The sequence below is a fragment of the Gossypium arboreum genome, chromosome 1 (genome assembly GCF_025698485.1).
Source record: "Gossypium arboreum isolate Shixiya-1 chromosome 1, ASM2569848v2, whole genome shotgun sequence".
Classification (NCBI taxonomy): domain Eukaryota; kingdom Viridiplantae; phylum Streptophyta; class Magnoliopsida; order Malvales; family Malvaceae; genus Gossypium; species Gossypium arboreum.
In genome coordinates, this window is record NC_069070.1 from 2,431,372 (window position 1) to 2,502,503 (window position 71,132).

At 29.6% G+C, this 71,132-nt stretch overlaps 5 protein-coding genes and 1 long non-coding RNA gene across 7 annotated transcripts; 5 read left to right on the forward strand and 1 right to left on the reverse strand.

Annotated features, from left to right (window-relative positions):
* The first annotated feature begins 12,752 nt into the window (after positions 1 to 12,752).
* On the forward strand, positions 12,753 to 15,393 carry LOC108480223 (ACT domain-containing protein ACR8-like). The gene is made up of 7 exons (XM_017783135.2): positions 12,753 to 13,134; positions 13,224 to 13,269; positions 13,410 to 13,524; positions 13,629 to 13,696; positions 13,792 to 14,358; positions 14,453 to 14,557; positions 14,645 to 15,393. Exons 1-7 carry the CDS (start codon positions 13,073 to 13,075, stop codon positions 15,008 to 15,010), a joined length of 1,329 nt encoding a protein of 442 aa, XP_017638624.1. The 5' UTR covers positions 12,753 to 13,072; the 3' UTR covers positions 15,011 to 15,393.
* A 12,471-nt stretch (positions 15,394 to 27,864) lies between these two features.
* Positions 27,865 to 30,663, forward strand: LOC108480754 (AT-hook motif nuclear-localized protein 1-like). Its single transcript, XM_017783847.2, has 5 exons — positions 27,865 to 28,597; positions 29,406 to 29,473; positions 29,624 to 29,755; positions 29,871 to 30,032; positions 30,123 to 30,663. The coding sequence occupies exons 1-5, from the start codon at positions 28,207 to 28,209 to the stop codon at positions 30,357 to 30,359; spliced, it is 990 nt and encodes a 329-aa protein (XP_017639336.1). The 5' UTR covers positions 27,865 to 28,206; the 3' UTR covers positions 30,360 to 30,663.
* A 1,829-nt stretch (positions 30,664 to 32,492) lies between these two features.
* LOC108481787 (uncharacterized) lies at positions 32,493 to 32,978 on the forward strand. Its single transcript, XM_017784868.1, has one exon. It carries the CDS (start codon positions 32,493 to 32,495, stop codon positions 32,976 to 32,978), a length of 486 nt encoding a protein of 161 aa, XP_017640357.1.
* Positions 32,979 to 33,002: 24 nt separating this feature from the next.
* Positions 33,003 to 35,820, reverse strand: LOC108480882 (protein cornichon homolog 4-like). 2 transcript variants are annotated; one of them, XM_017784008.2, is made up of 5 exons: positions 35,174 to 35,820; positions 33,816 to 33,997; positions 33,653 to 33,723; positions 33,348 to 33,470; positions 33,003 to 33,259 (listed from the first exon to the last, which is right to left on the reverse strand). In XM_017784008.2, the coding sequence occupies exons 1-5, from the start codon at positions 35,243 to 35,245 to the stop codon at positions 33,240 to 33,242; spliced, it is 468 nt and encodes a 155-aa protein (XP_017639497.1). In that variant the 5' UTR covers positions 35,246 to 35,820; the 3' UTR covers positions 33,003 to 33,239. The 2 variants fall into 2 exon arrangements, with proteins under 2 accessions (XP_017639497.1, XP_017639498.1); XM_017784009.2 differs by lacking the exon at positions 33,653 to 33,723 and having other exon boundaries at positions 35,174 to 35,817.
* A 16,798-nt stretch (positions 35,821 to 52,618) lies between these two features.
* On the forward strand, positions 52,619 to 55,598 carry LOC108480670 (uncharacterized). The gene has a single exon (XM_017783740.2). The coding sequence runs from the start codon at positions 52,898 to 52,900 to the stop codon at positions 55,244 to 55,246; it is 2,349 nt and encodes a 782-aa protein (XP_017639229.1). The 5' UTR covers positions 52,619 to 52,897; the 3' UTR covers positions 55,247 to 55,598.
* A 429-nt stretch (positions 55,599 to 56,027) lies between these two features.
* LOC128290493 (uncharacterized) lies at positions 56,028 to 56,952 on the forward strand. The gene is made up of 2 exons (XR_008280344.1): positions 56,028 to 56,151; positions 56,238 to 56,952. It is a non-coding gene; the product is annotated as an uncharacterized LOC128290493 (long non-coding RNA).
* The last annotated feature ends 14,180 nt before the right edge of the window (positions 56,953 to 71,132 follow it).

Below are 71,132 nucleotides of genomic sequence, written 5' to 3' on the forward strand. Positions count from 1 at the left end.
TTGGTTACTATTTGAACAACTCTAATTATAAGCATGTGTAAAGTATTTTAATATTTATATAAATATAAATACTTTAATAATTTGTGTTCTAATTTCTTTTTAGCATAGGAGAGGTACAAATAAATATCATACAAAAATGGATTTGAGCTGAGATTGGATCCTAAAAGAAAGCCCACAAACTATATTCTTTGGGCTTACGTGAGGAAAGCCCATAGGTGTTAGCTTAAATAGCCGATTGGGCATGCTATCCACCTCAATGACTGATAACAATGATAAAACATGATCAAACCATTAATAAGAACTTGGTATAGATGGGGATGGCAGAGACTTTGGGTGCTATGTATTTCAATTGAGATTCATCGTGTATAACTATTTGCGTAGGTTTTAGGTTGATTAGTTAATGTTAGTTTGAATTATTCTAATTCTTTCGATCTTAGTCTTAATCCGAATCTCATCATATGTGATTTTAATTTGATTAATTCGAATTAATTTGAATTAAGTTCTTGATAGACATTATTTGCAAGTGTCAAATTTTGGTGTGGGATTGTGGTGTGTGGGGATCCTCTTTCAGCCTGTGACACAGGCTTCGACCATTAATCGAGCAAATCATGCTCGTCTGGTCCGTGACACCTGTACCACTACCACACCGAATGAAGAAAAGATGTGAACAATCAAGTGGTTCCCACTTTGATTTTCAGACCTGTTTGGTTTTAGAAGAAGACTAAAGAGGGTAGAAAACAGTAGCAGAGAATGTTAAAACTAGTGAGTCAATGTGTTTTTTTTGGGCGGTTCGAAACTAGTGAGTCAAAGGTCAAGAAAGAAAGAACCGAATTTTCTTTAGCTCACTAAACTAAGAAGATTTTGGAGCCCTGTAGGATAGCAAAAGATCTGCTGCATGTGCACCACTAGATACCATATCTCCAAAATGGGCCACCCTTTTCATTAGGGTGATTCCGATTTGGTTTGTTTCGGTTGAATTTTTTGAACTATTTATTATAATTTATTCGGTTTAATTTGATTATTAATTTTTATTTTGGACTGTTATACTTATTTTAATTAAATCAAATTTGTTTTATGGTTCTATAAAAAAATGATGTAAGATATTTTAGTGTTTTAATTAGGGGTGTTTAAATTTCGATTAAAATTGAATTAACCAATCGAACTGATCTAATTCGATTAATCGATCAGTTAACTGATCTAGTTAGTTCGGAGATCGGTTAAATTTTTTTTGGAATTTCGGTTAACGGTTAATTCAATTGAAATTGAGTAATTAACTGAATTAACGAATTTAATAAATAATATTATATATTATATGTATTAGGCTATTACTAATTCGGTTAATCGGTCAAATGAATATTATAAATTTATTTATTTTATAAGTTTTATACTTGTTTTAACAAAAACAAAAAAAACAAAACATATAAATTTTGGTTAATTCGGTTAACCGGCCAAATTAACCGAAATATTTCGATTTGGTTAATTTTTTTTGAAAAAAAATTGATTCAATTGACGGTTAAAAGATTAAAAAGTTCGATTAATACTAATTCAGTTTAATTAACCGTTTAAACAATCTTAATTTTAACATTGGTGAGAACAAAATGTTATGAGAAAGTAAAAACACCATACTGAAAATGATATTATTATATAATTTGGGATGATAATTTGTTAATTTATCATAAGTAAATAATATTTTATATTTAAAATCAAATTAAAAATCTATAAAATGAAAAAGAAAATGTGATGAATATTAAGAAGTGTGATTTACATACTAGAAAACATATATATAACTTCATGAGTATATATATTATGCAAACATGCGATTATTTAATAAATATAAAAATAATTATGCATTCAAAAGTTGTTGTTTTTTCATGTAATTTAATGAATTTAAATTAAAATTACATACTCAAATATATAATTATTTTTGAAATATGAAAATATCATCTAAATAAGAAATTAGATGAAACTCATTTAAGTAATTCAAAAAGATCTCAAATTTCGATTATTTATTTTGAAAGCCATAGAAATATAAGTTAATACAATAATAAAATTATATTGTAACTCTCATAAAAATATATAATTTAATCTTAATCCTTTTTACAACGATTTAAACCGTTAGCAAGAAAATACATACAAAAATGTCATTATCGAACATGAAAAGCAAAACATGTTAGCAAAACGTGTGTCTAATAATCATACCAGTAAATGAAATTAGTTGGACCTGTCTGCCTACCAATTTGTAATGAAAGCTAGAAACAAGAACCAAAACTACAAAACCACGTACAAAAAATGTACACCAAATTAGGAACATAATTAGCTTTATTGTTGAATAAATCCAAATATGTACTCAGTATTCAAATAGTTTATTTTTTTTTAAAATTGATTAAGCAGTAACTGATCACATTGTTTAGGTAATAATTTATTAATTTTGCCTTCTCCATGGATAGGGCGAGAAAGCATGACTAAAGGAATGAATAAATTGTTAGGTCATTTCTCTCATGTCACATTGCACCATAATATGATTTGATCCTATCAATCTATAACTAAACTAGTAAAAAACAGTGGTTAGCCAATTATTGCTTCAATTTTGCTCCAAAAAATAGGTATAGTTTAATAAAATCTAAAAATTGATTTTAGATGATATAATGAGGGCTAAATATTTAATTTATAGATGAATTTTATTTTAATATATAATTTGATATATGAACTTTTAATTGGTGTAATTATACATTTGAAATTTTTATTGTTGTTGATATGTATAAATGAACTTTAATTTTGATTCAACTATACACATTTAAAGAAATAGATATATACATTTATTTTTGTTATACTCCTTCCTCAACAAGGCCACATAACAGAACAAGAAGTGGCTTGATAAGAACCCAAATAGGTACCCACAAAGACTCCACACGCCCCCAAGTTGAATACCCTTCATGCTGAACCCCTGCTGGGCCATACATGACTAGCCATCTGTGAATTCTACTTAAACTAATTGAGAGGACACTCGCTTTTGGCCTCTAAAGGGCCCCACAGAGGGACCATCAAGGCATAACAACCTCGTACAACCTCAACAAGAAGAATGTCCGAGCAGAGCCACATAGTATTATACATGAAGATAACTGACATGTAATGGACCAGCAACCTAGTCAACCACACAAAAAGCCTACCGTCCTTATTGTTGGTGACATGGTACCACATGACAAAAGGACCTCCCAATATATACCCCAACACATAAAGAACTAGGGATCTCCTTCTTCCCAAGCATTCCTTTGTTACTTAGAATCCTATATCCTCCTCCTTCATTCTCCCCATCCTTAACTTCCAACTTCAACTCTCCGCTTGTCTCAAGTGAATCCATCTCCTTATAATTGCCACCTTTTTCTTTGTTGATTTTTTTTTCCTGATACACCACGTTGTTGATTTCTTTTGCTAATTCGATAGTATTGTTAATAATCCATGAAAATTGAATCAAATTAAAATTTCATATATAAAATCACACAAAATTAAAATTCATTTACATTACACATTACATCAAAGTTCATGTTTGATTTTAATATGTATCCCATTACGAGAGTCTAATTAGATTTATGTAACACCCCCTACCCATATCCGTCGCCGGAATAGAGTACGAGGCATTACCGATGAGTACAAAACACTTACAGATAATTTAAATATATTTTCATAACAACTTGTCTCGATTTCATACTATTTCATATTTAAGCTTTACTCACCAAAGTATTTGAAATATCATCTTTATGCAAATAGCACACATGAGGTATATAATTCCATTATTAATAATGAACACATTTATCAAACATATTCCACATTCATATATCAATGTCTCACATTTCCATATATCAATAACCGTCATTTTTATCGTTTTTCAGATAATTATGTGTAACCATTGATAAGCATGCAATTCACTGTTTCTTCCTGTCAATTACAATTCTCATTAGGTGTTTAAATTCTGTCACTTTGATTCACATACTCATAATTTACTAACATATCCTGTCAAACACAATCTCTGATTGACAAAATCACATAATTAAGCTCAATAATAATAATGATAACATTACTTACATTTCTTTTTCCACACGTTACATTTACGACTTACCAACTTGTCCATTCAAGGAACGGCTTACGGATTTGAGTACATCGTGATCTGAAGCCCGAAGTCTAACTTAAGCACATAAGTGCTAAACGAAAGCCCGAAGGCTAATTGAAGCTCACCAGAGCTGAACTAAAACCCCAAAAGGGTTAACTGAAACTCATATGAGTTAACGGAAGCGCATAAGAGCTAAACGGAAAGCAAACATGAGAATTTGCAACAAATGCTGAATCTCGGTTTACTTGGATAATTTACCGTCAATTCATCTTTTTCACTGAAAAATCGTACTCGTTTTCTGCGTTCCGTTCCTCCGAAATTCTCAGTTCAATTTCATAACTTTTGTACATAATTTACTTATTTTCAACAATTAACATACATAAATATTAATTACCATTCATAAAATAATATTGAAATTTAATAACATTAACAAATGTTCACAAAATTTAGTTATGTAAACTCACAAGTTCGATTTTTGTATTATAGCGACAATCATAATTTCATAATAAATATTCAAAATAAAATATTATATCGTTTCTAATTCAATACTTATTGATTATAATCGGGCATGTGATCAATTTATACACGAGTCATTCATATATTTTTCCTCCTCCTCCTCTCCATCCACATCCTTGGTATAAATAACACACTTGTAAGTAACATTATCCATAATTTTCACTAATTACTTATGTGAATATTCAAGCTATCCACTGGTGTCACAGTCACTAAATTATTTATATCTAAAGCTACGAAACTCCAAATTAAGATCCGCTAATTTTCACTAAAACTAGATTCGCATATCTTCTTACCATAAAATTTTCATAATTTTTGGTTGGGCCAATTAATACAGTTTATTCATTGAAGTCTCCCCTGTTCTGCTGTCTGACAGTTCTGACCCTTCTTCACTAAAAATTAATTATCTCCTCGTACAGGATTTGAATGATGTTCCCGTTTGTTTCTCTTGAAAATAGACTCATTCAGGATTCTAAACATATAAATTTAAGCCCCTAATTATTTTTATCCATTTTTTATGATTTTACAAATTCAAAACAAGGGAACCCAAAATCATTCTGACCTTGTCTCACAAAATTTATCATATCTCATGATTTACAATTCCATTGCTTACATCATTTCTTCTATAAGAAACTAGACTCAATAAGCTTTAATTTCATATTTTATTCATTCTCTAATTCGATTTCTACAATTTTTGGTGACTTTTCAAAGTTAGACTACTGCTGCTTTTCAAAACAGTTTTAGTGCAAAATGTTGATTTCTATTTTGCCCCAAATTTCACAATTCATACAATTCAGTCCTTGCTCAATTAACCCCTCAATTAAGATAATTTTCTCAATTAATAATTTTCCTAAATATTATAAGTTATTTCATAATTATTGAAATTCTGAATTTCTACATAAAACTCTAACTTCAAACTCTTTTACAATTAGGTCCCAAACATTCACTTTCTATTCAATTCTTTCAATAAAATCAACATATAAACAATTTAAAGCTCTAATTCCATGCCAAATCATCATATACTTTCAGCACATATGCATAGAAACTTTCAATTTCTTTCATAGAATCAAAAACTAATGAATTCAACAAGTGGACCTAGTTGTAAAAGTCACAAAAACACAAAAATTTCAAGAAATAATCAAGAATTGAACTTACTTGAAGTAAAAATATGAAAAACCAGCTTAATATAACTCTTCCATGGCGTTTTTCTGATGAGAATGCAGAAAAATAAAGAGAAATCTAGATAATTCCACTTTAGTCCTAGCTTTATTAAGTAAATTTTGCAATTTTCCAATTTTGCCCTTAATTCTCCTTATTTTCTTGCTTATTTCATGCCCTTGCCGTCCAGCCCAAATAGACCTTGGGTCTATTTTCCTTTTAAACCCTCTTTCTTTTATCAATTAAGCTATTTAATCATTTCCTACAATTTTGCATTTGATACAATTTAGTCCTTTTTGTTCAATTAACTATCAGAACTTTAAAATTTCTTGACGAAACTTTAATACTAACATATTAACACTCCATAAATATTTATAAAAATATTTATGGCTCGATTTAAAATTCCCGAGGTCTCAATACCTTGTTTTCGATTCTAATTATTTTAATATTTATTTTTAGTACCCTATTCACTATTTCAAAATTTTTCCTAACTTCACATTTAACTTATACTCACTAAATTAATAATATTTCCTACTCATTTGTCAGATTTAGTGATCTCGAATCACTGTTCCGACACCACTGAAAATTAGGCTGTTACAATTTATATTTAATTCTACGAAAATGCCTTATTTTTTTTTTCATACTTCATAGTTCAAATTTACAACTTATTTTGAGAAGGTGTAAAATTTTGCTATAGCACTTCTTTGCATAGGAAAATATCAATAGATTGATTATATAAGATTTAGGACATTAAAACTTATACTTCGACACACTTTTTGATATTTTAATTAACAACTATTTGAGAGAATTAAAAGAGAGTTATTATTTATATTTTACCCGATTCAGTTCATTATTATTACATCAAATCAACCAATTCAAAAATCTCCATGACTAGGATTGTCAAACACCTTTCAAATCACCCTATTATAATTACTTAGTTAAACCCCCCAAAAGATGTAAATTGTTGAAGCATAATCATTAAAAAAGAAGGTAAAAGATCAAGAAATTGTTGTTTGTTAGATGGAGCAATCGGAATGGGATTAATCAAGACTTGTTCTCATGTATTCTAAAGGAAGGGGCACATAATGAGTAGGTAATTTGGACTTGATGCCTACTCGAAGAGAACCAAATGACCCACATCCAAAGTCCACCTCCAAAATTGACTTCAATTTTGCTTCAATGGCTAGTCTTTGACAATTTAGGGGTTTTTTTTTTTTTTTCACAACAACCAGATTAAGGGTTTCCAGCTGGCTGGACTTGATGGAATAACTGCTAGCTATTTGCATTAACTTATTCTTTGTTGGAAAGCTCATTATTCATATGCTTCACAAGATTGTGGAAAATAATATGTTAAAAAGGTATTAATTTCGTTAGGTTTCATAAGTTAAGTGTATTAATTATTTATTGAGAAAAGTAGTAATTTATTTGAAAAAGAGAGTGGAAACTGATATTAATATAAATAAATTTTTAGGGGGGCTAATTAAAATTTTTTAAAAATTTCAAAGGAGAAATCAAAATTTTCCAAAATTTGGAGGGGTACCAAGGCCCTCATAGGCCTCATAGGCCCCATAAGTATCTGTCTCTAAATCACAATTCAAATTTCTTGTATATAATAACATCAAATTAAAACTTATATATCAAATTACATATTCAACTAAACTTCATATATAAATTTCATATTTATCCCTAAACAAATTAATCATTTAATCACATTGTCAAAACATGAAATCACCCATCATTTAATTAATCATTTAATTAAAGCTTCTCTCTAAACCCCAACCGCCCCCAAAGTGCTTCAACTCTAAGTAACCAAAAAGTGTTTGGTGTTAGTTATTTTTAATTATTATAAATGACATTTTAACTATTTTTAAATACTATTTAGAAACAATTACTTAAAAAAAATTAAGGTCAATCAAGTAATCAAATGGTTCATTTTGCAAAACCAGCCTTGCAAGGCAAGCAATATCTTATAAATGGTTTTTTTTTTTTTGTTGGCTTTATGTTTACGTTTTATTTGTTAGCTCCACAGTCTCCCATTATCACTTGCTGTGAAGTAGAAATATTATCAGCCATTTGATTGAGATCTGATGGTCTGATAAGCAAAATCAGTTATGTCTGAAATTGTGAATGCCTTATCGATCGAGGTAGGGAATTTTTTCTCAAAGACGTAAGAATATTCTCTACACGATTTAATAGTGGAGATTTAGCGTAGACAAGTGTTTAGGTTACTAATGGGGAAGAAAGACTCATTTCTCGTTACTATGGAGGATATCTGAAGGGAAGATTTTCTTGTCTGATAATAACGATGTGGAAAGTCGTTATCATGGAGTGTGTGAGAAACATATGTGATAGGACTCATTTTGTTATTTCTTTGAAGCGATTCGAAGTTGTTATACTCATTTGAATCCAAGTAATTAACTCAAGTGTTTAAATTGAAAAGCTGGTGGCTTGAGGATGAATGATTAGATGAATACTATAAGTTAAGAGACTATTTGTGCGATCGCCAAGTGAGGAGCAAACCAAATAATGTCAAGTGATAAGCAAATAAAGATCTACCGGTGAGTATCTCTCAAAAACCTTCTCGTGATGTCATATGTTACCATCATAATGATTTTTAATTGTAATATATATATATATGAGATTTAATTTAAATTTCCTTTAAAAAAATACATGCTTGATAGCAAGACATAAAACCTTATAAGTGATTGACAAGTTTATATAAACCTCAATTTAAAAGAAAATAAAACGAGTAAATAAATGTAATTGTCTTTTGCTGTTGTCTCTATTTAAGAAAAGACAATCTAATAAATTCCACGTGTTTTGAAATATTTTTCATACTTTATGAAAATGATTTAGGAAATTATAATTTTATTTCATCAAAATATAATTTTATTTCAATCAATAATTTTAAAGAAAATGGGCACCATGATTATTTGTAATTTAGTTTGTTTCTATATCGGATGACGTCATTTAATTGTTTAATTTGACATTGTAATTAATTTTGTAAAAAAACTTTTATGAAAAAAAAGCCATACAGTGTAATGGTGGGCAAAGCATATGAGTTGAGCTCAGGGAATCACATGGCCAAGATCTCTTGGTTGAGAAGATTTTAGTATCTTTGACTACTAAACGTACAATAACATGCATTCTGCTAAAACGAGTCAAACTTAATTTTAGGAGAATCTTAAATTTTAATTTTTTTTAATTCAGTCCTTAAAATATATGTATTATATTAATCAAAATTTTCTATCAATTTAATTATATAAACTTGTTGAGTGTTTTGCTATGTGTTTTCTTAGTGAAGGGAATCGATTTTTTTTTATTGAAATGACATTTTAAGTAGGCTCCATGCATGCTAACATGTATCATTATAAACTTAACACGTGTTTATTAAACCACTCACTTGACTTCGCACCGTTTACCTGCCAATACATAGGAACATGTGAACCTGACTCGCGAGTTCTCCCCACTAGTCCTTGATGTCTCTATCTTGTGGGGTCCAAATTCCTCTGTATCTACTTAAATTGTGAATCAATAGTTCAATATTATATTTGAATTTTGAATCAAGAAATACCATAACAAAATTTATCTATCGATAAAATTTTAAAAAAATCCAAATAAATTCTACGAATGAACATGTTTAATCACGTCAGAGGAAAACATGATTGGAGTGTGTATCGGAGAGAAATGCGGCGCCGCTGTATTGAATCCTAGCCCACATCCCTTTGAAGTTGAACTCCCGCCCTTTTAAGTGTGAATAAAGCAGGTTTTCGAATTTGACGCCAAAATTAGTTGAATAACGGTAAAAAAGACAAAAGCCCCCGTTCCCGACCACCCAAAAAATAAACAATTAATTTCGAAGTTAAATAAAATAAAAAATCTTAATTTCTTTTTTTTAAAGTTAAATTACGAAGTGACCCAGCTGCCGACTTGCTGAGCTGTCATTCACGTTTCGCTTTAGTTTCGCCCCGTACTTGACCCTTCGTTCCTCCAAATAGCCACCTAACTGTTTACTAAACTCGAATTATTTGGACAACATTATCCCAAATTAATAGATGTACAATTAATTTATTTTTAAAAATTAAGATTTTAAAAATTAAAAAATTCAACATTTCAATATTATGTAACAAATTAGCAAAAAAGTTCAGAAGCAAGTGATTTGATATCTCAATTTTTATAAAATATAAAAATCATTATAACAGATTAAAAATATAAAAATAAACAAAATAATTAGTGAAAAGAAATTTTCCTGGTTGTGTGGACATGGATATATGAAGGCTGATGTGACGCCACCATCGTGCTGGATTTGGTGGGAAAATCACCGCCATAACCAGTCCGATGCTGATCCCTTTAGCTTTAGGGTTCCCATTTTTGAATGAAGATATGCCTCTAATTAAAAGTAGATCAGGAAAAAAAAATTTGAATGTTAGGTAGAAATTTTTTTATATTTAATTATAAATAAAAATAATTTTTGAAATTAATGCAGTAATTATCACTTTAATTAGACTTTTTAAAAAGGGATTCGGAGATCAAAGTAAAAGCATAATAAAGTTTAACCGCCAATAACTGTCGCTGTTAGCAGATGCGAAGAGGTAAAAGGGAATTAAATGCTCTGATTGCCACGTGGCAGTCAATGTGTTTTCAAAGATATTTAAATTTTCAAACGGAGGAAATGAGACGGCGGTTGCTGTTTGTCATTTTTTTTTTCCGTTGACAGTTAACTGTTGGAAACGGTCTAAAGTAAACCGGAGAGAACGTGTTCACTGACAACCCAGCACGTGATCTACAGAAAATGGCAACAAGTGTGTATGTTTATGACAGCATGTCGTAGGGCAATGACTTGTATAATGGACACGTTCGAGTACATCAGTCCAAAAGAATTTTAAAAATAAATAAAAAGAAAAAGGTTAAAATATGCTATTAGTCTCTATATTTTGAAAAAATTTGAATTCAATCCCCTTACTTTAAAATTTAAAATTTCAATCAAAATATCAGTCCACTTAATAAAATCTTAAGTATTTTCTATCAATTTAGAATTTTGGTTAGACTGTGATTGATAAAAACGAACATGTAAAATTAATAAATTTTAATAAAATTATCAATGAAGTTAATGACTTGAACTAGGATTTTAAATAAAAAAATAAGAGGTATTAGGACTAAAACTCAAATTTCATCAAAATACAGGGCAAATAACAGATTTTAACCAAAGGAAAAACACCTCACCACACTTTAAGGAGTAAGACATAATAAATCCGAAAGCGTGCCTCCACGACTACGTTTAAACCCATGCGCGCTGCCTCCAGACCAATTAATGGCGTCCACGTGATTCTCCTTTCCTTTTTCCTTTCTTTTTATTTTTTTAGCATTTAAAATATTATTTTAATAAAGACATCGATAAGGATTATAGAAAGATAAAATTCAAAATTTAATTTCTAACTAAAATTTTATAAAATACGTTATCTCATTAGTAGATATTTTACCATCTCACAACTTTTTAATAAAAATAATAAATATTAAAATAAATACAAATTACAAATATACATATGTTCAACCAATCACAATATAAAATTTAACCAACATAGTACAAAACGAATAATAATTCAAACTAATTCAAAATAATTTAACAAATTCAAACTTTAAAATTTCGAAACTTCAACCTTTACCGATAATACCCTAATCGGCTCTAATAATTTTATTTTACCATCTTTGCCCTCTCATGTATCATGACCGTACTAAATGGAATATGAATATGCTTAGCAATTACGCTCACTCCTTACCCTTATAACAAATCGGTCCAATAGTATGGGTCCGAATCTTCAATTTTACGGCCTTCCTTTTTCTAGATGTACGATCGATCTAATATTTTTTTTCTTTTTAAATGAATAAAAAGACAGATGTGCCCATTATTAAAGTTCATCAATATGAAAAAGTTGAGGGTACAAAAGGTATTCGCATGGAATTATAAGCCAAAGTAAAGATCACAAAGATTAGATTACACAGAAAAAAACCGGCCGAGAAACCTGACAGAAGAAAAGCCGATTCGAGAGAGGATGTTGTCACGTGAGGGACGTCATAATTCCGGTCGGCAAAAGTTTAAAACTTAAATTTCAAGCCAAGATGGTCCCCGCTTTATCGACGTGGATAGATCTATGACCGTTGATCAGTGAATACTACTTTTAAAATATTGAGTCAAAGGAACGCAATAGTATTGTGTGGGCATAAGTACAGGTGGCATCCGAGCTGGACTTATAAACTACCACGATTGGGGATCAAGCGACACGTGGAGTATTAAAAAGTTTGAAGAGTGGGGAGCGTTATTGGGTCAGCACGGGCAGACTTTTCGGGCAGGCGTTACTCACGCCACTCTCTCTCCTCTTTTAATTCCCCTCTCTTCATTTCCCATGGTCTAATTTCGTTTTTAGTCCCTCTACTATGTTAATATTTTACAATGTTATTATTAAGCCCAAATTGATAATATTGTTTTTTGGTTTCATCAAAAACTTATAGAAATTCATGATTAACTGAACATTTTTATTTTTATCTATTTAAATTTATATTAAATTCTCAATTAAATTGATGTCATGAATTAATCGGGTTTCAATTCAATTAAAAGATTACTAAAACACCCTTTACGTAGAAAGTAAATTATATTATCATTATGAGAGTATTTTTATCTTTTACATTTTTATCAAATATCAAGCTTTACCGTTTAAACCAAAACATCATTCATCTTTTGTATGAACTTTTAATAATACATTTGTTACGTAAATTTTACCCACATCGAGGATGTATTATAATCTAGTCAGTTTAGATTAACTAATAACATGATAGGAAAAGGACCCAGTTATATCAAATTAAACTTGATATATTAAATTATAAAGTTTAACATATTAGAAGGACTAAAATGAAAAGTAAACTATTTCGCATCACCCTTTCCGTATAAAAAAATTTATTTATGAATCTTAAATATACATATATAAGGGGAAGGTTAAGTCTTAATATAACAAAGGCGTGCTTTGCGCTTACAAAAAAACTTCAATATTCTTTTCCCAGAGACAAAAACGAGGGAAGAAAAAGAAAAAAAAAAAAGTTTGGTGGGCAGTTGTTAATAGCGATTTAGTCGAAGAACAAAACACAAAGTGCAAGAGTTTTGAGCATAACTGGCATTTAGCCTTGTTTGATTCAGCCAACACCATTGTTGTTTTTCCCTTCTTTTCTACACATAAAAAGGCTTCCTTTTCCCTTTCAAGCTTCCATCTTTCTTGGGGTTCTTCAAAGAAACAACAAGCTAAAAAAATGGAGTGGCATGCTTGTCTTGATGAATATGAAAAGCTTGTTATAAGGATGAATACACCCAGGTTTGTGTTCTGTTTGGTTTTGATTCTGGGTTTTCTTATGTTTCTATTTTCTGGGTTTTTTAATTTATGTTCTTGTGTGTTTCTTACAGGGTTGTGATCGACAATGGTGTTTGTCCCACTGCGACTCTGGTCAAGGTTAGCTTTTTACGAAACCTTCTTCCAATATGAACACACCGCCCAAAATTTTGACTTGTGGGTCTCATGTTTTTCTTTTGAATTTTCAAATTTTGACTCGTTCAAGTTCCTCTTTTTTTGGTTTTTTTTCTCTTGATCAGGTTGATAGTGCTAGAAGACATGGAATTTTGTTGGATGCTGTTCAAGTTTTAACGGATCTGAATCTTTCAATTAAAAAGGCTTATATTTCATCTGATGGACAGTGGTTTATGGATGGTAAGCTGAAATTTTTACATGAAACAAAAGTTGATTTTTAATATAAAGTTTTCTCTTTTAGTTTATTAATATTTCTGGGTTTTTTTATTATTATAAATTTGCAGTTTTTCATGTGACTGATTTGAATGGAAACAAATTAACTGATGAGAGTGTTATTAGCTACATTGAACAGGTAATTTTTTCACAGTTCATTCCAATCATTGAATGCCCTTTTAATTTGCTATGAAACTGAATTTTTTTTGTTGTGTTTTTGTGTGGTTTATACAGTCCATTGAGACCACTCATTGTGATAGAAGCCATGGATTTAATGGTTTAACAGCCTTGGAATTAACCGGAACCGATAGAATCGGTCTTTTATCTGAAGTATTCGCGGTTTTAGCCGACTTGCAATGCGATGTGGTTGATGCTAAAGTATGGACTCATAACGGTCGAATTGCATCCTTGATTTTCGTTAAAGACTGTAATTCAGGGTCGCCAATCGAAGACTCGCAACAAATTGACAAAATCGAAGCACGTTTAAGGAATGTTTTGAAAGGAGATAACGATATTCGTAGTGCAAAAACCACGGTTTCTATGGCCGTAACTCATACTGAAAGAAGGTTGCATCAAATGATGTTTGCAGATCGTGATTACGAACGGAAACCGATTTTGGAACATACGTCGGAGTTGCCGGCTGTCACTGTGCAAAATTGGGTGGAAAGGGGCTATTCTGTGGTGAATGTTCAATGCAAGGACCGAACTAAACTCCTGTTTGATGTTGTTTGCACATTGACAGATATGCAATATGTTGTGTTTCATGCCACTATCAAAACATCAGGCGATAAAGCATATTTGGTACTTCAAATTGTTTCATTGTTCATAAAATCTTTGAACATTTTATTACATGGTTTCGGTTTGTTTACTTAAAACTAGTTTGTGTTTCTTACAGGAATTTTATATTCGGCACAGAGACGGAATACCGGTTAGTTCAGAACCCGAACGACATCGTTTAATCCAATGTTTACAAGCTGCAGTCGAAAGAAGAGCATCCGAGGTATAATTCTATTCCAAGAACATATCTTTTATTTGAAGATCGAATCTTTCGATTTCTAGTGTTCATCTCTTTGTGATTTGATTTCAGGGTGTAAGGCTTGAGTTATGCACATCAGATAGACAATGTTTATTAGCCGACGTGACTAGAACATTCAGAGAAAATGGCCTTAACGTTACGAGAGCTGAGATATCAACCACAAGCGACGTAGCCCTAAATGTTTTCTACGTAACCGACGCAACGGGAAACCTAGCTGATCCCAAAACCATCGAAGCAGTACGACAAAAGATCGGTTTAGGTAACTTAAAGGTCAAGCAACTACCTTCGGTTTACCATCAAAAAGCTGAACCCGAAGAGCAACAAGCTGTCGGGGTCGGTGGGGCGGTATTGTTATCACTTGGTAGCCTAGTGAGAAGGAATCTATACAACTTGGGGTTGATTAAATCCTATTCTTGAATGGGAAAATTGCAAAAAGAAAGATTTGTTTCATTGGTTGGCAAATTGGCATATTCTTTGCTTAAGAGTTGGGATTTGGGGCCCCTTTTGTGTAAATATGAAAAAAGTAGCTGCAAAAATTTGGTGATTGTTGTTGTTGTTGAGATTTTGGGTGGTTGAATAGATAGGGGAAATCATATAGCCAATACTGAAAGGCAGCTCCACCAATTTTTTTATATTTACCCCCCTAGTCTTGTTTGGGGTTTGTGAATTTATGCTATAGATTAGAGAAAAAAAACAAGATTAGGTAGAAGAAAAAAATTATGGTTCATTATTATAACACAACATTTGTACATATACCACCTTTTTAGTTTTAATTAATTATAATGTTTGACTTGTTTTTATTTATTTATATATTAGTGTCCTGATTTTCCTTTAATATTGTTTTTGTCGATAAAAGTATTATGGAGATTCTTATACTATAAACAAAATTGGTAACTTTATCTTTTTATTGTTAAAAATTAATCTTTATGCGTTAATACGATGTATACCTATAGAAATGAGAACGGATTTTACCTTCTAATCCAATGTGTAAATCCATTGAATCAAGCACAAAGAAAGTGATAAATAAGCAACTTGGAAATAATCAAAAGAGAAAAGGATGAAAATAATACCTATTTAATTTTCTTTTTTATTAATATCTTGCTTTATATAAAGTATACCTAATCTACCCTAAAAATTGGGTAGCTATTAGCATATAGGAGGGTAGTATTTTAAGTATCAGCTTAATAAACCAAGCAATCTCTTTTTGTGTTTAGCCCTAAATTCATCCAACTACTTTGAATTAAAATCAAGTGGCCTAAAATAACAAATTGAACATTAACTTTTTAACTTCTATAAGTTGGTAATGGCCATTCATTTAAATGGGTAGTGAAGGTTAGGTGACTAGAAAAATCTAGCCCTAAATTCATTTAAATAGAGTTATTATAAAGTCTTCAACAATCAATTAACCCACATACACAAGTAATTATGGTAGAAATTTATAGTGGAATTCCTTTTATTAGGGTTAGTGATAAGGATGAAACTGAAATTAAGTTATATATTTTATAATAGTTAAAATGTAATTCTAAAGTTTTAGTATTTTTAGGGTTAAATTATAATTTTATTATATATTAATTTAAAATTTTATAAATTTTAAAAGGTCTAAAACAACAATTTCTCATTTTAAGGGGCTAGGGGCTCTGTTAGCCCCTCTCCCTTTTCTCCTATTAATAATAAACACAACATCATCAACTTTGTTAGAGACGAATACAAGGGGCAAGTAGGGATCTTGATCCCTCTTAAAAATAAAAGACCGCATTTTAGTGTATGTATAAACAATGAATGAATGTGAAACAAATCAAATTGATATTATTAACATTATGTATTTTGGCTAAAGCATCTCTATAGTAAGCTAAAAATAACTAGAAAACCATTGTTAAAGACCTTGTTCATGCATTGACATGAGCCCTGGCTTTTTATTGTTGTCCTCATTGCTTTGTCTTTTTTTCTTTTTTAATCTTTATATGAACAGGCAGAGCAGCCAAGGATGAAGTAGATTATTGAAGGTCCCATATGAGATTATAAATTATAATTTATCCAATAAAATTGAACTTCAACGATTGGTCCAAAAGTTGGTGCCTATAGCTACTACTAACACTACTAGCTAGAGGGCTCTTCACTGTAAAAAAATCATTAATTAAATTGAATCAAATTGGCAATGAAAGTAGTCAAAAAGACAAGAGAAGCAAAAGTAAAAGTCGGCTGCTTGTCTTTACCATGTTTATTTTTATCTGCCTTTCCCGACAAGATCCTCTGTTGTCGAAAGGTTTAATTACTTGAAGGGTTATATAGGTTGTTTCGATTCACTAAACACATGCTAGTAAAAACCTCTCTAAACAGCTGTAAATAGCTGGACTGTTTTAAAATTTACCCATTAATCTGTGGACCATGGGGGTGTCCCATTTCAAGAGAAAAAGGTCAAATTTCCATGGAAGTTCGTGTATTATAAGACAAATTATATTTTCTTTTATATTAAAAAATAAGTAAATTAATTTTGATACATTAGATTAAAAAGTAAATTAGTATTATTTATTACAAAATTTATCCATTTATATAATTAAAAACTCACGTGACTGATAAAATAACTAAACAGTTACATATGGTGTGTCATGCGTACCTCATATTGACGTATAAGAACTAATTTTTAACAATAGAAATGAATAAAATTTTTAACAAAAATGATCATTTTGCTCTTTAAATTTAACCAACAAGGACTAATTTGCCTATTTTTTTAGTAGTGGCTAAAATGCAATTCGACTACTGGTATAAGGGCCTTCATATTATTTTTACTAGAAAAAGATCTATCCGATCTCTCTGAATTTCAATATTGAGCAAACTGATTTTTCTAAAAATTCAGAGCTATTTAATCTTTATAAATTTCAAAAGTGAACAATTAATAACAATTAATCACAATATTAATGTTCTTCTGTCAATTGTACATATTTTTCATTGATATTGTAACAAATTTAGCACAAAACATTAACACGTTCTATCAACATTTACACAAAATATATAAACATTAAGGATTAAATTTATTAGAATACATATCAAAATTATGCATAATTGACTGGAAATTCGTTACTCACTTTCAAAATTGGCAAAAATTAAATTATTTTAAAATTTTGTAAAAATAACTAGTTTGTTGGAAATCGAAATTTACAACATGATTGGAAGTTACTTTACCAAAAAATTTCTACCCTTTTCACATGAAATGGGAAAATTCTGGGCGATTTTTATTGTAAGAGGTGGGAAACAACTAAGACAAACTTTTGACCTTAAAAGACATGTAGCTGTAGGTGTGTAGCACATAGAAATTTGGGGGGGGGGGGAGTTTAAAAACAGTTAACCGCGTGAGGTTTGGGGTGAGACTTTTAGGGCAGTCCTTGGCTCACATGCCGGCAAGTGCGCCGGTTATGGTGGGTTTGACGCTGACACTGATACTGTTGGAGGGTAGTGCACATGGTTTAAGGCTAAAGTTTGATGGATGATGGCCTGCACTGCAGTAGCTTAGTTTCTATTATATCAATGGCTCTCCTTTTCATATTAGTATTTGTTTTTCTGTTTTGTTGGTCTCCTTATCTAATCTCTTCTCATTGCCTTTGGACTCCAAACAGTGGATACCGAAAATAATGCTTTTTTGTTAAAGAGATAAAGTAACATTTAATCCGAAAATTTTGTATTATTTTTAATTTAATCTTTAAAATTTTTTGCCTCATATTAGTCTTGAAATTTTACAACTTTTTTCAATTTTAATTTATGTGATGGCGTGAAATTTTGATATTATACCATGCTATCACTTAAAAAATTTAGGTTATGTCGTAAGTAAATTTTAAAGTGTCAAATTATCACAAGGATCAAAATTTAAAAATTACAAAATTCAATGATTAAGAAAAGTTGTTAAATTCAAAAACTAAATGTTGGGCTATCCTTTTATAAAATTTTTATAAAACCTTGAATTTAATAATCATAAAATATATTATAAAACACCCAAGAGTTTGAAACCACAAAAATAAAAACAAAACAAAACAAATATATAATAACATTTGAATGAAAAATTGTAAATTTTAAGATTTAAATTCTAAATCTATTAAACGTGATTACGAGTTAATATAATAGATCAAGTTTTTATCAATAGTTTGGAAGTATCAATATTTAAGTCTCATCAATAATATGATTTTATAAATAATTTGTAAGTATAATGAAACTTATTACGTGCTTAACTTTAAACTCGAATAACATTAAAAAATTAATTAAAAGAATTAAAATTGCCAAACCCCATCTTTTATCTCCCATTGTCCCTACCAACTTTTATTCCAAAACATATTGTCATGGCCTCTAAAGCTTTTGCTCTTCAATTTTACCTAAAAACAAACTCTCCCATGTGAATTTTACACCCCAAAATGGAATGCCTCTCTCTACCCCATTATTCAAACTAGACTTAGCATAACTTAGTTAGGCAACATTCATTATCCACCAAGAAAACTAAAAACTGGGTTTGGTTGATGAGTCTCCCTCTTCACAATTAGAATATGCAGGAGTGAGTTTTATCTGATTTTTCGTCTGTATGTATTATATTAATTGAATTTTATATTATAATTGGTCAAACATATATTTGTATTTATATATTTATATATTTTTGTTATCTAAGAAAGGAAATATTTGGTGGAGGGATTGTTTGCATATAAGTCTCTCTTTTATTCTTTGTAATAAGATTCTTTATGCTTTTAATTTTGTCTATGGCTTTTTCTTAGTTGGTGTTACTATTTGGCATAGCTAGCTTTCAAACTTCTTGTTTACATCCCCCCACAATGTATACAACAAAAGCATTTTTTATTTCTCTAAAGGAGATTCTTGGCTTTACTTGTTAACCAACTCAAAATACTATTATATAAAATAGAATGCCACATTTCAATGATTTTCTATCCCAATTAGTGCAAATTAGCTCTTATTTTATTGATTATAATATAAAAACAGTAACTCAACCATTGTTATCTCTTCTTTCTATAGGCTCCTCTTTATTTAGTTTCTATATACTTGCACTCGAACCTACATCCTTCTATATTAATAATAATATTGATATTAATCGAATTAAGACTCAAACCGCATAATTTAAACTATGTATTGTACATATTTTAAAAGATATTAATTCTTGTGAGTTGGAGTTGTCAACGTTTGTAATCTGAAGTGATAATTCAATGTGCATTGTGTCCCAGTAAAGTAAATATAATTAAGTGTTAATATTCTCCAACCCATCTCCCATTGTCCCAGCCAGCATATATTCCAAAACATACTGTGATATGGCTTCGTAAAGTTTTGCTTTGAGTTTTCCTAAAACAAATAATTCATGTGATCAATTTTACAGCTAAATATGGGTGATGGATCATTCGAACTGTTTGAGTGGGAATCGGAGGGGACCAAATTGCATGGGTTGTTGGGTCAGAAGTCCTCATTTGATCGTGTCTGATAATTTTAAAAATGTGTGGTAACTTTCTAACTCTTTCAATCGGTTATCACTTGTAAAATAAAGAGAGCATAACCCTCTTTGCAACTATAGAAATTCTTTAGGTTTTCCGGAAAAATTTAATTACGAAAATGAATCATTTTTAACAATAATAAATGATATCGTCAACATATTTAGGCACACCACTTATAAAAAATAACATTTTAATAAAAATAAGTAAATATAATATTTAATTTAAAAGGGTGTTGCTGAAAGAAGGCGGCACCCTTTTCCAATCACCATTTTATTTTTTTTTATTTTATAATTTATAATTGTTAGAGTAATGTGATTTGAATCCCGTTTGATTTAACTTTAAAAGTTTGAATTACAACTCACTTGTTAAAAGAAACAAAATAGAGAGACAAAATTGCGGATTTGTGGGGTTAAGGATTGAGGGCCGAAGGACTATAAAAAGGGGTTACCCCAAGCTATTCTATACATTCACAAATTCAAAAAGCCCTGAAGATCTCTATAGCAATCTTTGAAGAAGCCGAAGAACTTAAAGAAATTTTGACAAACACCATACTCGTTTTAAGGAAAAGTCGTTTTTGAATAAAGACACCTTTTGACCCAAATCAATTGAAGAAATTCTGACAAACACCATACTCATTTTGAAGAAAAGTCACCTTCCAATCTAATTCAACTTTGGAGAAGAAGTCAAAAGTCATTTTTGAAGAAAGCCACATTTCGGTTCAAATAAATTGAAGATAGGAGGTCCAAACCCGTTTTCAAGATCAAATCTCAACAATACTTGAAGTAGACATCATTGATTCAAAGTCTCGATGATCCTTGAGTCCAAATCAAATCAAATTCCCATCTAAGCATCTCTCCTTCAAAATCAAATCAAATTACCCTTAAATCAAAGTTCAAACTCAAGAAAAGAATCAAAAGAGATTTCTTTACTAAAAAATTTCCCAAGATTCTAACCTCTTTTGAAGTTATCAATAAAAATTGGCTTCAAAATTTCTAGTTAACTTTTAACTCGAAATTTGTGTGTACACCCATTAAATTGAGTATAATTGGAGCTGTGAGAGAGCGAAAATTGGAGTATTTATGCAATTACACTAAATCTAATTATCCTATTGCATGTCCATACATGATTTAACTTTAAAATTTTATTTTATACAATACCAATAGTAAATTAATTTTAATGCATATATATTTAGATATAAATATATGTTATTTACCTCATTTAAATAATCTATAACAAGCTTGATGAGAGATTATTTCCCATACATTTTACTTACTAAATAATTAACTAAATTATAAGGTTTATAAAAATATTTAAGTAAATTGCATAATATTTATTATTTATTTATATGTGGTCAAGAACCAATTGATAGTGATGAGTAATGCGATAGAGAATAACCGAACAAATAAGGAATAATAGTTAGATAAAATTGCATAAAATGTTTATTTTTTTTTGTTAATTTTATTAGTACTTGTATTGCCGAATACTTTCTTGGACTAACATATTATATAAGATTGTTTGATTCAAGTTTTGTTACTTGTTTAAAATATTTTTCTTAAGCATTATTGATATTTTTATAATAACTAATATTCTTTTTGGAATTTAAATTATATAGTTATGTAATTACAATTTATACTACAAAACATGAAATAACATTCTATCAGTCAAACGCATTTAAGGAATTCCTTGTAATTACAAGAGGATGTAATTACTACCTTAGTAATTACAATTACATCTTGTATACCCTTTGTTGTCTAAACACACCCTTAGGCAAAATATATATTAACCCACTAAAGAAGCTCCCTTGATAATCATCACCCAGAAGCTTAAGGACGACACCAACGGGGTAGGCACGGGCTCAGCCCCCTTAAAATGGTAAAAATTCAATTTAGTTCTTTAAAGTTTTTTAAATTATAAGTCAGTTTAATGGTAAAAATACGTTTTGCTCCCCTTCAAAGATGAAAAAATTTTAATTAATCCCTTTAAAATTCTAAAATAACAAGCATATATAAAGGTAAATTTGTAGTTTGATCCCTTCAGAATTTATAATTTAATTTTGGCTCTCCAAAGATAAACTTCTGGCTTTATCTCTAGCTTAAGCTGTCTTGGACACAGCCATTTTACCAGCTCTTTGTTTATCCTTATTCAACAAACTCTTTTGTTATAAGAAAAGGAGCAAGAACAACATCCAGAGAAGATACTCAACGAGAATGAAAGAAAGTGAAAATATTCACTTGGTGCATTAGGAAACTAACCACTTAATAAGTTCTTTATAAAAGCGTCAAACCCTTTTCTTCCTTAACGATGTGGGATTAAGTGAAATTTCTTTTGAAATATCCTATTTTTTAAGAGTTTTTCTCAATGATGGTAATTAATTGAAAAAGCTTACCACACATTTTCAGATTATCCAACTTGACTTGATCCGATGCCCATCCAATTTGATACCCACTTAAAATTTCTCCCATGATCGTCATCACCCAAAAATGGAGTTCCTCACAATCCCAATTTTCAAACTAGACTATAAGAAAACTTAATTAGGCAACCTTATCCACCCAAAAAAAAACTAGGTCGGTTTCATGAATTTCCCCTTCCATTGCACCTAGCTACTTCAAGTCTCCTTATGTTTTCAACCCTAGCTTTCAATTAGCATATCTTTTAACTCCACAGTGTTTACACCTCAAAAGTTTATGCCTAACTCAATTCCAATAGTACATATGCATATATATGCCTTGCACTAACACATGAGGATTGAAATTGACACACACATATATATATATATAACATTTTGTGTGTGTGTATGGGGGTTATCCACGAAAACAAATGATGTGTAGAGATATGTTTTCATATAATTTGCCATTTTGTTCTTTGAATTGAGATTCTCTATGACTTGAATGCTTCAATTTGTCTATGCCTTTGTCTTAGTTGGTGTTGCTAGCTTTCAACTTCTTGTTTACATCCCCACACAATGTATACACCAAAAGCATTTTCCTCTAAAGGAGATTCTTGGCCTTTCTTGTTAACTAACAAAAAAAAATACTATAATATAATGCCATATTTCAGTGATTATTTAAGCCAATTAATACTATTAAGCTCTTATTTTATTAATTTATTATATAAAAATAGATAGGCAACCATTGTTATCTCATCTTTCTATAGGCGCCTACATATTTGGCTTCTATATACTTGACCTGAGATTCCAAACATTATTTAAGAAGAGTACATCATCAAGCTTGCAACACCATTGATAGATAAATTACTTTTGTTTAAAATTAACGATATTTGTCTTCACCATTGATAGATTAATCACTTTTGTTTAAAATTAACGATATTTGTCTTACATTCATACTTGCAATTTTTAAAATTTCATATTATTATTGTTTTGATGCTATTTGGATGCAATCATTCTTACTCTTTCTAGATTAAGTTGGTGTCACGGTATAGTTGAATATTAGACATAATAAACATTATTATAATAGTACTTTATAATTTTAATATTTTTAACTAAAATCTTTACATATAACAAGTAAAAATCACTATCTAAAATAAATTATATGTTAAAGGATTGAATCCAAGTTTAATGAAATTTTATATATGTTATACTATACGTCGATAATAGCAGTGGGAATGATCGCAAAGTAATAAGAAGAAAAATAAGAATACATAAATTTTATGTGGAAAAATTTTATCAGGAAAAATCACGGGTAGAGGAGGAGAAATTTACTAATGTTGAAAAAAATGATACAAGAGGTTTTGGACATTTTAAGGGTTAAATAACTCTTGGTCTTTCGTCCTCTCAAATCCCCTATTTTGCCTCTCTATTTTATTTCCTTAACAAGCGAATTGCACCTCGAACTTTTCAGGTCGGACCAAACAGGATTTGAATCACACAACTATAACAATATATAAATAATTTATTACTCTACCTATGCTTCAACTGATGAATAAATCTTTTACCCACGTTATGGCGGTAACATAATCTAATTTTTATTATAAACCTAGTAGTCTACATTTACTCTTTAAATCCTAAATTTTTGGAATATATGATTTGATTTCTTTTTTATGTAACGCCTAAAACTATTCATAGTCCCTACTCAACCCTTAAATAAGAGGATAATAAATTTCTGTACACTCAAACTCACATCCTCCTGTACTGTACTAACAACAATACCACTACCATGGACGAAACTCACTAAATTTAAATTAAAAAAAAAACAAGAACATTAGTATCAATAACTAGAACAATTAGATATTGGGGTTTTCCTTTTTGGTTAAAATAACACCTTTGTAGTGCTTGGGTGGCATTTGGTCAAACAAGTTTAAAGGCCCAAAAACCTTAAGGGCAGGCCTTATACGATAACCATCGACATGAATTAAGGATAATATTTTCTTTAGAAAGTTGAATTCCCATTTGGGCTGATTATGAGATTATAAAATGTACTTAGGGTTGCAATAGCAATTTTTAGAATATTTGAATTCATTTATAATTGCTATTACATTAGAGTATTATTACATCCATATCATTTGGTTCAATAATTTCTGATAGTTGAATCAGTTAGATTATCGGTATGTGATTTAATTTGCCCAAAATTTTTTGCAGGATTAATTTTTTTATTCTTCAAAATTTTCATGAAAATGCTTTATATTTCTATCTGTAGTTGTTTTGTTTGGCCAGACCAAATATGTTGAAGTTATTTTTGATGGTAGGGGTGCTTAAGAAAACAAGATGTACAACATAGATTCTCCTATGGTTATTGCCCTCTTTGAGATTAATCCCCTCCTCCTTCACCACACTGGGGACCCAAAAACAAAAAAATAAAAAATAAAAAAGTAGTAGTGACCATTTGACCTTTCAATGTCTAGATTGGATATGTATAGTTAAGTTGAAAAAGAAAAACCAAACTTAAAGTGAAAGAATGATAGTAGAAGAAGTCCAAACTAAAAAATGGAAGGTTGGAGAAGCAATGTCTCAAAAATTTCAAATGAAATTGACCTTTTACCATAAAAAGAGCAACTCCTAGATTCTTTCTTTGTCTCTTCTCTCCTTCACATTCACATCATGATAAAATAAGGTACACTCCTTTCCATTGCTCTTTGAATCCACACTTGTTCCATTTGGGCTTCCACATTTTTAAACCATTTCTTGTTTTTCTTTTTTATATTCTTATTTTTCTTTTATTTTTATATCTCATGTCATATAAAAAAATTTGAATATATCATACTAGAATATCATTAAAAAACATTTATGTTATTTATGTTTTAAAACTTAATAAAAGAAAAATATATATATAATTAGTAAATAAAACAAACATACCTTTTATAATATATATAAGTGAGCTTATATGAATCATAAATAGTCCATAAAAATAGAGGTGCTCATTGGCTAAGTCGAGTTAAGGCTCGATTTTTCCAAATTTGGGCTTGAACTTAATCTGACCCAAACCACCCAAAACTCATATTATGTTTAGGGGAGATATTTTAACAATCTAATAATTAAATTTATTAATATATTTGTACTTGCCGTGCATTTAAATTTTTTAATGTATCTGATATCTTTATCATACCAATCTAAACTATTGTCTTTGTTACTACGTATTTAACAGTTGAAATTTTTTTACATGAAACAAATAATTAGAAAATTTTAATTTATGTCAAACTTGACATCCATGATCTACATGAATGAAACATGAAATATGACGGCTGAATTGGTAAAATATTAATCCTATAAAAAGCTATAGAAAGATTGAAAACTACTTCAATTTTAGACTAATATAAATGAATCCCTTTCTTTATTTTTATAATTAAATTTAAATTAACATATTTCTAAATTTATTTTTATTAAAATTTAAATCAATTAAACTAACCCAAATCTAACCCAAACCGGACCCAACCAAGCAAATCACCCTTATACACAGCTACATGAAAGTAGCAATGCATTCATTATAATGATAAAAAGAAATTATATGAAATTAAGTAGAAACTAAAACTTCATTGGAATGCCAGCAATTTAAATTTAATTATTAATTTTAAAAAATCAAATAATTTTTATTTAAAAATTTTAATAATATTGACGTGACAATTAAGCGTGACAATTCAAGTGACAATTCATGTATATTTTTATTATTATTAAATATTTAAAAATAAAAATAAAAAATAATATAAATAGTTAAAATATGGTAATATTATTTTCCAAAGTTTCAAGTTTCAACCAGCTGACATAGACATGCAATATGAGCACCACTTAGCTTAAATTTAACCTCAACTTTTTTTTTTATGGAAAAATAATTTAAAATTTAAAACAATTTATTCCAATTTTCTCCTTTTGAATGAGCTAGAAACCAAAAGAAAAAATAAAAATAATAAAAATAGTTAGGTCTGATTACTATCAAATAATAAATTAAAAAAAATTTAAATGATGCTCGTGATTTCTACAATTAAATATTTATATAATAATTGTCATTATTAATACAATTAAAAAAACAAATTAATATTCATCGATTTCATCACCAATATTAATAAATAATAATTAAATAATTTGTGTTCTTATCTTACCCAAATTCTTTTAATATTATTTCTTTTGTTTTTAGTAACTTGCTTTTCCAAAATTTGTTAATATTTTCTTGCATTTTTGTTGGGTCAATGCTTGTGGTCCATCCCATTAACACATTAATTAATTATTATTTTATTCAATTATATGATTACTTCCATTTTCCATTAAACTTTTTTATTTTTAATATGACAAAAAAAAGTTTTTACTAATATTTTCTTCTGTCATTTTGCTTTAAAAATTGGATTTGGTTGGATTTGATCACATTAAAGGGTTTTCAATAATTTTACTTTTTTTAATTATTAAAAATAATTATTTTATTTTTATTTAATAAATATTTTATTTTAAAATAAAACTAAAAAGAAAAAGAATATTGAAAATGATCATTGTGCTTTATATTTTATATATATATATATTTCCCTCAAAGTAATTATTTCTCGTGAAGCCCAGATCTATTCTAGAAAAAGGGAAAATTGAAAATTATACCAAATAAAATATATATTTTATTTAATAAAGTAAATTTATTTATTTATTTACACCATTTAAATAATAAGATATTTGTTATATCATGTCTGTAAAAAGCACTTTTCACATGGGGTTTGGGTGGGAGTGATGTATGTTTGGTGAGAGATTATATTTCATACTAATTTTATGAAGAGCTTCTTTTCTTGGGAAATTCTTAATTTTAATTTTTTATATAATATTCTGTATTTTTAAATAAGAAAATACATTATTAGACCATAAAAAAAGGGCTTAAATTGCTAGTATTTGCTTGCCTTCACTCATTCCTCTAATTTTTTTTTTCCCTTATTAGACAATTTCTTCAAGTTTTGGCAACCTAATTTTACTTGTTATTCACTCAAAATAATAAAAAATAATTAACTATGAGTAGAATAATTAATATTTATATATATATTTATAAATATATACCCCACTTTCATTGTACTTTAAAAAATAGAAAAAGAAAAGGAAAAATCAACTGGCCACTTTCTAATTTTTCATTTTAATATATAATTTTTATTTATCAGATTCCAACCAAACACAAATACCAATATTTAATATAGTAAAATAATTAATCATTACAAAAAATAATAATATTTTTCATTAAAGCCCCATTTATTGAATAATTACCTTTCCCTCATTATTTTATTAAAAGGTTAGGAAGCAAATTAGCTAGCTCAACAATATATATCAATAATAATATAAAAAAATTCTTTATTATATATCTCATACCATTTTCCTTTTTTATTTTTAAGAAAAAAATTTACAGAGAGCTCAAAATCATAATCTTTTTTCATTTTGTTTTTCCTTCTCAAATCCCATACTCCAAAAATAAAATTTTCAAAAAAAAATTTAGAAACCCGTCTATAATTTTTCTGTAAAAAAAAGAATTTTTTAAGTTCAAAACCCTATATTAGTACCAAAAAAACTCAATTATTTTCCTGGTTTTGAACTTGGAAATTTGTACTTTTTTTTGGGTAAAAATTTGATCTTGGTTTTAGTTGTTTGAGCTAAAAATCCAAATGTGTTTTTGATAAAAAACCATTTTTGTATTTTGTAATTTTTTTTTTTTGTTGTTGCAAAGGTGTAAGTTGTTAGCTATGGAGTCGAGAGAAATTGTAACTACAAATACTGCAACTGGTGGAGTTAAGGTGGTACGATCCGATGCTCCATCGGATTATCATATAGCTCCAAGGTCCGAAAACCCGACCCAAAATCCAACTCCCGGATCCGCTCCACCGTCCCAGCCTCAACCACAGCCAGCAGCTCAACCCGTCCCACCACCGGTTTCGGTGGTGGGGATGCCGTTGAAGAAAAAAAGAGGAAGGCCAAGAAAATATGGACCGGACGGTTCAGTCACTATGGCACTCTCTCCAAAACCCATATCAACGGCAGCTCCACCTCCGGTTATAGACTTCTCAGCCGCGAAAAGAGGAAAAGTGAAGTCTCCGACGCCGGTTTCAAAAGCTAAGTTCGAGGTGGAAAATATAGGTAAGAAAAAAACACTTTAGCCATTTTTATAGATACCCTTTTTTGTTCCGAGTGATTTGGTACTTAAAAAAGTTGGGTTTCTTTGATGTTTTTATGGTGGATATTGTTGTTTCTAGTGTTGGGTTTTTTATGTATTGTGAAGTGGGACCTTAGAGTTGTTTTACTAGTTGCCCCTACTTGAAAGATCTCTTGATAATTGTGTATATGTGTGTATGTGGATAGTGTTTTTTGAAGGATAGTGAGATGTTTTTATGGGTTTGGTTTGGTATGTATAATATGTGAGAATGGTGGAATCTTCATTGTTACGAGTGTCCTTTGCCACTTGGCATCCTTTATACCAAGTGATGGTGAACAGACTTGGTTCTGCTAATTGTTGCCTGGTCTTTACTATCTGCTTTTATGCTCTCTGGGTCACTCAGCTTGTATTAATGTTCTTAGATGTTTGGTGGTATTTTGTGACTATATGTCAATTGTATGAGCTTTTAGAACTAGCAAATGATTCAAATCCTAGTTACTTAAATTTCCCAGTATGTTCCAAGTTCGAACCTTGGAGTCATCATTGATGAGAGTACTTCACCTAAATACCGCAATCTTTGTTGGATTTGAGCTAGGCAATGACCTTATAGGCCTCCATGCTTGTTGTTAGTTTGTTTGGAATCTTGGTTACAATGTGCTTATCTCTGGGGAAACTTGCTATTTATGCATTTTAAGGACGTATTATCTCTGGGGAAACTTGCCATTTTGCACTCATTATGTCCTACATCGTTTTATCCAGTGGCTGATTTTGTAAGACTTTGTCTATTTGCAGGGGAATGGGTTGCATGCTCTGTTGGGGCTAATTTTACGCCGCATATCATCACGGTTAATGCCGGTGAGGTATGTTGTAAACACAACTGTTATCTTTGAAGTTATGTGTCGAGGTTGCGTGATACTTTTATTTGGCATGGATGCTAAAACTTCATAATTTGATTGCTGGATAAAAATATGATTTGCGTATGTTGATGATTTTCTTTTTGATTGTTTTAGGATGTCACGATGAAGATTATTTCGTTTTCTCAACAAGGGCCTCGAGCTATATGCATTCTTTCTGCCAACGGGGTGATCTCGAGTGTCACTCTTCGTCAACCTGATTCTTCCGGGGGTACATTGACATATGAGGTAATGCTTTATGTCTAGGATTAGTTATGTTGAAAACTATTGCATGAACATGAAGCATAAGCAATTTGTTGGAGTTATGTCATGCACATCCCTTATCTATGTAAATTTCTTGCAGGGTCGTTTCGAGATACTGTCCTTGTCGGGTTCTTTCATGCCAAATGACACTGGTGGAACAAGAAGCCGATCCGGTGGAATGAGTGTTTCATTAGCAAGTCCAGACGGGCGTGTTGTAGGCGGTGGAGTTGCCGGTCTCCTAGTAGCTGCTGGCCCAGTGCAGGTTCGATTTCACCATTTTTCTCCAGTTTTCTGGCTTTTCTCAACTTAAACCGAACATCTAAGTCCCTCACATTTGTCTGTTTCAAACCAGGTCGTAGTAGGCAGTTTCCTCGCAGGGAACCAACACGAACAGAACCCCAAGAAACAGAAATTTGAACCCGTATCTGCTGCCACAGTGATGGCCGCTATTCCCATTTCTAGTGCTACTGCTGACCCAAAATCAAACATCTCCACATCCTTCCGCGGCAACAACGATACTTGGCCTTCCATGCCATCAGATACAACGAATAAGCCTGCTGACATTAACGTATCATTGCCCGGAATCTAATCTAAAATTCCCCTACGTTCGATACTGACAGCACCGGTAATCCAAAGTACACAATTGATGAAATATCATTCCCAGTCCCCACACATGATGTTGTTTTATTTATGTGTAAGCTCATCGATAATTCTCACAGGTACCACCAGCATGTTCATTTTCATTTTGGGTTTTTTTTTTTTACCCTATTTATTTTCAAACAATAGTTTTTAGTTAGTGAGCTGATTAGAGATAGGGGTTTCCTCCATTGTTGTGTCATGTAGAATATTTTTAAATGTAATGTTTTATCAAAAGAATTGGCTTTTTCTTGGAATTGGTGAGCAATTTTTGCAGTTAAGAACAGGAAACAAATCATAAATTGAGGCTCATATTTAATCAATGAATAAATTCACATTAAAAAAATCCTCATCAATAGCATTTAATAGTATCAATAATTTAGATAAAAAAATTTCAATCTCAAATTTAAGCATTAGACTAAGAAATAAAATAAAAAAAATAAAAAAAGAAATCAGATGCTAAAAACCCTAATCGAGCAATCAAGATCCAATAGTTTTCGATGTAAACTGAAAGCTATAAAATATAAAACAATCACCAAGGAATGACTAGTTGCCATGGAAAATGACTTAATGGTTTTTTTGGTAGGTTAGGCTTAATATATCAAATATTTTACTTGTCAACTTCAAACCAAATTATTTTATATCTCAGGAGAATGAAATTAATTAATGTTGACCAAAATCTGCTTGGGTTTTGAATTTTATCCAATCTTATTCATATTTGTAAATAGATAATTCAAGTCTATTTAATTTGTCTCATGAATTTCACAACTAGATTCATTTTGGTACTTGGTAACTCAATCCATTTTGATCCTTGAATCTGAATTCTGTTGAAATTTGATGATGTGACCAATGTTCTTGGAACATGAATGGATTGGTGAACCTGACTAAGTGGATTGAAACTCGACCGATATATTGGTCCAAATAAAGGGGTTGAAACATGAACCGATTGAATCGAAAATTGCTTGAAACTAGGAAAAATTGAAAATTTAAAAAAAAAGTTGTCGAATAGGTTGATTAGGTTTAATATTTTTTTATGATTTTAATTAATTAATTAATTATTTATTGTTGGCCTAATAGTTGAATCGATCAAACCGATTGAATTTGGAACCAATAGTTTGACTAGTTCAATCACTGGTCCAATTACTAGAACATTATATATGATACTCTAAGATTGTGCCATATCATCATAATATCAACATGCGAAGTTATCAAACTTTGATATTGTTCAAGTTCAAAGTCCAAAATAAATCATAGTTCCAAGCTTAGATACCAAATTGGACCAAAAAAAAGTACAGGTACCAAAGTGGCCTAGTTGCAACGTTAGGAGCCAAAAATTAATATTATTTCAAAAAAATATCATACTAAAAACTTTAAAATAGACCAAATTAAAACAAATTCAAACTTTAAATATTCGATTCTAAACTTATCACGTATTTTAAATACACTTAATTTTTTTTCACCAACCCATTTTTTGACCTTCATATGTCCAAATCCTTGGATAAATCTTCCAACATAGCCTACTTATAATCTTAATGCTGTCGTTGAATGTTGACTTGTTGATCACTTTTGATGTAATATATTTATATACAGCTAGTACGCGTAAAGCTAGGGTTTGACTTATAATTTAGTTTTGTACAAAGACATAGTACTTGGAAACTTGGACAGTAATCAATTGCAAATCTTGGTCTTAGATTCTTCTATATCCGCATCACATTCTTCAAATACCTGAAAAAGAACTAAACTCACAAGAAACCGAATCTAGATGGTCTGTCAGATTAGTTTAAGATTAAAAGTTACAGTTAACCATGTTTCATGTTGTACTTTTTTTTACCTGTCTTAACAGAAAACATAAACAAAACTTGCCGAGTAACTTCCTTAATATCATATCTTATGCTTCAAAGTCTTCATTACTTGAGAAAATAAATTAATAAACAAACCCCCATTACTTGTTCTGGGAAATCACCTCTTCTCTTTTTTTTTTTTTTTCTCTTTTAAATTTCTATAAATTGAATCCCTCGTAACAAAAGGGATAACCAACAATGAATACAGACAGAGACAAATATATGTTCTGTTACTAGACACTTGAATGAAGCTCTTTTGTTCCTGTTTGATTCTCTTTGTAGTTTCCCTTTTGTTGTTGAGATCTTTGTCTACCCGCAATCTCGAGTTCTTGCATAATCCGGTTTCTTTGTTCGTGTTGTTTAACGCCATGCTTATATCTGTAACTTTTGCGAGTCATAAACAATCTACGAATGAAGTTGATGGAGAATTCACGTTTTTGGGCTCGTCATGTGAAGTGGGGGCTTCCTTTGATGATACTCAACAATGTGGAGATATGGTTGATGTATGCAGAGATGATACCGGTTGTTCCGATGGCTATTATGAAGATGATGATAGTGACAGTGATGACAATGATGACCGCGATGATGGTTGGTTTGCTGAAGAAGGAGAATACAGTGATGATTTGCAGCGAAGAATCGAAGACTTCATAGCTAAGGTCAATAATGGATGGAGGGAAGAATTGTTAAATGAAAAAGATGATTCAATAACTGAATGGTCTGAGTCGAGTTAATTCGAATGAAATTCAAAACTACTATTTGTTTGAATTAGTATAAACGATTTATATTTGATGTACTGACAAAAACTGGATGCTGAAAATACATATTCATCTAAAATCAACTGAAAATTCTCACAATCTTACAACTTCGAAATTTATGGTTATATCAGTTGCAACTTACAACAGAAGAAGCTGAAACAAAGACAGCAAATGTAAACAGCCGATGCACGTTCCAATCAAGAAAGATGCCGGGGTCAGGTTAATCATCTTCATATTCTAATGCAGAGAAGATAATCCTAAACAAATACATATACAAGTTCCCATGTTAGGAAGCACATGTTTAGAGGGAACAATTTTGTGTACTTGTAATAACAAAAAACTTACCAGAATAAGGAGATAAATAGGAGAATGACCAGGTAGGCGAGTTTATAGTAGCGTCGGTTCTTCTCCCTATTAAGCGAGTTAAATATCTCCGTGACATCGACCAGGTGTTGTTTCGACATGTAACTGATTACAACAGAAAGTTCGGGAAAACAACCGTGAGCACGTACAATTAGAACAGCCCTCAGAAAATCATAAACCTTACCGGCACAATAGCGCATGCAGTAAGTTAATTTAACCTAATGCAAGAAGAGGGAGGATCGAAATACCAGCAAAGTGAAGGAATATAACAAAAGTTCCATTGCTACCTATATCAATTGATGCATGTCTCTGTGCACAAATCTTTTGATTATTCACGGTATCAAACAAGTTCTTCGAACTAAATTGATCAACCAGACAGGGGCTTAACCGTCAACTGAAGCTAACGAAAACTATTATTCGAATTAGAAGAAGAGAGAAAAAAGAACTTACACTTTGACATTGTAGTATAAATATGGAGTGCATAACAGTGACATGAACCAATGTCCTGTTACTAGATAGAATAAGCATAAAAATCCTTGCACGAAGAATTCTGGCAAGACGACTTTGTTTATCCGAGATGAAGAGTCGTACGGATTGATGTAATCGAACTCTAAATCAGCCAAGCATGTGAGCTGCAGCAAAATTCATCAAAGCTTTTAAGTTTCATACTAAGTTGTTATATATATACACAGAACAATCAACCAGTGAACATAGTTTAAACCGGACATTTTGCTGCATGACTAAAAAAATAGATAAATTAGTTCATCTGTGTTAGATCAAAAAGCAAGTTGGTCATTTCCGTTAAAATTTTTAGCTAAAAAGACCTCTCCAATCCCTCTAAAAAAAATAGAAACAATTTAATCTCTGTCAATTTCAAAAGTGACCAACTAAAGATAATTAATCATAGCATTAATGTGTTCCATCAATTGTACAAAATTTTGATTGATATAATAACAAATTTAACCTTCAATGTTATATATTTTGTCATTTTAGCCTTAATTCTAAAAATCCAGCCTCAACATTTAAACAATATTGCCGGATAAATTTGTTAAATTGGCACCAAATTGATAGAATGTGTAAATTTTGAGGGTTAAATTGTTATACTAATCAAAATCATGTACAATTGATAAAAAACATTAACATCATGATTAATTGTCCTTAGTTGCTTACTGTCGAAATTGATAGGAATTAAATTGCTTTGATTTCTTTGAGAGGGATTAGAGAGGTCTTTTTACCAAAATTTTATCCATTTATACTATTAAAAACTGGGGATGGAACAACCCGACACTAACACGTGGCATGCCACGTATACATCGTGTTGAGGTATAGAGACTAATTTTTAATAGTAAAAATAGATGACTAATTTGCTATTTGATCTATTGTACTTATTTTTTGAGTTGAAAGGGCCAAAATCCAATTTAACTCCTAGTTTAGGGGCCTCTATGCTATTAAGCCACAAAAGAAAGCCCCAAATTGGTTCTACAGATTTAACTTCAAACCCTAGATTCTTCTCAAATAAATTCACAAAAATATAAGCTTTTTTACAACAAAGTTCAATACACCCAGACAAATACATCCCAAAAATACCATCTTTTGATCTTTTCTCTTTATTTCTGAACAGAAAGCACTAAACTTTGCGTTTATTTAAGTGATTTTGATGCAAATAAACAAAGATATCAACTAAATAACAATTACCCACGAAGCTAATACCAAAGCATAATGTAAAATTCAAACAAAAAAGAAGCAAACCCAGGAAAGAAAGAAAGAAAAAAAGGACAAAGATTGTAGGGTTTATAAAGGAAACTGACCTGATAAATGAGGAGAACAATAATGGCAATGATGATGAAGAAAGAAATAAGCCATATGAAGATATCTAACATGGCTCTCTTTTTCCCTTATTTCTGTCCTTGAAGATGAAGCTTAAACAGGATTTGAGTATGGTGGGTGATCAACAGGCAAGGGTTTGTTTGCTTAACTTGCCATTGACATTATTAGGAAGAAACAGAGAGGAAAGGTGTCTTGGTGGCTTTGCTTGTCTCAGAAACGATTGAAAGATTCGAAACCAATAGTAGTCAAAGGAAAGTTAAGTGTCTGTTTTAAAGACTTAAAAGGTTGACAGTAGAACAGTGAAACTTTCTGGTGTTTGTGCCGCCATGGATATAGTTGTTGCCCACCAACAATGCCATTCCTTGAAAAAAAAAATGGTTATTATAACCTGGAAACATGCAAGATTCGACATTAAAATAATATAAAATTATTTTATAATGCAATGAATGATAATGGTATAAATATTTGTTTCTTTCTCTGATCATCAAAGCTTTGGTTGAAATTCATCATCTTTGCTTGGGCTGTTTCATTGAATTTTTTTTTCACTGCTTTTCTCGTGATTGAGTTAAGTTTGAGAATTTTTTGGATTTTTGGATTTTATTATGGATATTATTTGATAAGATTTTTAAGCGTTTGACATAAATATTTTTCAGCTAAATAGAAATAATTAACAAATTAAAATGTAAACTATGTATTTTTACATTATAAAATTTAAAATAAAATAAAAATAAAATTCAGTTGGATACGAGTAACTACAAAATTTTAATTTGCAAATAAAAACCATCCAAGCACTACAATTTTAAATAGATTCTTTGGTTTTTTTTTTAACCCTAATGGTTACAAATTAGACTATGAAGTGTGAATTGGGATTAATCTGTAAATTTAGATAATAATTTGGGTGAGTGGGTTGATTTTTGGATAAGTTAATTTAGAGAAATTATTTTATGGATATTTTTAATTATTTTTGATATTTCAATAATTTTTCATGTTCTTGACATATAATTTTGTTAATTTTTTTATCCTGAACACTGAACTCTAAATATTAAACTTGAATCTTGAACTCCAAACCTTGGTTCGGGTTTAGATTTCATGATTTTATATTCGATGTTCTAGATTTAAAGTTTATGATTTAATGTTTACAGTAAAAAAAATTACCGAAAGTACGTGTAAATAACATGAAACATTGTTGATGTGTTATTAAATAATTAGAAAAGGATCACGAATAATATGATAAGAAGGGTTCATAAAATAATTTCTTCTTATTTTGGATTTTAAATTTTGAAGAGTTTAACTTTTGATTAATCGAAATCTAACATAATCTATGGACTCCAATTCTATTCAATTTAAGTTTAAATATAATTAATTAAAATTAAAATTAAAATTATTTTTAATTCGAATGAGTTAAGAGTGAATTTCAATCAAGTACCTTTCTAGTTGATGTTGAAGGTGAATGACAAATTAACCTTTCACTCAAATCAGATTAGGTTAGATCAATAGACCAAACCTATACAAAGTAGATAGGTACCTTGATTCAAAATCTATATGTTGGGCTAAAAAATCAAGCTTTTTGGGTCTAATATTTTTCATAGCCCTAAAATTGGGTTTATTGGACTGAACAATGAGACAAGAAAAAGAAAATGAAAACTTTAGTATATAAAATTTGGTATAATTGTCCAATCTTGTTAACTTTAAGTGAGGTCCAGATGTAAGTAATAAAACCACAAGGATTTCACCAAAAAATAAAAAAAATAAAAAGGGGTGGGTCCAAATAAAATCATGTGGTTGATCAAAGCCAGCTGGTTCATAATTTTGCAAAAACAAGTTTCAGCTTTCAATGGGGGTTTTTGGGTCCCTATCTAATCCCCCACCTTTTATAAAGAGAGGGGAAGAGGGGGGAAATTGCTAATGACTTTTCTCATCATTTCCCAAACTTTATGCCCTTCTTTTTCATAGCATCATTGTGTGGGGTGAAAAAAATTTGTTCATCCATAATTTCCACGTGGCATAAATCACAAGGTTAATCATGGACCCTTAGGTGAACAATGGGGTCACTGATAAAAAATTAAAAAAAGAACAACCAAGTTTTGTTTCAATTTGGTCCACTTTGTTGATTTTGTGATATGGATGAAAAGCTTTCATTGTAATTTGGTGAACCCCCAAATGAATGAGACTTTGAGGAATGTGTTTTAATTTAATTAATTTTGGAAGTGGGTTCTTTTTGGTGAAAGTAACTGCTAAGTCATTCTATTATAGGACTGGATCGAATTAGTCCCTATATTATTAAATGTATTAATTTAATTCTTATACTATTAAAATGACATAAAATTACTTTTTATCATTTGAAGAACTATAAAAGCTTTTAAAATAGTAAATTTGTTAATAATAAATGACATTTTTTAAACAATAAATATTAACTCCATTAAAATTTGGACTTATTTGATTCTTTTTAATAGTCTGGGACTAAATTAATTCATTTAATAATAGAGGAATTAATTTCAACATATTTATTATTTAATTATTAAATGTAATGTTTCGTAAATAGCTCAATTGTGTTTTTTTTTCAAAATTGATTACTACACATAAATTAGATGAAAAAATATATGCTTTCATGAAGTAATGATTTCATAAAATATTTATTATAGGCTACAATGTTTACTTCTTCATTTTCAACAAGGGCTAAAATGAAAACAAAAACAAATAATATCTTCTTTATTTAATTCCTTTTAAATGAAATTTAAGGTTTGGAATTTTCATAATTCAATAATGACTCAAACATCAGAAGGAAGAAAAAAAAATGGAAAAAGAAATCTTTTTTTTATAATTGACATCCCTAGAATGCAAAACTTTGAAGGGAAAAAACATAAACATTGGACTTAATTGAATTTTTCTAATTTATACTAAAATCAATTTGAAAATTGAAAGCAATTGACATTTTCAAAATAAGATAGCAATTATACATATTATTTTCCATGATTATTTTAGTACTTTAATTTGCACAAAAATTTATATAGGTAATTATTTTATACACTGTTGTAGAAGCCCAAATTGCCCGGGCCCGATTATATCAAAACCCAACCAAACCTCTAAACCCACTAAAACCCTTAACCCATGACCCATTTACATCTACCCAAACCCATCACAAAACCCAAATATTAAACCCAATTCAAAAGCCCATTAAGCCCCCCAAAAAAACCTAACCCAAAAAAAAAAAAGAAGAAAAAAAGAAAAACCTAACCCCCAAAAAAAAAAAGAAGAAAAAAGAAAAACCTAACAAAAAAAAAACTAAAAAAACCTAGTCACCTAACCACTTTCCCACTTGCCCCATTTTTCCTCCCATTTTTCCTCCCATTGTCTACCACCACCACCTACAAAATAAAAAAAAATAATAGAAAATCATGTAAAAGATGGCTATAAAAAGCCATTCAAAAATCATGTAAAAAAAAGAGAGGAGGGAGGATTTTACAAAGATTGAAGAAAAAAAAAACACAAAAATCCCTTCAAATTTTGAACACAAAAGAAACATCAATAAAAAGGTTGCATCTTTTTCTTTTTTTCCTCTTCTTTCGAATCTTTTTTTTTTGTGTTGTTTTTTTTCTTTCTTTATATATACATATATTGTTAAAAAAATTTTACCTTTTCCGGCCACCGTGGGCGGTGGCCGGCGGTGGCCGACGACGGGCGGCGACCGACGATCGACCGGTAACCGGCCCTCCCTTAGTCGGATTCCCCTTCCCCCCTCCCTTCTCTCTTTCCTCTCTCTTCTTTTTCATTTATTTTTCAGATTTACCTTAGATTTCATATTATTTTGCTATTTAATTTAGCTTTAAATATTAATCATGTTATATATGTAATATTGTTATCACTATTATTTTTATATATTGTTATTATTATATTATATTTAGCTATATATATATATATATTTTCTTTATGTTCCGTTTCTTACTATTGTATGCATATATATCTATTATTATATTTATTATTAATATTGTTAGCATTAGTACTTTTACTTAATGTGTATGTAGATATACATGTACATATTAATAGTTTTTATCATATGTGTATATTGTATATATTATATTTATATTATATATATATTCTTAATGTTATTAGTTGTATACTTCTTGTATATTTCCATGTATATATTTTATATTGTCTCATGTACATACTCAAATACTATTATATATATATATTTTTAATACCATATCATGTATATATTATTATATTTATTTTATCCCTATTATATTTATTATTAATATTAGTACACATATTTTATTATAGGAGTATATATATTCTTTTCTTTATATAGTATTATTTTCATATGTCGTTATATTTATTATTATACTTATCATTTTTCTCTATTGTTACTTACTATTTTGTTTTAAATTATTATGTATTATTTGGTATATATCGTCTTTTATTATTACTCTTATTATCATTATTAGTACATGTCCATTATATATGTAGATATTTTTAATACATATAAGTACATATTCATGTAGTGTCGTTAGCATATATATATATAAAATATATTTTTCTGTTATTAATATTTCTAATATATGTTGTATATTTTCATTTTGGTATGTCATGTATATATATATATGTATATGTATGTTTTATGTATATATTGTTATTTTCTATTGTCATTATGAATATATTATTTTTCTTATTATATTGGTAGTACATCATTTCTATTTTTTGTAAATATTAATATTGTTGTTTTAATATTCTCGTTTTAACATTTCATTATTAATTGCATCGTTGTTTTGTATTATTTACAATTCTTATTTTAAATAATGTTTTACTCATAATTTTAATTTCAATAAATAAGGCAACATGCCGATTTAATATTAAGTCATCGATTTCATCGCTATGTTGGGTGAATATCAATCGACTCGTGTTAAAACGGTACGTCCTTCTCAAAAGAAAACGAAACTTGAAATTTCTCGTGTTTTGATCGGATCACGATTCAATGTTTACTTTGAACTTGCAATTTTGAAAATTAAGACAATACTTGTTTAATAAGATACCAATTTTGGGCGTCGCGAGGGTGCTAATACCTTCCTCGCAGAATCGACTCCGGACCCAACTTTACTTTGGCTTCGACGTGAGACCTAAATTCGCCTTCATTTTGTGCAAGAATAAGTTTTCTTTTCTAAAAAGGATGATTTATTAGGTGTCCGGTCACACCTAGAAAAAGATCGGTGGCGACTCCCTTTTTTAATAAAATCGAAAGTCGATTTTTTAAATTTTCAAATAATCGCCTCAATTAGCGATCGAAATTAAATAATTTTTTACGTCGCTACAACTGTCAATGAATTTTTTTTTAAAAATCACAAACAAATTTAGGATGTTATTGTGTGTGTGTTTTTTTTGTCTTTTTATTTTAATTTTATAAGGAAACACGACAACACCTTAAATAGGGATGAAGTCAAAAATTTTATAATAAGAAAATTTGAATTGGGAAATTTTGAGAAACCAAAAAAGAAATTTTACTATTTAACTAATTGTCGAAACCATCTTTTTTATTTAAAAAAAATTAGGTTTAGTGAAAATACGGGGGATCGACTTTTGAAAAACAAAACATGGAGTCGCCACCGATCTTTTTGTTCGAGTGTGATCGGATCACCTAAGAATTTGGTTATTTTAATAAAACATTTTTGGTTTACTAAAACAACGATTCTGGTCTATGAAAATATGAGAAAACGGGCTTGGGAGTCGGTTACATATGAGGAAGGATTAGCACCCTCATTACGCCCAAAATTGGTACCAAATCGATTAAATACTGTCCTTATGTTTAAAATTAAAAATGTTTTTGAAATGTGGTTCTTATTAATAACGTTTGAAAAACCCGAGTTGGTTGCCAAAAATCTTCTTGTTTCGGCGTCCGAAAGTTTATAATTTGAAAATTACAAAAGGATGCCCAACTATTTGGTCCAACGGAAAACCAAAACTCAGCACAGTAGGGCACGATTCCTCGAATTTCTAAACGTTAACCATTGCCTCACCTTAGAAAATACGAGTGAAATTCCGAAGAGATATTCGATTATTTTGAACAAACAGGAGATTGCAACCCAGCACGATAAGGCACTATTCCCCGAATTGCCAAACATCGAACATTTCTTTCGTTTTTAAGAGTTTTTAGAAAATGTGAGTGAAATTCTAAAGGGATCTTCAATTGTTTTGAACCAATGAAAAAAGCGCGACCCAGCACGATAGGGCACGATTCTCAAATCGCCAAACATTGAACATCACCTTCGTTTTAAAGTGTTTTCTTAAAAACATGAGTGAAAACCTAAAGGAATATTCGAATGTTTTGACCAAACGAGAAGTCACAACCCAACACGATAGGGCATGATTCCCGAATTGTCAAACACAAAGTATTGCCTTCGTTTTAAAGGATTTTTAGAAGACACGAGTGAAATTTTGAAGGGATATTCGATTATTTTGAGCAAACGCAAAATTGCAACCCAACACGTTAGGGCACGATTCCGCGAATTGCCAAATATCGAATCTCGTCTTCGTTTTAAAGAATTTTAAAAAATTGTGAAACTAGCTTAAAACGTATTAATGTATTTTTTGAAATGAGACGAAGTTAATCATAAAGATTTGAATTTTATAAAAACCACATTTCAAAAACAAGGTGGAAAACGATGGTATGAGGTAATAGGCACATATGGGATACCATACTTGATGAATGAGAATATTAATCAACTAGCGGAATAAGTGATTAAATATAATTAACCTAGAAATTACATCCTAATTTCAATCATGTATGAAGAGTAATTAACACATTAATAAGATGAATATCATGCAAGGTATATATATATATATATATGCTATAAAATAAAACAACCAACGAAGCATATGCAAAACAAAATGGAATTTAAGAGTCGAAGTAGTATAAAACGATATCAAATCAAAGACGATTTAATGAATCAACAATTTATGCGACATACGAATTAATGAATTGGTGCATTTTAAAATTTATTTGTAAAAAAAGAAACTAGGATATACATTTAATCATTTAAAATACATATTATAAAATGAATGTTTAACTCGAAAGTCATACCAAAACGTTGAATAATATTGGTTTTAAAAATGAGGATTTATATAATAAAAATCTAAAACATGTGTAAAATATATTAAAATAATAATAATAATAATAATAATAATAATAATAATGCATATAATCTTTTTAAAAAACATAATGGATCTACAAATTACATGTATATATATAACTTTTAAAAACAATTATTAAGTAAAAACATAGAAATACATGCATGATTAAATCAATTTTACTGACGAATTATATAATAGTTTTAAAACCTACCTATGTATATATATAAAGAAAGCTATGTGTATAGAGTACATAAATTTAATAACGATATGTATATATATCAAACATGGGTATCAATAAAAATATATAATGACGATCTAAAAAATATGTTATGTAAGATTATGCAATAAAAGGGTGGGAATAAATTTAAGAAATTGTATATGTAAAATAATATAGGATTAATAAAATGAACCTTGTTATAGAGTACATATATACACATATAGAAGAGCACTTTAAACAGACAAATTTAAAAAGAAAATAAATAAATAGATATATATAGTTACATATGGGTATATATATGCATGTATATAATAATTTAAAAAGTATTTCAGAGGATTACATAATAAGATACAAGAATAAATTTAAGGAATCATATGTAAAAAAAAGGCTGATAATAGCATATATATATATGAGATGAAACCAACTTTAATACAAACTACATATGTATATACATATATAAGTATATAATAATGTATATAAAAATATTTACATGAAATATACAAAACATATTAAAATAACCAATGTATGAATAGATTAATTAAGATGAAATTAAAACAAGAAAAGACTGATTTACAAATAAAATAGTCCAGGAGGACCAATGTGCGAAGCGTGCTAGCATATAGGGACTAGAACTGAGAATAGCCCCAGCTCTAAAACGCAGCGCAGAGACATGGACCAATGCGAATTCGTGCGCAAACTATGGGGAAAAAATTAGAAAAAAGGGAAGTACACATGCAGGCTAATTTGAATAGGGGGACTGATATAGTAAATAATCCCTCACCGCAAAAACACGCGGGTCATCTGGGCAGCAAACCGGATCGGGTCGGGCGCATAGGCTTGTGCGACGCCGTTTTGGGGCCACGGTAGTAAGCCTCAAATGACGTCGTCCCCCACAGGTATAAAAACCCCCTTTCATGCCAGATTTCCAAAGCTCCCAAACCCTAGCCCCTTTTCATCAGCCGCACCTCCATTTTCTCCCTAAAAAAGCACCAGCCCGCCGCAAGGTGCGGTGACCGACGCCCAAGCTTTGAAGTATGGCCCATTTTTGCCACAGACCCCCCTCCTATCTCCGATTGGGACGAAGTGATAGGGGACCGATGGCCTAGAAGCGAGGTAAGTCCTCTCTTTTTCCTTTTTCTTTTATTTAGATGTAAAGAACGAAAAAGAAAATCAAAAAGGAGTAGATCGAGAGAGAAAAAAACGTAATAAACTCGAGATTCAAAGCAGAAAATCACCTTACTCTGTTTTTTTTGCTTTTTATTGCTTCTGTATGTGTGTAACCCTACAACTGATGAAATCCCCTGGCTTTATAGCCGAATGGGGTAAAAATAAAAAGAAAAATCAAAAAATACAATGTTCTTCGTTGTTTTGTTTGTTTTGCTGTACGTTTGTCTCTTTTCTGCAGGTACAGGGTGCATGGCGCTTGGGTACGGGGCTGTGCTGGCGTGTGTACGGGAGCCATACTGGCGTACGGGGACTTGACGTGGTTGCTGGAGGCATTGTACAGCGCCTGGAGGTTGCAGGGGCTGCTGCGGCGCAAGTAGAAAGCTGCTAGGGTTTCTCGGTTTAGACATTGGGCTTATTAGGCCTATTTTGGGTCAAGTATAGATTTAGGTAATGGGTCTGTAACTTGGGTCTTGGGTTTAATATTGGGCCTATGTAATTGGACTTTAAGCATTTAATGGACTGTTATAATTTTATTTATTTTTAGTTTTGGTTTGTTTTTGTTTTTTTTGTTTTTATATGAGTCGGGCAAATTTGGCCTACTACACTAATCATAACAATGTAAACTTAAGGATCTAACAGACAATATCACTAAGGGTGGGTTTGGATGGGCGATGGGATGTAGTACGGTGTGTTTAGCTTACTTTACACTAATAGCAAGTAACACTAACAACAGGTAATAACGTACCATCCATCTAAATCCACCCTAAATAATGAAGGACAAGACCACTGCTAGAGTATAAAATAATTATATATTTACACAAACGTATTAATTATCTTGAGATGTGTTAAACTATTGTGCGATAGCATATCCTTCAAGACTCAATTTAAAATCTAATATAAAACAATCTTATATAAACATCACCTTAAAGATGATTCTTTAAAGATGTGGGATTATGAAAATCTTTGAATTCAAATCCTAATTGATGTCAAAAGAATAAAGAAAAAAAATTAACAGTAGAAGTACCACAAAACCTCTTGTATTACACCCTAAATTAAATTTTAGCTCTTTTATTAAAAAAAAAAAAGATAAATTGGCTTATGTATGTTAGAAGAGTGAGCAAAACAGCCATTCTATTAAAATTTGGTGTTTATATATAAGGTATAATAATAAATTTAGCCATTAATATTTACACATTTATTCAATTTGACCCTACTATATTATTGGAAGTAAATTAGAAAATTTTGAAACTAATAAGGCTAAAGGATGGAAAAAGCCTTAGTAGCAAATTAAAAAAAATCAATTAAGCCCTTTTAAAGTTTAAAAATTATTAAAAATCATAAAACTATAAACAAAAGTTATTAAAAAAGTTATAAACATTTTAAAATTATAAATATTTTATTAAAAATAACAATACTTACCTATTGAAATCTAATGGTTATAATTTCTTTTTGAAAAAAACTGACATCTACTCTTTTAATGGGTCGGTATTGTTATTTTTAATTAAAAAATTATAATTATTTTTTATTTTTAAAAGAGCTTAATTGATTTTTTTTAATTTATATCTAATGCCTTTTTACCCTTTAGCCTTATTAGTTTCAAAATCTTCTAATTTACTTCCAATAAAAGAGTAGGTGTCAAGTTGAATAAATGTGTAAAGATTGAGGGCTAAGTTCCTTATATATAAATAAAAAAACAAACATTTAACGATACAATTTAACGGAAAGGCTGTTTGCTCACTTATCCAACGTACATGAACTCATTTATCTATTTTTTTAATAAAAAAGCTAAAATACAATCTAGAGAATTTTGGTACTTTTACCCACAATAAAACATGCTAAAGTAAATATTTATTATTTTAATTATTAAATGTAATGTTTTATAAATTTTTTTCTTCAAAATTGATTACTAGGCATCATTTAGCTGAAAGCACTGTATGTTGACATGAAGTAATGATTTCATAAAATATTTATTATAGATTAAGATGTTTACTTCTTCATTTTCAACAAGGGTTAAAAAGAAAAAAATTGTATTTAATTCCTTTTGATAAAATATAAGGTTTTGAAATTAAATTTATAATATGGAACATGATGCTAATTTTTCATAATTCAATAACGAGTCAAACATTAAAAGGAAGTAAAAAGAAAAAAAAATCTTTTTTATGAGTGACATCCCTACAATGCAAAATTTGGAGGGGGTGAAACATAAAACTTTGGACTTATTTGAATCCGACCAAATTATACTAAAACCCATTTGAAAGCAATTGATGAGGAAAGCTTTGACATTTTGCAAAATTTGGAGGGGGAAAAACATAAAACTTTGGACTTATTTGAATTTTGCTATTTTACACTAAAACACATTTAAAAGCATTTGGCGAGGAAAGTTTTGACATTTTCAAAATAAGATAGCAATTATACCCATTTTTCCCATAAAAAAAAACATATATATTATACCCATACCCAACTCGAACACATGACACCACAAGAATCTGTTTAAGAAATACTCATGAATGGCCCTTCATCTCATTCTGGTGGCAACCACTCGCATGCTTCATCAGAAGATCACCCGTCCTTAACTACTTGTTAATAGCGGACCCCCTATCAAACCACCTACTGTTAACGGGTACACGCTCGTTAAAACAAGACCAATTAAGCAAAAGGAATGTCAGAGTCGTCCTACACTTGCCAACAACCAGCATATAAAGACCTCGCCACTTGGCCAACCACACATTTGCTATACATCAAGATTGTTGGTGTTGTGATGTAATTAGATAGGAGACTCCCTACCTATAAATACCTCAAAGTGCAATGAATGAGAGATCTGACTCCCTTTTAGCAACCCTAGTAGCATACCTAGCTCACAATTTCCCTTATTTTCTCCTTCCACCTTTCTCTCATTGTTTACTCTGGCTTTTCGCTTGCCACAAGTGATCTGACTTTCTTATCTCTATTACCATCTTTGTTCTGTCTTACCCTTGCTAATATCCAATATCAACAATATATATATATATATAGGATAATTATTTTATAAACAATTAGTGAAATTTTTAAAAAAAATCACATCCTAAATAAGGGTAGTCAAAAATTTTATAGTGAGGGATCAAAATTGAATTATAAATTTTTGAGGGGTCAAAATAAAAATTTTACTAAACATAACGTTGTAAACTTTAAGTGTCTAAAAAGACAATACCACCCCTAATCCTAAATTATCTTGTAAAATTCTCTTATTACATTAATTATTCATATATATATATACTTGTAAAGCAAAAATTTGCACATTTAAAACCCAAAAAATGGCTCCATATAAAAAGCTAAATGAAATGACAAAGGCTACATCAAGACCTATATGTATGTAGTTCAAAGTTGAAATTGATGCCAAAAGGAAAAAGAAAATAGACACAATAATCATGATTATTTTTAAAATTATTCAGGCCAAACCTAATGATAATCTGTGCTTCAAACACTGTATTCTGCATTTGTTGAACATTAATGTAGTAGTGGGGTTTGGTAGTAGCTAAGAACATCAAGTATGAATGTGTAAGAACACTGCTAAGTTTGAGTTGATGGGTAAATATTGCCATCATTAATTAATTTTCCTTTTTATGTAGATGGATTCGATCAACAATGTGTTGTTTTTTCTTTTGACTTTTTGTCCAATAAATAGATGAGTTGCTAATTGTTTTTATGTTGGGGTTAAAATAAAAATAAGAAACTTTGAAAGGGTTAAAGTTAAAATAATTTTAATTAAATTATTCAATTTTTGGAGGAGTCAAAAAAGTATAATTTTTTTCCTTTTTCCTTTACCCAAAATTAGAAAGATTAAATTGAACTATTAGTTTTTAATATGTATTAAAAGTGCAATTACACCATTTAATTAAGGGAATAAAGGGTCTTACCCCTAAGCTTTGTCCTCGTTTTTTTTTTCAGCAGTATTATTCTCCCTGGTTTTTAAAGCATGCTTTAAATTTCATACTAATAAACATGAGAAAAAACGAAATAGGATTAAAAATATGATATAAATGTCAAGAATACAATATTATTTTAAAATTTATATATTAAAAATATTTAATATCAAAATTTGTATAAATATAATACTCAAAACATGACCATTATATAAAAAATAAAAAGAAGATAATTGTTAATGCAAGTCACCGATAAGGAGGAGATGTCGGTGGAGAGAAGTACAAATTCATCTGTAACAGGCGAAGAGCCGGAGTAAGGAGAAGAAGAAAAATTGTTAGGGTTGTTGTGTAGGATTTTTTAGAGGAGAATGAGTCAACCCTTGATCTCTCGTGAACTCAAGCTTATATATAGGGGATTACCCCCTATCTTATAGCGTCATGTAGGCGATAGTATAGTGTCCTGCATAGTTGTGCGTGTTAGTCAGATGGTAGAGTAATTAAGGTAAGTTGTCTTCATGGAGTGTAATATGTGGTTATGCTTTGACATTCTCGTCCTTAATGTTGTACAAGAGGTGCACAGCAAGTTGTCACTAGGTTGCCCCATACAAATGATTGATACGGATGGCTCCTTATTGAGGATTGTATGTAGACAGTTCCTAATAGAAGATCATTTACGGACTGTCAAACAACTTGTCACATATCATGCTGAAGTAGGGATATAACAATAATAAAAATACATAGTTTATTGTAATGAAAATTTTGTTTTTATCAAATGGTTAAAATTCTAAAAAAAAAAAGGGGATATTTTTACATAAATGGATTTCCAAAGATTTAGAAAGGAAATTGCATTTATTATTCCATTGGTTAATACATTAACAAATTACAACCAAAAGTAGATAGAAAACATGTGAATGTGTCACCAAATCTGCTAACTACTGAGGAGGTTTTCTCCATTAATAACAAGTCAATATTGAAAACACCCCACACATACAATTTTTATATAAAACTTAATTTATTTATAGATGGAAAAATTGATAATATTTCCCTTTTTGTTGGAAAGATTGTTAACAAAGGACAAATACCTCCAAACAAAGAATAAAAGTTTTGAAAACGACCACTTTTGAACAAATTTATTTTTCTTTTGTTTGAATTTCATCAAAATTTCCAATGATTTTTTTTTCTAGGAAATTATTTAAGACTAATTTTTAGGCTCCACGAGTAAGGGTAAGAATTAAATTATAGGTTTTTGAAAAGTTAAAGTATAATTTTATTGTTTATGAACTTATAATCTCACCATTCGAAAGGATTAAACATAAATTTTTTTTAATGGGCCAAAAATTTAAAATAAGTAATTTTAATATATACGTCATCTTAATATTGCATGTGAAATTTTTATATTTTACAGTAATGTATTAAATACTAATCCTATTTTTATTAACTAAAAAATCCAAGACTTTTTTCCCTAGTTTCCTCATGAATAAATTTGATCATTTAGAAAATTAATTATGTTGTTATTTTTATTATATAAAAAACAAAAGGGTAAACTATACTGTCTATCCTATTTTAGTCACTTCAATTTTTTTTTTAATTTAGTCACTCTAAATAAGATAATTGTGTGAATTAGTTATTGTCATTAAAATTTCTATTTTCTCTTAACGATTGTTAACGTGACACATTGCTCAATTGTTGACTTTTGACTAAAATTTAGGGAGAAAAAGATTTGCACTAACTATAGGAAAGTCCCTAAACTTTAATCAAAAGTCAATAAAAAATGTTACATGTCAATCATTCAATGTGCTAATATGCCAAATTAGCAATCCGTTAAAAGAAAAACGGAAAGTTTAATTACAGTGACTAATTCACATAATTATATTATTTAGAGTGACTAAATTGAAAAAGAATTTAAATTAACCAAAATAAGACAAACCCTGTTTTTAGAGTACATTTTACCCAAAACAAAACTACCAATTAAATTATGATATCTAAAAATTGTAAAGAATTCAAAATTGAAAAAAGGTGGATGACAGTTGGGTGACATATGGTTTTATTGTTTCAATGGAAATAAAAATTGACCTTTTTCTTCTCCTAATTAATGTCTTTTTATATAAAAACAGCTTGCTCCATTTAAGGACCAACTAAACTTCATTTTAACAATTTAATCTTAGCCCTTTCCCATTAATTTAGGGTTTAATTAGTAACAACCTTTGTTTTAAAAAGATATGTTCTCTTACTTAATCTCCTCCCCCACACTAATCACAATACATTAGGGAAAAAATTTTCATGTTTGGAAAGAAATTTTAACTCAGATTTTTCTCTTTTTTTTTTTTACCTCAAACTTGAAATTTACTTGATCTAGAAATCTCAATGAAAGTTTAGTATCTTTTTAGGTTTAAATATGCTATAAAGACATATATATATATATATACTCTTGCCAAATTTAAAATTTATTTTTACATTTTAAATGTAAGGTGTTGAGTTATTTATTTTAAATTTTTTCGGATTTAACAACTTTTTTTTGGTTAATGAGATTAGCATGATTGGGTGATATTAGAAAAATCTCGAGGGGTTTGGAAATCTTGGTCACTTAAGCTCTAATAAAGCATATTATGATAACAAATTTAGCTCTTAATACATTTTGGCCTTAAATTGTTTTCTTTATTACTTTGTCTTTCAAGTTTTAAAATTTGGTTAAATTGTCTTTCTTAGATGAAAAAATTGATTGGAACGTTAAAATTATAATAGCACGGACATGGGAACGAGTATGGTAATTCGCATGTATTTCATACAATTTAAAAAAAAACTCATGTAAAACTATTATGCATGCTACGTACCGATGTTAAAATTTTAACAAATTCATAAACTTTTTCATTAAAGTATATAAAGGACTAAAATTTGAAGGTTGATAGCTAAAGTGATCAAAAGAAGAACGGAGAATTAGGACTTAAGTGACAAAATGAATAAACGTTAAGGGTTAAATTTTGCCTTATACCTATACCTACACATTCTAGTAAATAAGCTCAAAACAATATTATTTTTGGAAATTAAAAAAATTCGTCAGCTTTTTCCTTGCCAACTTATCATTTTTATCTCGATTCAACCTCATTAATCGCAAAATAGGCAGTATCAACAATTGGACCAACAATGTTAAATTTCAAAAAAGTACAAAAAATCAATGTCTTAAAATTAATATAATGATTAAATTTTAAATTTCTCAAAAGTACAAACACTTTTGATATATTTAAACTTTTTTAACAACTGATTTTTTTTTTAAAGATTATAAAATATACAACATGACTCCTTTATTATTAATTTTTACAATATAAAAATTAAGATTTCTCAAACCGGTCCCTAGATGACAAATCTTCCAAAAATTTCGTTCCTTGAATATAAATAATCCAATTGGGGGTATTTTGTACAATGGAAAAAGAATATGGAGATACAAATATTGATTTATTTCTAGATTACAATCTAAAATGAATGATTGTGTCTATGATGACATCACTTAATGTATTTGTGCCATGATTTAGCTTTATTACAAAAATTGAAGTTGAAAAAGAAAGTAAAAAAGGTTATTGATGTGATTAAATAGCTAATTTGAAAATTCTTAATTCTTTTGTTCTATTTCAATCAATTTACCTTTTAAGTAGTTTCCTTTTTTGTTGATAAATGAAGGGAGCCTCCCCCAAAACATAATCAAAATCAAATCAAATTTAATTTACCCATTAAATTTCAGTAATAAATGTGTGACGAGGAATTAATTAGTAACCCATGTGTTTTGAAATTAAATATAAATAAAGCCATAATTAGTATTTATCAAATCATTACTTGCTACAGTATTATTAATTTTCAATTTCAAACAATATGATGGTTGAATTGATCGATTTGATTGCTTCAATTATTTTTTCAGCCTAATTCAATTGATTTGTACTGATTCATAGGTCAATTAATTTTTGCCTCTCTCTTCGGATTGATATTTAGACTGATTCTTTATCTAACTAATATTTGGTGTTAATGTAGAATCATTTTAACTAAACCCAAAATGTTCAATCAAATGATACAACCTCTTGTTTTGAATCGATATCCCAATTGTTCTGAATTCGATTCTTAAACCATGACTAAACATTTCAAGGTTCATGAGTGTTTCAATCAATATTATCATCTCAAAGATTTGAACTTTAATTCTCTTTGATAATGAAATATATCTTACTACTACACAAAACATTCATCAATAATCACGATGCAATATTATCATAACATGTAATAATACGATGAAAAATAATTTAAAAAATTTAAATTGTTAATTTTTATAATAAATTATTTAAAATAAAGAAAAATGAAAAAGTGAGAAAAAAAAATACCAAAGCTTGATTATATAGGGGTAGGGTGTTTGGTGGAACTTTTTCAAGGCCAAGTTTTGGTTAACTTTGGTCAACACTGTCCAAAACCAAGAAGGAAAAATGGTTGAAATTAGGGAAAAAAAAATTCATTAAATTCCTAGGTTACCCTTTTTATGTCCATATTCTGTAATAAAAAAAACACATACATCAACACCAACAGGTAATAAAAGGAAACCCATTTCATTTTAACTCAACACTGCTATACTCTGTTTGCCCAAAAAGAAAGAAAGAAATAATTATTTATTTATTTATTTTTTCAAATAATATGAAAATTAAAATAAAATAAAATAAAAGAAGACAAGGACAAACAAGACCCCAACAACACAAAAAAGAAAAAGAAAATTAAAAATAAAAAAAAAGGGGATGAAAAACATGAAAGTGATACCAAAACTAGAACCCTTTTAAAGCGCGTGAAGTTTACTCTCCAATCACCTGTTGGTGACAACCAGTGTCAGGTAGTAAATGTTTTCGTACGTTTGGACTTTGGTGTTACTTTCATTACACCAGTTTACATCAAGACATCAACATCTATCCCTTCTTTCACTTGTTCCCCACGCTCATCTCGACGGCGCGTTGAAGCGCGTGGTTATATAATTTTTTCTCTCTGTTTCCCTCGTATTCTTTCCCTTTAGTTTTTTTTTTTCTTCTCTTACCTTACCCTACGTCCCTACCCATTTCACCTCTCTCACTTTCTCTCTTTTTTTACTTTGAAATTTCAAAAAGAGAGAGAGAGAGACCCAATAACAAAAAAACTGCATGGAAAGTCGCCGGGAAATCAAGATCCGGCCGGTGCCGGTGGATTTTCCCGGTTAAATGCAATAACCCTTAAGATGTTGTCGTTTATATAATCAGAAGCGTTGCCAAAATTACTTTGTTTTTGTTTTTCTCATTTCGAGTTTATTTGCAATGGCTGCCACGACTAATACGACAACTACTCCGCCGGACTCAGTGTCGGCCGATGAATTAGCAGCCAAGGCCGTACACAAGAGATACGAAGGGTTAGTCATGGTTCGAACGAAGGCAATAAAAGGTAAAGGAGCTTGGTATTGGGCTCATCTTGAGCCTATGCTTGTTCACAACACCGATACCGGACTTCCCAAAGCTGTGAAACTCCGGTGTTCTTTATGCGACGCCGTTTTCTCAGCTTCCAATCCTTCAAGAACAGCTTCAGAACATTTAAAGCGAGGAACTTGTCCTAACTTTAACTCCCTTGCTAAACCCATTTCATCTGTTTCACCATCTCCGACAGCGATGACAACTCCAACAGCAACACAAAGTAATAGAAAACGAAGTTCATCTTCGGTTACTGTGACAGCCACTGGTGGTGTCCTTGTTGCATCGGGTTCTGGTTCTGTTTCAGGTTCAGGTTGTTCTTATCAAGCTACTCCTTTGGCTATTGTTGACCCATCAAGGTTTTGTGGGGAGTTAGCTTATTCACCCTCACCAGGTGCGGTTGTGACAGCAAGTGGTGGAACTGGAAACTTGTTACCACAACAACAACATTTGGTTTTGTCTGGTGGAAGAGAAGATTTAGGTGCTTTGGCTATGTTGGAAGATAGAGTGAAGAAGCTAAAAAGTCCTAAAGCATCACCTGGACCAACTTTAAGCAAATCCCAAATTGAGTGTGCTGTTGGTTTTTTAGCTGATTGGATGTATGAATGTTGTGGGTCGGTTTCATTTTCAAGTCTTGAACACCCAAAGTTCAGAGCTTTTCTTAACCAAGTTGGGTTACCACCAGTTTCGATAAGGGAGCTTGTTGGGTCTAGATTGGATGTTAAGTACGAGGAAGTGAAAGCTGAATCAGAAGCAAGGATTAGAGATGCCATGTTCTTTCAAATTGCAGCTGATGGATGGAAAGTTAAGAACTTTTCTAGTGGAGAAGAAAGCTTGGTGAATTTGACTGTGAATTTGCCTAATGGGACTAGTTTGTATAGAAAAGCAATTTTCTTTACTGGTTCAGTCCCTTCTAAATATGCAGAAGAGGTCTTGTTGGAGACATTAACAGGTATTTGTGGGAATGCTGTTCAACAATGTGCAGGGATTGTTGCTGATAAATTCAAGACTAAAGCTTTAAGGAATTTAGAGAGTCAGCATCATTGGATGGTTAACCTTTCTTGTCAATTTCAAGGTTTCAACAGTTTAATAAAGGACTTCACCAAGGAATTTCCTTTGTTCAAGACAGTGACAGAGAATGCCTTGAAGGTTGCAAATTTCATAAACAACACCAGTCAAATCCAAAGTAGTTTTCAAAAGTATCAGTTGCAGGAGTGTGGGATTGCTAGGTTACTGAGAGTGCCTTTGCGTGATCACGAATTCGGACCGGTGTACACAATGGTTGAAGATATACTGAACTCTTCTCCAGCACTTCAGTTGGTTCTACTCGACGAAACGTTTAAGTTGGTATCCATGGAAGATCCGGTTGCTAGGGAAGTTGCGGAGATGATTCGAGATATGGGGTTTTGGAACGATTTAGAAGCGGTGCATTCGCTGGTTAAATTGATCAAAGAAATGGCTCATGAGATCGAGACCGAAAGACCACTTGTTGGACAATGTTTACCACTTTGGGATGAACTTAGAACCAAAGTGAAGGAATGGTGTTCAAAGTTTCAAATTCCAGAAGGTCCAGTAGAGAAAGTGATCGAAAGACGGTTCAAGAAGAACTACCACCCAGCTTGGTCCGCCGCGTACATTCTCGATCCTCTTTATTTGATTAAAGACATGAGTGGAAAGTACCTTCCTCCATTCAAATGCTTGACACCAGAGCAAGAAAAAGATGTTGACAAGCTCATAACCAGGCTTGTATCAAGGGAAGAAGCTCATATTGCACTTATGGAACTTATGAAATGGAGAACCGAAGGGCTTGATCCGGTATATGCACGAGCAGTACAAATGAAGGAGCGGGATCCCATCACTGGGAAAATGAAAATTGTTAACCCTCAAAGCAGTAGGCTCGTATGGGAAACGTATCTAACCGAGTTCAAGTTCCTCGGAAAAGTTGCAGCTAGGCTTATATTCCTACACGCAACTTCATGTGGATTCAAATGCAACTGGTCCATGTTAAGATGGATAGCAGCTCATGGACATTCAAGGGTAAGCATTGAAAAAGCTCAAAAGTTGATATTTATCGCAGCACATAACAAGCTCGAGCGGCGCGATTTTTCCAGCGACGAAGAGAAGGATGCACAGCTTTTCGCATTAGCAAACAATGAGGATGATGTGCTAAATGAGGTTCTTGTTGAAACATCCTCAGTGTGACCTTTTTTTTCACCATTTTAGAAATTTGAAAAAAAAAATTAGGATTTTTTGAAATTCTTTTTACTAGTTTTACTTATTTTAGAAGATTTTAAGAGAGTCAAGTGGGAAGGAAAAAAGGGACTGATTGTGAACTAAACATTGTATATTTCCCACCACTGTTGAGCTTGATTTTGGGGCTTTTGGATTTGCAAAAAAAAAGTCTTCTTGTTTATTAAGAAACACAAATGCTGCTTGAATATACAAGTTCAAGAACAGGAAGAACATTTGTAAATTCTTTTCCTCTTAGCAGTTTTGATTAAACAAAATAATATCTATAAAGGGGAAAGATTTATTTTGGTATGAACACGAAAAAGTGGTTCCTTGTCTAGGCGGATTCGCCATTTTAGTGTGTTCTTTGATGTAGTAATCAATCTTTTGAAGACAAATTACCTTTCTGTCTGAAAAAGGTTTTTCTTTATTTAGATGAACTGAAACTTTTTATAATTGATATAATGGAAACATAACTGGTCCCTTGTTCTTTCTTTTAAATATTTATTTGAAATTTGTGGGTGCTTTGTATGATTGATCATCTCATTTCCTTTAGCTTGATCCACACTCTTTGTTTATACAAATTTCACACATGTCCGATTTCGTTATCATTTGCCCTTTTGAGTGTATGGCAAAATGATTGGGAGGAAGACTAATTCTGGTCTTTGGTACTAGAAATTTTGCTGCTTAATGGTCCATTATATGTGATATTTAGACAGTTTCCAAGCTTAGGTTCGTTCTTGCACCCAAGACAGGTCATTTGCCTGGACCATGCTCGTATCAGTCCAACAGGTACCCGAATTCCATAAGGTTTCTGCCTTTTGTATGTCAAAATGTGTTTAGTTTCTATGACTTGTGATGCAAGGAAGCATTTTTTGGTAGGTTTTCATTTCTTCTTTGAACACACTTAGTATAAGGGTTTCTATGATATTTTTACTGCTGAATGTCTCTTTTGGTTTGGCAGAAGCATGTGACTTGAGATTTTGTCAGGCCGGAGAGACCAATGTGAAAGACGGTTGCTTTTGGGCAGAAAGAAGTATATGTTCGCCCACGAACCGGTTGGGTGGACACTGCAAAGGCGATGTGGGACAGGCAACCTCAGAAGGACACCGAAGACCAGACCATTCTAGCTGGAGAACCACTTCTAACTGTTTCCATCTTATCTTACAAATCTCCTGTTTTTTTGTCTTTGTGGGAGATTAGATTGTCCCACCATGAAAGAAGTGGAAGTCTTTTTCTAAGCTTTGGTTTGTTCCCCCCCCCCCCCCTTCCCCTTTTTTTTACACATCAAATCATCTTTGAGGGGTAACTTGTCTTTTAAACATTCCAAACCTCATAATGGACATGCAATGTTATTGGTTAATGCCATCCCGCCATGATTGCAAGAAAGGTCTTAAAAGAGGACCCTCCTAAACACCACCATGGAGAAGAGATCCTACATTGGTTCCTCCATTACTTAAGCCATTTTTACCATATCTTCACTGTAAAAAAGTTGGGTCAGTGAGAAAGCTGTGGAAGAGATTACAACAGGTAGTTTTTGTGTCAAAAAAAAGGAAAAAGAAAAGCAAGCTCAAAAGAGTAAAGGGCATTGAGTTGCAGAGCTGATATATATATATATATTGTAGATATTAAAGGAGGCAGATAAGGAGTGAATTGAAAATGGCAGGTTATCAACCAAATTGCACTTTCTTCTAATTATAGTAAGCTAACACTGTTCAATGTTGGAACCCTTCATGGAAACAAATTATGTATTGTTCAAGAAACTATCCGGCTTTTTTTTTTAATATAAAATTTAGCATTTAATATATTTATATATTATCAATTTAGTCCTTATTTTTAAAGCTAAATTTTCTTCTTTTTTTTATAAAAGAGTTAACCTTACTACTAACATTTTAAATATATTTTTAACGAAAATATTGATTAACACATTAAATTTTAAAACTTAATAAGTTTGCATGACAATTTGTGTACTTCATACTATTTTTTTAATTTTTATGTTTTAAATATTTGTTGATTTGATATAAAAGATAAATAGTGACATGCCAGGCTAATTACTAAATTTAACTAAAAACTAAAGATTAAATTAACAGAAATTTTTTGAAAACTCTCCCTTTTGGTGCATAATGCTTCCATAGAATTGGATTCACCCCCCACCCATCCACAGTTAAAAAAACAAAGATGGTAAAAAAAAAAGTGAAGTAAATTTATGTTAATTACTGTTCTATTTTACCATAAAATATATACAGATATTGTTGTCGGCAAGAATTGTTTAATGCTGACTGCTCACCAAACTCATCTACTAATCTTTTCTTTTGCTCATCGTATGGTATGCTTTACTCCACTCGTTTTTTTTTTTCTTTCTGTTTGGTTAAAAAGAAAAGAAAAGAAAAGAAAAGAAAAGAAAATATAATGATTAGTATAGGACGACAGACACTTTTCTTTATACAAAGAATCTTTGCATCTACCAATGCTTAATAATCATCATACAACACCCTCTCTTTATATATATATATTTGCACTTTATTCTTGGTTTTACTCATTGAAGTGCTCATTATTTTCTTTTGAAATTTTCTCAGCTGCCCATTAGCTACCTCCATTAAAATTGTCTCAGCTTGGTCAGTTTTTTGTCTGCTGCATCTTCTTTTATTTTGGTGCTCTAATATAAATCGGTTGGATTAAATTTTAAGTGAAGTCAAATCGAATATTTAAGTAGAGAAAATCTTTTCGATTTGTTTTTCTATCGTAAACTCAAATTTAAGATTATGTTTAAATGATATTGAGTTCTTTATCACTCGACTTAACAAATGTTTAGGGTACTAAAATAAATCCTAAACAATAAACTTTAAACCTTAATTCTTGAACCCTACACATAAAATACATTATCATGTTCAAGGGTATCCAAATAAACCTTAAACCTTAAACTCTATGCATAAAAAGACATTACTTTTACTATACAAATTCAAGATCATGTGTACGGGACATCCAAATAAACCCTAAATGCTATATACATAAAAACACATTCATTTTACTATACAAAATTGTGATCATGCTCAAGAGGCATCGAATAAGTCCTAAAACTTCATACTTCCATACAAAATCATACAAATTTAAGGTCATGTTTACGAACACTAAAATAAACTCAAAACTCTAAATTATAAATCTTAAATTCTATACTATACAAACTCGAGACACTAAAATAAACTCGAACTTTTAAACTCTAAACTTTACTTTGTATTATATAAATGGCATTCAAACTTTAAACGTTAAACCTTAAAAAAAAAAAATCTTACTTTTGTTATACAAATTTGAGATGATGTTTAGAGGGGATTGAGGTGTTTATCAATGTGCCTAATAATATACTTATATATGATATACTTCTTTTTATGTATAAAAAACTTAAGTTGTTTTCAGTGACTGTTCCTTCACATGGGGATATTAGACATATAATAATAAGCCTTTGTTTTGAGTAAAATTAGATTGTTTTATATTAGATTTTTACATACTGCCAAAAAGCCTTACCTCTTTATGTTTCTTTTACCTGCACCCTCAGTTGAGTTAATTATTTATGTCTTCATCTGTCTAAGATATGAAATTTTTAAAAAATCTATGTACTTTTTTGTAATGTGGTCCTATGCCTATTGATCCCATAATTCATGTATATAAAAATCATGATTACTTTCTATATATTTTAATATTTTTATTTTATAAATTTTGGAATTCCTATCATTAATTCATAAAAAAGAAATTATCAAAATATTTGTAAAAATATGATGCAAGTCAAACCCTTGAAAAATCAAATTAAATTAGTATGAATTTCTATATTAATTAATTAAAATTATTAGGATTTTTATTTTGAAAAAAAAGGGGAAAATTTCATAATTACAGCTCAAACTCTTTAAAACATAATTAATTACAGTCAACTGTTTAGATCGCAATTCTCCAATTAGAATCACTTTTACATTTAAAGAAATTTTCAATACTTACGCGTTAAAATAATGATGTGTCACATCATTAAAAAAATTAATTATATTTAATTATTTTTTTATTTTCACACAAAAAAAAAGAAATTAAAAAAATTGGGGTTATAATGATATGGGGTGTGTGTTACATATAATTCGACGGCACGTGTCACAATCATGTGCTTTGTATGATGGTTATGTTATCGTACGGTAGGGGTCCACGTGAAAGAAACAACAATCATGCCCTTTGATTCTAAAATCATCATGATGGGTTCATTTTTAGCCCCAATTTTGATGAGCTACGATTCGCATCAGAGCCGTCTATATGGAGAGGGACCACGTGTACGGTCTCGATGGTTTTATAAAAGTTATTTTCAGATGTTGACTGTCGGCACACAAAGAGCTTTCAATAGGCCCCCACACCTCACCGCAAACAAAGGGTATAATAAATTCAGTTTTTATTAAATTTGATTTTCAGTTCGCTTTAATTATTATTTAAATATTTTTATTCCATGAACGAGATTTTGACATTGTTGGCAAAATACATAGACTCGAGTTTTTTCATACCTAATTGTTATGTATAAATTTTCAATTTCACTATGTACATTTGCTAGTTCGATGTGTGAATTGTATTGATATATACGTAATTTGGTGTAATTTTTTTATGATCATATCTAATTTTCAGTGTACTCGAACTCATATCCTCTTGCATTGAAAATAATACTCATACCAATCGAGTTAAAAATCAATTTCTTTTCAATTTAATAAAGTAAACATTTATCTTAAAATTCGACAAAATTTCTAGTCTTAATTTCTCAACCTTTTTTGGGTTTACATTAGTCATGAAATTTAGCAACTAAATTCAATTTTGATTCATGTGATGATACGATATTTTGATATTTACTTCATGGATTCAGAGACTAAGTTGAAAAAATTAAAAAGTTGAGGGGGCTAAACGTTGTTTTACCCATTTTAAAAACTAAAAAAATGTATAATATTAATAATAATAGGTTATATAATTTGGGAGGTAGTGCGTTTGGGGAAAGTGAAAAAGGAGAAGAGTAGAAACCTTGACGCAACTAAAAAAAGACTAGAGTATATTATAGAATTGAGAATAGGAACAGGAATAGTCACGTGGTCAACTACTGTGGGGGATGATGATTCATGGGATTTGGATCTTATTGGTCAATCTCCGTACCATCCACGCCACCCTCTTTTCCACACCTTACGTCACTTTTTTTTTATGAGATGTTTTTTTTAATTCAATATTGCACGTTTTATTATTTATATTATTAGAATCCATTCTAGTTGGATGATTTGGATCTGCTTATTCATTCGCTAGGCATAAAACAAATCGTTTGTTAATCAATACCAAATTGAATTGATTATAATTTTATTCAATTATAAATCATTTAATTAAATCAATAATTAATGATGATCGTTGATCTTGGGAGAAAAAAATCGATTAAATTTTAATTTAATTGATATAAAATTATAAATTTAAAAATAGTTATAATTAATTCTAGACGTTATATTTAAAAATAAATATAAATAAAATTTATAATGAAATTATTTAAAAAAAACTGGACCCATTTTCCTTTTATGTATGATGTATGACCCCTCAAGCAAAATGTATGATGTATGGTGATGGGTGAGGAATAATAATACCTTACTCAATGCCGTCAATTTAGTGTAAAAGTTACAACTTTCAAATCATGTGCTACTAACATTTAAGGCAAAAAATTGGCAATCAATGCATGGTCTCTCATATGTTGTTGGAATTATTTTGTACCCGTTACTAGTTTATATTTTTACTATCGTAAAAGTAGTAAAGGTATATTATCTAAAATCCTGAGTGAAAAGTTTAAAATTTCAAGGACCAAATTGGTAAGTAAAACCTTAAATTTTATAAGGTACTCATAAAAGAGGTATAAAATATTTTCTATAATTACAATAAAAATTCTCATCAGAATTCATTCACGACTATATCTTGTCGCCCAAAAAAGAAAGCCCTGTAGTTGATTGGTATGTTTAAATAGGGATACAATGGCTCTTTTAAATATACTTAGATTAGACTTCTAATTATGCTAAAATATCTCTAGAATAAACAGAATCTAATTGAGAAAAACAGTTTTGCTTGAAGTCTAAAACGCAGTTGCTAAATAGGAGAACACATTATTACGTTGCAACTCGCAATGTCCCATTCGTCTCGTCACAATAAACCGACGTTCTTTATCTTGACATCAAGCTTATTTTGACATTTCTTCGAATGCTCGTCGATTCTCGTCTAAAATTCTTATAACGTGTCCAATAAATATAAGTCACACTCCACAATATATATAATCATAAAAAGAAACTGATATTTCAGTCTCTAATAAAGTATATATATATTATAAAGTAATTTAATAATTATATCAAACATTCTTAAATAATTGCACCCATGTGACCATCCGGGGAATTTCGAGACAGACTCAATATGTTGCAACAAAGAGTCATACATCATCACAAGAAAAAGTATCTTCTTTATTACTTTAATTAAAACAATTTTTTAAAAATAAAAATTAAAATCATTTTATATTCAATTTTTTTAATAGAATAAAATTTCAATCATAATAAAGTAATAAAACCTTCTTTTTTGAAGCTTAGCTTTCAATTATAACCAACCAACCATATTTTCTTTTCACTTAATCTCATAACTAATTTGTTTTACTTAGTATTTTAATTACAATGATTAAACAAATCTTTAAGCTATTTTTTAAGTTATAGTTTTACCAATTTTAATGTTATAGTAGATTGGTTCACTAACTGTCCATAAATATTCAAATAAAATTGGAGTTTAATAGGTTAAAATATATTTCTTTTTGATAATCGGGTTTTATGGTTATATTTCTTAATAATGTCATTTTAATGTTTGAACTTAGATTTTTCTTTTCAAGTATAATGTGTTTTATTATTATATACTCAACCACTTCTTAATAGTTAAAATAGATTTTAAGTCTTTGGGTTGTGTATACATTTAGAATTTATTTTATTTTATTTTATTTTTATTTTAAGGAATTTAGTTTTTTATATTTTAGATTTAAAATTTAAGACTTATTTTTTTGCCATTTCCTAAGGTATCTACTGGAGCAAGTCCAGTAACTAATCATCTGCATTCTGTAAGGAGTAAATGTTGGTCACGAGTTTTAAAGCTACTCCATACCCAGAACGAGGATCGAATCCTCGACCGCTAGTTAAGGTAGAAAGTATTATTTTATTTTAAATTATCACACCAATTAATTTAATAGAAAAATTAAATGGTGTTTAATATCTGAATATGAAAATATGAGGATTAAAATTTTAAAATAAAAATAAAAAGTAAATATCACGAAATGAGGTTAATTTTAGTTTAATTTTTAGGAGGAAAGTGGGTTTCAATGACTTGTTTAATGGGGTGTGTTGAAAAAGTCCTTGGTCTCCAATTAACATTATTTGATTGATCAAAACTTCAAAATCCCTTATTTTACTTTTTACTTTATTTTTTTTAAAAAAAAATTCTAATTGTCAATCTTGTTTGATTTTATTATTATTTCTTTATGAGTACAATTATTTTAGTGGGTCCACAAGTATAGTAACATTAGGGGTAGGATTTGGTAACCCATTATTTTCATCAACTTAGACATCTTAAAATGTCCTCTACATCCTAGGTTGAAAACTTGACATTAGGTTGAAATTCTTTCCACAATGGTATTTTCGTCATTTCCAAAAGAAAAAGGCTTTTGAGAATTAAAATATTTATTGGTAACGCTAACTTATTAGCAGGCTTTAGAAAATGAAAAAAAAAAAAGATTTTTTTTTTGGTCATGCTGACTTATTTGGGGCAAAATGTGAATTTTTTATTATACTAATTTGTAATATTATAAATTTTGAAGGGATAACATATCAATTTTCCCATTTTTAAGGCCTAGCCACTGCGTAAAAGAAGGCATCCTATAAAAAAGGTAAATTACTTGGTTCATCACCCAAATTTTTAGACACTTTTATTTTAGTCACCTAAATGAAAAAACTTGTAATTTAGTTACTGCCATTTCAATAATTAATCGTTTTAGTCACCCAATCATTTTCTTATTAATGATGTTTGATGTGGCATTGCACTTCATGTCCACATAAGCACTCCTTGCTGGTAAATAGTTTCCACATAATCCACATAATCCACATAATCATGTCCACATAAGAGCACTAGCTTGCAAGCCAGACCACATCTTTGAGTTGCTTTCCATGACTCGAAGGGTGATCATGCATCCGTAGTTAGAGACTATGAAGCAGCCTTATGTCTTCAACCGAACCACTTTGATACTCTCAAGCTATATTGTAACATCCTCGTTATGCCTCGGAGTTAAGAACAATACTAAGTTGAGTTAGGAATATTAGAGAATTTATAAAATAGATAAAATATAAATTTCGAGTAATAGTATAGAAAATAGTTAAAGCTGGTAGAAAATTAGAAATACTTTCGAGATTGGAAAAATTAATTCAAGGTATTAACTTAATTGTAGGAGAATGAAAAGTGTTGGGTTAAAAGTAAGAAAATCAACAGTTTAAAATGATGACATTGAATTAGAGGAAAAAGGAGGAAGAACCAGAAATGAAATTTTTCCAAAGTAAAGTATGAATCATGCATGGTATTGTAGAGAAAGTTGAAGGACTACATGATAATTACATAAATTAGATAATTATGAAAAACTCATTGATTAAGGTCTAAATTGTGTAAAAATTTGACTGGTGGATTATTTTGATATTTATCATTTTAAAATTATTAAATTAATTAGATATTTGTTTAGAAAAGTTGAGAAAGATGAAGAGATTCCATTCATCTTTCTCCATTCCAATGCCACTATCTTTTTTATCTTTTGTTTCTATTTCAAATTGGTCCTTCCCACCATATCTAAGTCTTTCAAGCTCAATTTCTCAAATTTCTTCTGTGAATCCTTAGTGAATTTAATGGAGGAGTTTATTAGCTACCCTAATTTCATGAAAAGATAATCAATAGTTGAAGAGCTAGGATCAAGGTTGTTGACGGCTCATCTCATCACATCTTCAAGCTTGGAAGAGAGAATGGTTAACATTTTGGTTTTAGTTTTGGCATGATTAGGTAATGTTGGTTATAAATGAAATGTTTTAATGGACCTAAATATAGAACTTGGATACTTTTGTTTTAATCTTAAAAGTTTTGCCTTATTCAAAAAGAGTTTATGATGAACTATGTGATTATTGAAATTGAAATTGAGCTTATATGGTTGAATTGTGAATCAGATTGGTTGAATTTTGAGTTTAGTGTAGGGACTTAAGTGATATAGATTTTTAAAATATGTCATTATTTTTAAAGACGTAAAATATATCTATATAAAATCACCTCTCTAAATCAATTTAACTAAAATTAAATTATTTTGAGAATAAAAAAATTAAAATTTCAAAAATAAGAGACGAAGGTTGAAACTTAAGGTTTATTGAAAAGAAAATTGATAAATAGTAAAACTATATATGCAATTTCATCTAATGTACATTGTCATATATGAACATTGATTTTGTGCGATTTTATACATAAAATTTTAATTTGATTTAATTTTCATAAATCACTAACATATTATGAAATTAGCACCATTTTATGTTGATATATTTATACACAAACAATTATATTCATCCAATATGAAATAAATTTATGTATTCATTTCTTTAAATGTATACAATTGAATCAAAATTAAATTTTCATGTATACATATAAACCACAATTCAAGTTTCACGTGTATAGTTACACTAAATCAAAGTTTATGTATCAAATTGCACATTAAATCAAAGTTCATATATAAATTTGATATTTATTTTCATCAATTCTTTACCCAATGAAGAACAAGGAATTAATTTAATTAATTGTAAGAATTTTTTCCTTTTCTTTTAGCTTAGCTTAGAAGATTCGAGATTATATAATTAAAATAAATTCAAGTTTCAGAGACTATTACTAAATATGAGTTATTTGATATTGATTTCATGAAGGATAATTTGGAAACATCAGTCATTAAGGATAATCAAGCCAAGCTAAGTTTGAGTTTGGATAATTTTTTAGAATCGAAACATCAGTAGGCCGAATATTTAAACACCTCTATTTCAAAATTTTAAAATTTTCAAGTTGATGTATTATGAATTTGAATCAATTTCAAGTTACTTATACAAATCATTTAAGCTCGGATTAAATATATTCGAACGATTAAGTAATTATCATTAAATCAAATTGATACATATCAATTAAATTAAGTTTTCGGGTTTGGGTTGGAATTTGGAATTTAGGTAGCTAACCATTGCCACAACTGAATTGCTTATGGGTTGCTCAATTTGTCAGGATAGGATTACATAATTTTCTTGTTGAAAATTGTGTTCTTCTTTTGCTATCTTTTACTTTTTAAGTTGTTGGGATAGGGTCACAATGACTCACAAGCCTTGACTTTCTACCTGAGAGCTAATATATCAGTCTTTTCTTGCTAAAGTTTCGAGTAAATACTATGTAGTCCTTGTTTCAGATCTAACCAAACATGTCTTATCTCTTTACCAATCACATATCATCAACTTTTGGTTGAAATATGCTTATAGTCCTTCTTTTTGTATTTCTAAGAATTTAGTCTTTTTACTTTTTAGATTTCAAAATTTAAGCCTAACAGTAAATATTGTTAATATTTTTTAATTGTATGGTTGTTAAGTAAGTAGTTTTTTTTTATTTCAAAATATTACAGCAACAAATTTAATAAAAAATTAACAGTGTTAATAATTAAATTTGAATTTTAAAATCAAACATAGAGAGACTAAATTCTTAAAAATACAAGTATAAGTTTAAATCTACCGAAAATAATATATATGTTCAAACTTGGCATTGCAATATTTAGTCATGGTAAAAGCATATTTTCATCTCTTTAATAGTTATATTATATTTTGACCCTAAAATTTATAATTTAATCCCATGATCTCAAATAATTTTTTTTTGCCTTGATATTATCTACCATATGATTTTAAAGTAAAATAACTTATTTAAATTATGAACCACTCCAAGACTATTAAGAGAACACACATGTATAGTCTTTCTCTATCAAACTATATTATCTTATTTGTAGAAGTAAATAAAAATTTTAATTTTAATTTTGAACAATATATTCCATCAACTCAAATTCAAATTTAATTTAATCCGATAAAAATTTAATAGGTCTAAATATCCAACTCAAACACAAATCTATTTAAACCTCAGCTAATCCTAAATTCAAAATAAATTAAATCGCAAATATTTGAATCTAAAATAATTTAAACCCGAATAACTTAAAGTATTTTGAATTTGAAGTGATTAAAACTTGAAATTATCTAAACACGTAATAACTTAACTTGAAAAATCTAAAACTTAAATGTGATACCGAAAAACAAAACAAAACCAACCCAAACTAAAAAAATAAACCGAATCTAAAATAACCCTAACCTAAAATGTGTTGTACCAAAATAATTCAAAAGTTTTTCAACTTAGGTGCAAGAGAAAATAATAGCGTAGCCAACGTTTTTGACTTGTAATATTGTAATTATTTAATGTAGGAAGGTTGCTTGTCTAGGTTTATTTAAAGTTTCAACAGATTTGGTCATTTAATTTGCAAGGACCATCACTTGGCAATTAATTTTTGGTGATGTGACCTTGGGGTTTTATGAGTGGCTAACCCCTTAAAATGGAAAAATTTCCCTTTAAACCCTCTAAAATTTTGTAAGTTATAATTTAATCTTTATAAAAATAATGATAAAATTGTATTTTTAACTCTAATAAAATTTTAATAATTTAATTTTTCTTTAAAAAATTTTATGATTTCACCCTTCTATAGATTTATAACTTAACGATTCAACATGTATGTATGTATATATAGCTTTTTGACTGTTTATCACTGCTTTTGAAACAGAACCAGTGTTTGAATTAGTCAAACATTTTTCTTTTTTGTCTCTCTTTAAAACAATACTTTAATTTTTCGATCTAATTAATCCAACTAACCGATATAATCCATTTTAAGCAACATTGCTATTTGACTGGGAAAAGATGGAATGATATAATTAACTTTGTCAATAAGCACATTATGAACTAAATCAAGATTCTTAAGTTATAGATTAAACGAAAACAGACAATGATTTGATTAAACAGATAAAAAAACAAACAAAACCCAACAGAAACTAACTAAAAGGGTTGTGTAAAAAAAAGTTAAGTAAGGGATGAAATTAAAAAAACATTAATTTCATATCATAATAATGACTCTAAATAGTTTTCCAACAAATCATGATTTCGTTTCATAGAAGAAAAAAAGAACCCTAAAGCCCCTGATAGCTTTACAAAACCGACCAAGAAGAGCACAAATGTCTAAAAGTGTGAAAGATTTTCTAGCTGTAATGAAAGTGACAGAAACCTAAATGGAACATGGAATTTACTGCAGATTTCAGGCACCCAACTTAATAAAAGTGTATGATGTTTTGAAGTATATATAGCAAAACTTCAAATCTTTAAAGCAAACTGGATGTGTATGATAACGACATAGTGACAGACAACATTGAAAACAAGGAGCAAAGCAGCAAATTTAGTCATGCTTTATGTCGGATTCTGATTAAATGCTGTATGATCTTCAGCTGAGCTTGCAAGCAAAAGCGATGGGGAATTGTGTGATAGCTCGAAATAATTTTTTTTTTTAATTTGAAGGTTGAAGTTAATAAGTTGTATCAAAATTATTTAAATTGAAAATTTCGTTGACATTGGAAAAGGTATTTTTTTTTAATTAATGAAGAGAAAAAGGGATTATATTAAATTATTATTTAAAAGGAATTAAAATTGTAATTATACCGCGAGAATGGAAGCATGTTTTGGTATTGTAAAACCTGTGCTTAGATTAAAATAAAATAAAATAAAATAATTAAGATAAAGAGTTAATGTCAAAGAGATCCTTTGATCATGATGACACAACTACTATCACAAAATTTAGAAAAACAAAATGCATAATTTAGAATTTACAACCCAACTTTTGATTCAATTTTAATTTAGTTAGTGTAGGACATTAATTTTGTCCGAGCCCAACAAGCAAAACCCAAAATACCAAATAAATTAACAAACTAATTAACATCCCACTAAACCACCCCACTAAACTATCCCATTAACTCCATCACCTCACTTACCTGCAAAAAGAAAGAGGCAATCAGTTATAAAATTTTGCTATAAAAGTCATTCAAAATTATTGTAAAGGGGGTTCTTTTTTTTAAAAAAAAAAAAGGAGAGAGATTTGAATAGAGACTTTCAATACAAGAAATACACAAGATTAATCAAAAATCAAAGCAAAAGGGGTATTTTTTTCCTTCTATTCTCGTTTTAAGTACTTTGTTTATTTTATTTTATCTTTCAATTTTATTTTGTTTTTTACATACGAAAGTAAAAAAAAAGGGGTAGAAGCTTACCCATTTTGAACTTGTCGAAAAAAGAGTTTTTTTTTTAGGTCAAGCCGTCGAGTATAGTGACGCCAACGGCGGTGCGTGGAGGTCCGGTGACCGAAGCAAGGCCGGATCGATGGCCGAATTTTGAAGGGAGGGGGAGAGTGTTATTTTTAATATATTATTGCTATTATTATTATGTTTCTATTTATATTTATTTTGTTATTCTAATACTATTATTATTTATCTAATTTTTATTTATCTATTTATATTTCAACTATTATTATATTTCTATTTATTATATTTCTATTTATATTAATATACTAATATTATTTTCATTATTATTTTTCTTATATATGTTTTTTACTCTTGTTATTAACATTCTATTTATTTTTATTTTTATTTTTACGTTTTTGTTATTATCTATTTTAACTTTTTATATAATGTTCATTTCAAATTTTTATACATTGTTTACTTTAATATTTTCATATATTATGTATTTTAAAATTTTTTACACATTATATATTTTGAATTGTTTATATATTTAAAGAGTTTTATATATTGTTTTATCTTGAATGGATACTAATCTTTTTTAAATTATTTTATATACTTTAGATCGCTTTTATAACATCCATTTTAAATCATTTTATGTATTATTTGCTTAGAATTGTTTTATATTTTATTTTAGATTTTCTTCCTTTGTATTTATTTGTTATTTGTGATTCATTATTATAACATTTTGTTTATGAATTATTACTTTGCGTTGTACATTAGTATTCCATAGCATTTTATTCGCTTAAAAGGTCGTGTTTTAATATTGTTTAAGTTTTAAAATCATTTTATTCAAAAGCTTTCAAAATAAGGCAATACTCGGTATTTGGCATCTTCAAGAAGATTGTGCCCTAACGAGCTGAGTTTCGATTTTTCGTTTGACCAAATAACCAAGTATCCTTTTAAAATTTCGTCCGTGCTTTCTTAAATTAAGAAACAAGGTAATACTTTGTGTTTGGAAATTCGGGAAATAGTGCCCTAACGTGTTGGGTGTCGATTTTTCGTTTGACCAAATAACTGAATATCCTTTTTTTAAGGCATGAGTTTTGTAAACCCTGAGAGGATCTTGGTTTCGAGGGTTTAAAATGTCACATCCTAACGTATTGGACGTGATATTTTGTTCTTTCAGAACAGGAGAATCTTAAAATCCAACTCGAGTTGTTCGCACATTTTTAAAGAGATCATATTTTAACATTTTTTTTAAATTTTTAACGTTAGGACATTAATTAATCAATTGGCACCAATTTTGGGCGTTACGAGGGTGCTAACCCTTCCTCGTGCGTAACCGACCCCCGAAATCTTTTTCTCGAATTTCGTAGACCCAAAATCATTATTTTAATAAATCAAAATGTTTTATTAAAATGATCAATCTCAAGGTGATCCGATCACACCTCGAAAAAAGATCGGTGGCGATTCCATTTTCATTTTTAAGTCGACTCCCGTTTTTCAAATAAAAAATAGTTTTGACAGTTAGTATTATTGATATTGCAAGAAAGATGTGATTCAAATGTGTTTAAATGATTTTTTTTCTTTTAATTTAAAGGTTGAAAAAATTATGCATAAAAGTAAGCATTGTATCGAAAACTTGATTTCATATCTTCTCGGTATTCATTTAAGTGAATTTAAATAATAAGATTATCTGGTATTAATGGAATATTTAAACGTTACAAATAGGATTATGTAGAGGATCGACCCATATAAACAATAAAATAGTAAAAGTGGAGAAAAACGAACATAAATATTTTACGTGAAGAACCCTCAAAGAGGGAAAAACCAAGAGCAAATGAGGCATTGACTTATCATTAATGGAGTAAGGAAAACGAGAGTACAATGAAAATACTAAGACTCCATTTGTTTCATTGAAAATGACTTCTGAAAAATGATTTACTTTCCTGGAAAAGCTAATATTTTCTGGTGTTTAGATGAATCTGTGTAAATTATTTTCTGTTGTTTGGTAGATTTCTTAAAAATATTTCATAAAAGTTGTTTTCAATTAAACAAACATACATTTGAGATTTTCTTATTCTTTCATTGTTTAATTGAATTTATTTTTATCTATAATTTTATATTTTAGATTGTTTTTGCATATATTAAAAATATTATGTTAAATTGATTCATTACAACGTCATTTTTAATTACATGACTACTAAGTGAGTATTTTTATTTAAAATTAACATCAACAAAATTGACAAAAAATTAACGATGTCAACAATTGGACTTGATTTTCAACTTTGAAAAATAAAGAGACTAAATTCTTGAAAATAAAAGTATAAAGACTAAATTACAAATCATGAAATGTACATAGACTTATGACATATTTTAACATTTATACTACAAAACATTTATTATTAATATATTTATAATTGTAATAAATATTTATTATTAAAATATTAATA

Excerpts from the sequence above, each read along its gene's own strand:
- LOC108480223 (XM_017783135.2), top strand. The coding sequence starts at position 13,073 with ATGGAGTGGCATGCTTGTCTTGATGAATATGAAAAGCTTGTTATAAGG. Across the intron at positions 13,525-13,628 it reads TGGACAGTGGTTTATGGATG|TTTTTCATGTGACTGATTTG; the intron begins GTAAGCTGAAAT and ends ATAAATTTGCAG. Across the intron at positions 14,558-14,644 it reads TCGAAAGAAGAGCATCCGAG|GGTGTAAGGCTTGAGTTATG; the intron begins GTATAATTCTAT and ends ATTTGATTTCAG.
- LOC108480754 (XM_017783847.2), top strand. The coding sequence starts at position 28,207 with ATGGAGTCGAGAGAAATTGTAACTACAAATACTGCAACTGGTGGAGTT. Across the intron at positions 29,474-29,623 it reads TCACGGTTAATGCCGGTGAG|GATGTCACGATGAAGATTAT; the intron begins GTATGTTGTAAA and ends TGATTGTTTTAG. Across the intron at positions 30,033-30,122 it reads TAGCTGCTGGCCCAGTGCAG|GTCGTAGTAGGCAGTTTCCT; the intron begins GTTCGATTTCAC and ends GTTTCAAACCAG.
- LOC108481787 (XM_017784868.1), top strand. The coding sequence starts at position 32,493 with ATGAAGCTCTTTTGTTCCTGTTTGATTCTCTTTGTAGTTTCCCTTTTG.
- LOC108480882 (XM_017784008.2), bottom strand. The coding sequence starts at position 35,245 with ATGTTAGATATCTTCATATGGCTTATTTCTTTCTTCATCATCATTGCC. Across the intron at positions 33,998-35,173 it reads TTGTTCTCCTCATTTATCAG|CTCACATGCTTGGCTGATTT; the intron begins GTCAGTTTCCTT and ends ATTTTGCTGCAG. Across the intron at positions 33,724-33,815 it reads TTATACTACAATGTCAAAGT|TTCGAAGAACTTGTTTGATA; the intron begins GTAAGTTCTTTT and ends TGATCAATTTAG.
- LOC108480670 (XM_017783740.2), top strand. The coding sequence starts at position 52,898 with ATGGCTGCCACGACTAATACGACAACTACTCCGCCGGACTCAGTGTCG.